This window comes from Oncorhynchus gorbuscha, linkage group LG26 (assembly GCF_021184085.1).
Source record: "Oncorhynchus gorbuscha isolate QuinsamMale2020 ecotype Even-year linkage group LG26, OgorEven_v1.0, whole genome shotgun sequence".
In the NCBI taxonomy this organism is placed as follows: domain Eukaryota; kingdom Metazoa; phylum Chordata; class Actinopteri; order Salmoniformes; family Salmonidae; genus Oncorhynchus; species Oncorhynchus gorbuscha.
The window spans coordinates 24698079-24753578 of NC_060198.1; the positions used below are offsets into that span (position 1 = coordinate 24698079).

At 42.0% G+C, this 55500-nt stretch overlaps 2 protein-coding genes across 2 annotated transcripts; one reads left to right on the top strand and one right to left on the bottom strand.

The window, feature by feature from the left end:
- Nucleotides 1–7562: 7562 nt before the first annotated feature.
- Nucleotides 7563–10919, top strand: LOC124015193 (homeobox protein XHOX-3-like). The gene is made up of 3 exons (XM_046330220.1): nucleotides 7563–7980; nucleotides 8349–8587; nucleotides 9341–10919. Exons 1-3 carry the CDS (start codon nucleotides 7977–7979, stop codon nucleotides 9809–9811), a joined length of 714 nt encoding a protein of 237 aa, XP_046186176.1. The 5' UTR covers nucleotides 7563–7976; the 3' UTR covers nucleotides 9812–10919.
- On the bottom strand, nucleotides 10457–27787 carry LOC124015340 (tubulin polyglutamylase ttll6-like). The gene is made up of 7 exons (XM_046330524.1): nucleotides 27696–27787; nucleotides 25150–25188; nucleotides 23156–23360; nucleotides 22902–23085; nucleotides 17611–17737; nucleotides 17253–17450; nucleotides 10457–12559 (listed from the first exon to the last, which is right to left on the bottom strand). Exons 1-6 carry the CDS (start codon nucleotides 27785–27787, stop codon nucleotides 17270–17272), a joined length of 828 nt encoding a protein of 275 aa, XP_046186480.1. The 3' UTR covers nucleotides 10457–12559; nucleotides 17253–17269.
- Nucleotides 27788–55500: the final 27713 nt, after the last annotated feature.

The following is a 55500-nucleotide window of genomic DNA, read 5'->3' on the forward strand; positions in this document are numbered from 1 at the left end:
AATGTGGTCAAAATTACCCTTTGCTTCGTAGTTATTGACAACATTGATGGATTTACTTTTAGCCTACATATACTGTCAACTATTGTTCTAACATGATACAATCATAAATTATAAGACACCATAATGACATTTTGCAGCCAACTAGCAACAAGGCAGGCACGTTGAGCCTAAGACAGAAGGCAACTTCGGATAACTTCTCAGAAAAATACAAATAGCAATTAACATTTTCTGTATCATGAATATCCCTCATTTAGAAGATATTTATCTAAAATACTGGCAAATATGGACCATTACAGTTAGCAACCTACATAATTAGATTGTGAATAGCATAAATCAGATGAAGTGAGAATGAAAATATTACTTCATCAGTAAATTATTTAAAAAATAACTCGATATTGCAGACAGAAAAGTAAAAGGTGAGCCGGAGTCGTGTATTAGAAAATAAATCCCCCCGAAAAGATGAAATTGGGCAAAATAAGACACAATCGCATATAGACTATCCCTCTAGCCAATTTAAATCACGTATTTTTTACATTGAAAGTCGACAGGACATTCTCAACAATAGACCTACTAGTATTCTGAAATCGATCGAAGTTTAAAAATGAATATATATATAATAGGCCTCCATGCACCTGACCTGCCTTTTGTAGACCTACATATAGGCCCATGCATTTACATGTTCAAGAATGATGATGGAAACGGACACAAATATGAATACGGAATGTTATTACTTGGCAATGAGTGAGTAACTTCGTTTACTCTGTCATCTACAACATAACGGCAAAATAAATTAAAACACTAAGCCAAAACGTGGGTGGCTGTTCTAAATTAGGATAGGCTGGATCATATGTTATTTAGGAAATCAATAATGACATTTCAGTGGTTCCGTTTCCCATTTCTAACAGATTCACCACCGACACAACCCAAGTTTAAGCTTGAACTGTAAAAGTACAGAATAATCAACTCAATGTTGTTTTGAGTAACGGACAGTCATATATCTGTATAATGACCACAAACATTATGACCGAGCTGCACGAGACACTGGCAGCCTAGTCGGATAATTATGACTGGCGTTTAGAGTTCAGTCCAGATAATTAACTTAGAGGAATAAAAGCGTTTATGGCGGAGAATTCCCACGCAGTTCCAGGCAGTGCCTTGCGTTCTGTTTCAGCTTGGGCACAGTAAATACCCCGGCTCGAATCATTACACACTTTCATCTTCGTTTTATAATGGCGGTCTGTGCCGTCGTTCAACCAACCTGAGTTAATGGATGCAGAGACGAGAGCCAATGAAGGTAACAAGATCCTTACCTGAAAACGATATTGGCCTACATGAGCGCCATTACGCACAGTTTTACGCACCAGCCATTCTGTCTCCTCTGAGCTGAAGATATTTAGTGTGGGCGTAGCCTATATGTTCACGTTATCAGTTGGAAGGCTCAAATTCAGTTGCTAGAACATCTTGGCAATTTGTTACGAAAAGTGCCGAGAACAAAACTTTACTATAACCAAATATCTATGGTCGTGACACAGAAAATACGTTTTGGGTTTGGCAGACTAATAATGGTGTTCTGACGTAACATCTTGGCGAGGGAAAAGCAATTGTTTCCCTATTATGAAGAGAATGCATTTCCAAGTAGGCCCACTTTTAATAGTTTTGTGAACTTCAATAATGTCCATCAATGAAAACGAATACTGCATGTACATGCTCCAGTCTTCATGTTTTAATAATATTTATACTTACTCTACTTTTAACAGTAAAATATTATGCTTCTGCTTTGTCTAATAGCAGTGGGGAAAATGAGCCTATATTCGTTTGATTGCGCTGGGTTGGTTTGACAATGATATGGTGGTAGGGCAATAACTAAACATTCAAAACCAAGGCGGTTGTTACAATGTAGGCTAATGTGGAGCATATATAACAGGAAACATTTCTGGAACAACGTATTCAATCAATCAAAAACGAGGTGAACGTTTAAGATGACAAGTACACTATCCATAAGAAACGTCATCGTCAACATTTACGCACGGTTCTTTTGTCCCCTCACAAGAAACAAAATGCTTGGTCAAATTATAGGCCTACGCTTACTAATAAATGTTGAAATTACTATCATTAGGCATGTATTGTAATAACATGATTGTGTTAAGGTGCAAACCAACTGGCAAATGAGGTCCTGGCCGATATTCGTTGAAGGAATGATCCTCAGACCTTTATTGTCAATTTTAGTTTCAGGTCTCAGGTCAGAGGATCAAAATCACATTCTATTTCTCCTTTCTCAGAATGTTTTCCACCCATTATTGCTAATGCCACAGTTTTCGTTAGTTTTAGCAAACAAAACATATCCTAAATTTAGAAATAATCGGAATGGGTTGCAGACATTAATATTAGCCTACATATTAGTGACAAAGGTGCGTGACTGTCTTATCATACAGTTGTATGGAATTAGTCATATGGCATAGGTGACCTATAGCTGATTCATTTTTGCAACATTTGATGGAAGATTTATGATAGATTTCCCCTACCAAACTAATTCCAGTACCATTTATTTAATTTCATAATTAGGCCAATTTACAAAATAATTTTGTAGCCGCCTCTCCTGCTGTCCTAAATGTAGGCCTAAATATTGTGTGTAGGACTATTTCACGAAATGTGATATTATGGAAGAAGTGGTTATGATTCAACGTACATTCATTCTTTCAGTTCAGGAATCAAGTGAGTTATGCTAGAACTATGCATTTGCACATTTTTTTTTTGTCTAGGCAAAAATGGCTATTAGCACTAGTGCTAGGCTTATTGTGTTCATTAAACGTTTTAGCACATTTAAGTCAGCCTACGTTTTTCAAGTGTAATTTATTAAAATTATGATGGACCAACCAGCCATGTCACCACCCAAGAATAAAACAATTAAATAAACGTTCGTGCATGTTGAGGAACCCCATGATGGTATTGGTGATGTCATGTTTCTTACATATTGCAGTCGTTAACATTCGGTTTGCCATCTTGGTCCAGAGAGCGAACCACTCTGCCATTTGAAGCTGTTCTGTGCGTTTCATTATGCCTCAACGCGACGCCTATTCTTTTTTGAGACCAAAATAAACCAATCCACCCCTGTAGAGATCGGTGGGAGTCGAACAAAATTCTTGAGCCGATGCCAATCCTTCTCCCTTGACTGAAACTGGAGTTTGTTAATTTAACGACGTTTGGCAAAGGCCCGTGCCCTCTTTGTCAAGACCGAAGCAGATGTGGTCTGTGTACAGTCAAGAGGGACCCACACTGGTACTGTTTCTGTTGGAGAAACAAATATAAGCTTCACACGCACAGAATATAGGCCTCGGTGGTTCCATTTGTCTGCCACTGATTCATCGATTATTTTTATTTACTTATTTTTGCTTCATCTCTGACAGGTCGGTTTTAGCATCTGTGTTATCAAGAGTCGATATGTCAAACAAATTTCACTGTTACTAATGAAGGTACTACTGTTACTAATTACAGCATCAACATTAAAAACATGTTTTGTAAACATATAAGGTAGCCTATGCTGCAATTGTCAAATTGTATATTTTTCAGTCGATGACATACAGAGCGCTTTGCGTGTCCAAATGGGCGTACTGTACATCTTATCGACGTTAATGGTTTTGCGCAAAGGTTTATTTTCCTCTACATTATGTAACATAGTGAACTTGAAATTAAGTTGGGTAAATCAATTGAGTGTTTTCTTGTCAAAATATTCAATAACAGGTGTTTTGTCCCCCTCACCCAATGGTGTGACGCTTACCTACTGTGCAGACGAGGTGCGGATAGGCTAATCGTGGTGAAAACATGCGTGATGCACACACGTCAGAAGGAGTGCACACTGCCTCTATTAAGCATTATGATATGATCGTACCAGATGCATCTTTATTTATGGGTCAACAAGCACGTCGAGAGAATGTTCGATAAGTGCCTCGTTAGACCATGTGTATGTATGTAGGATGGAAAGAAAAGCAGCGCTGCTCTCGGATCAGCTTTCTCCATTCAAATTATTCCACAATACTGACGACGGATCAGATCCCAGAGAGATACTACCACCTATTGCTGCGGCTTATTATGCTTACCCAATAATAATGCTCAAAATCATATGAAAACGTACGCTACTAGAGATAGAAGGTTCTAACAATGATCGGAGCGCTACGAAACGAAAGGTCAGCTATCATTGTTTTAACTGGTAACGGAAAATTAGTATTTCAGTCCTCCTTACGAATTAGCCTATTGCTCCATCCTCTATAGAAATCTCTGGAAAAAATTAAGAGACCACTGCAACATTAACAGTTTATCTGTTTTTACTATGTATAAGTATATGTTTGGGTAAAATTAGCGTTTTTGTTTTATTTTATAAACTACTGGCAACATTTCTCCCAAATTTAAAATAAAAATATTGACATTTAGAGCATTTATTTGCAGAAAACGACAACTGGTCAAAATAACAAAAAAAGATGCAGTGTTGTCAGACCTCGAATAATGCAAAGAAAATAAGTTCATATTCATTTTTAAACAACACAATACTAATGTTTTAACTTGATCTGGTGGTCCTCCATCCACACCTTGATTGGCCTGGCTGTGTGGCATGGAGCATTGTCCTGCTGGGAAAAGAAATCTTCAGAGTTGGGGAACATTGTCAGAGCAGAAGGAAGCAAGTTTTCTTCCAGGACAACCTTGTACGTGGCTTCCTCGGTCTTCCACTGATCCTCCACCAAATGTCACAGTGGGTGCAAAACCTGGAGAGGCCTACAAGCCAGTGTCTTGCACCCACTGTGAAATTTGGTGGAAGATCGGTGATGATCTGGGGGTGCTTCAGCAAGGCTGGAATCGGGAAGATGTGTCTTTGTGAAGGACGCATGAACCAAGCCACCCACAAGGGTGTCCTGGAAGAAAACTTGCTTCCTTCTGCTCTGACAATGTTCCCCAACTCTGAGGATTGGTTTTTCCAGCAAGACAATGCTCCATGCCACACAGCCGGGTCAATCAAGGTGTGGATGGAGGACCACCAGATCAAGATCCTGTCATGGCCAGCCGAATCACCAGACCTGAACCCGATTGAAAACCTCTGGAATGTGATCAAGAGGAAGATGGATGGTCACAAGCCATCAAACAATGATGCTTGAATTTGCTGCTTGAATTTTTGCGCCAGGAGTGGCACAAAGTCACCCAACATCAATGTGAAAGACTGGTGGAGAGCATGCCAAGACGCATGAAAGATGTGATTAAAAATCAGAGTTATTCCACCAAATATTGATTTCTGAACTCTTCCTAAGTTAAAACATTGGTACTGTGTGGTTTAAAAATGAATATTAACTTATTTTCTTTGCATTATTCGAGGTCTGACAACACGGCATCTTTTTAGTTATTTTGTAATTTTCTGCAAATAAATACTCTAAATGACAATATTTGTATTTGGAATTTGGTATAAGGGTTGCCAGTTTTTTATAGAATAAAACAAAAACGTTAATTTTACCCAAACACATACCTATAAATAGTAAAACCAGAGAAACTGTTAATATTGCAGTGGTGTCTTAATTTACCCAGAGCTGTATATGCTCCTCCATCCAAATGTTCATTTTCAACTCGGTGACGCGCCCACAGGTGGTACTCTGCACACTCGTTCAATGAAAGCCTTCCGAAAGTGAGCAGTTAGTGGTCTGGTCATAAGGGGGCGCTCAGTGCCTAAACCCACGACCCCTTTTCTGCCCCCAAAACATGGGAGGGTATACACTATGGGAAGCTCAGAGGGTAGGCCTATATCTACCCAATATACTCTAATAGTAGAATGCATTCATGTGACCTATTGAATTGAAATCAGAGATAGGTCAATTTAGCCTAAACTGTTGTTTTTAATTTGTTAGTCTCTCTGTATAATACTCGATAGGCGTGTGTGGTTAACGTCTATTTTGGGGTAGAGAAAAAAATATTTAAAAAAAAATAGAGAAGAGAAGATACAGATGTCCAGAACATCGATGTTTCAAACCTCGAATTACATCCAAGTTTTTGTGAAGTACATTTTTGTAAAGTTTTTGTAAAGTATTTTGATTGATTTCTGGTTATTTGCTCCGTCTGAATGTCCTGGATGATTGTCAGTTTATATATATATATAATCTCTCTACCTAAATATATATATATTTAGGTAGAGAGATGATGTGCAAACTTCTCACTTTGCAGACGTTTAGTGGCTGATATCAATCATGTCGATGATTCCTCATGATAATAACCCTGTATTCCAAGCGCCATTGGACCTGGTTTGACCCGGTTTGCCTCTAGACAGAAGACAACTGTCAATCAACTTGGAGCCACTCGGCCATTTGTGATCAAAGAGTCTATGTATAACAATACAAACATCCACTTGGGTGACAGCAGTAGCCTAAGCCATCCTTCAGCGCCATGTCCGCCGATCTAACTACGTGCACGTCTGTCTACGTCTGGAATAGGATAGATTGGTGGACTACTGCGCACCCAGGCTGCCACCCCTCTCCACTCTCCCGCTGGTCCCGATTTCCATGACCACTCCGCTGGGGCAAGGCAACGTTTATTGGGGCAAGGAAAGGTTTATACGTTGGGGAGCGGGACAAAGAGATGCAGAGGCTCTTCCACCAGTCTTATAGCCTACCCGGAGGCGAGCGTGTGACAACTAACACTTCCTATTCACCAATTACACAAAAATTACGTTCCCATGCTTTTCCATTTTAGATCGTCTATCCAGAATGAGGGCGACGCATCGATTCAGCCATCTCTGCAATTCACTTCTCACAGTGACAATTTAATGAGAGAGTTAGGCGGCTATACATTAGATTTCGTTTAGGTCTATGATTAACAAATCTGTTCAATGGAATAAATAATCGATCCCCTCAGTGTTTGACGATTGGCCTAGCCAGTTGAATTAACACTCTTTAATCATCGATGGGATCAGGACTGGATTAAGCATTGTAAAAGTGTTCTGATGGAACATAAGCCAATGATCCCATTGATCAGTCAACTAGCACCCCATTTACAAGTGCGCACTAGGTGCAACTGTATTGACACATTAGTAAGCACTTATGGTAGGCTATTTCCTCTGATTTTATAGGTACTCCTCCTAACTCCTATTTCAACGGGGGACTCTTGATACATTTAGGAACCATATTTATTTTCAAATGTGTTAAATGCATGTAGCTACGTTAATATTTCTGTTTGACTCTGTAGCCTATCAATAATATGTTTTTAAGCATATCTCTGTTTCAATAATCATTAACATCATCATCGCCACATGTCTTTACATAGGTGTAATTATACCAGTGTATGACTTGATGTTTTAAATACTATTTATGCCAAACTATATGTCTAAAATGTATTAAGTCAGTCAACAATATCTGAGAAAATGTTAAATGCCGGGTTTTCTGCCTTTGTGCAGGTTGTACCTCACATTTACGCAATTTACGAACATTAGGGTTCTAATGATTGACTTCCCGACATACAAACATCAAACGCCACAGAACAATGAGGGTTGGTCTATTTCGACAGGGAAGCTTCTGTGACAGTAAGGAAAGGGAGGTCGATCTTAATTCTCCATAACAAAAGTACAAAGACTGGTCGGAGACCAAAGACAATTGAACACCTCATTCCCTCCTTGCGCCCAGGCGGCGCCTTGGCGGATAGACCGTGTCTCTCATTAGCAAAAGATGTCTCGACCAGGGAGATATAAAAGACAGAAAGAAGGAGAGAAAGGAGGGGGGGTTCAAACCGGGCGACAAAAACAACTCATCCCTTCTCTGTAAACGAACTTGGCTCGAGTCTGCAGACAGTGCGTCAACAAGGCAAGGAGAGAGACACCAATTTTAGCGTTATCAATTTTGGATGATACAGTGGCGCACGCATTGGGAAATTTTAAAATTTTAGGCCAACAATTATAAAGGAGTAAACTTGGTTTAAACTTGAAGCCAGGACACATATATCAGAAAAGAAACGGCAATATGCGTAAGTAGCCCTAAAGTATTCTCAAATCTTAGTTGTCTGTAGCCTTGGTTTGCACATGCCGTGGAAGCCAACCGATAAAGTGTTCTTATGCTATTTCCTTTTAGGCCCGTGCTACTTTAGTAACGTACGCGTAATTAAGCATGGACAATACATTGCCAAATATTATGCTACGGGAGTTATATCTCGACTAGACAACAACGACCGTGATAGACTTCTGTTTGGTATTCTTTTCGAATTATAGGCCTAACCTATTCTATTGGGAAGTTTGGATTGAAACAGTTCGCAACAGACATGCACGTGAATTTCTAAAAAGAAATCAAAACTGCTCTTTTTCATTTAACTTCATTCTCAATGTTTGTATTTTTCAGTTGCAGAGGGCAGGGAAACGCCGGTCGCCATAGTGGCTGATAGAAACAGTGGACATGGAGATGAGCCATGCCCGCGCAGCTCAGTCAATTTGATTGACCACAGTCGGCGACACCGAACAGCCTTTACCCGGGAACAACTGTCCCGCCTGGAGCAAGAATACCTCAAGGAGAGCTATGTTTCTCGACCGAGGAGATGCGAACTGGCGACAGCACTGAACCTCCCCGAGACCACAATCAAGGTAGCTTACCCTACTGCACACATAGCAATTATAATTAAATGTCAAATGCGTTTTTACCTTTCTTTCTTGTTCACTTTTAGAGTTAAGCCTACACTTGGCATACTGACAGCGACGCAGCCTGCCTTATGCAGGGGCCCTGACCAACTTAGTCACTTTAATTTTATTTTATTTCACCTTTATTTAAACCAGGTAGGCTAGTTGAGAACAAGTTCTCATTTACAACTGCGACCTGGCCAAGATAAAGCATAGCAGTGTGAACAGACAACACAGAGTTACACATGGAGTAAACAATTAACAAGTCAATAACACAGTAGAAAAAAATGAGAAAAAAAGAGTCTATATACATTGTGTGCAAAAGGCATGAGGAGGTAGGCGAATAATTATATTTTTGCAGATTAACACTGGAGTGATAATATGCATATAAACAACATTTATCTAAACTATTTGAGGAATTTTTATGAATGACAAGGAATGCAAGGCATGACTTCATAAATGAGGGAGTTTAGCAACAGCTTCTGGCATTTACCTTTTTATAGGTAGGGAGTGTCAGTTCAGGCTCCCGAACTACCAGTTTAACAGTGATGGTCTAACCTTACCTGAAAGTAACCTAAACAAAGCACATTTGTGATGTATTATAGTGTGGGTCTACTGTAATTTGTCATTGAGAAATGTGAAGCAGCCCAGGTTAGGTGGGCATTTCGGTTGGTCCCTCCTTCCTTCCCCTCTCATCCTTTCTCTCCTCCCCAACCCCAGGTATGGTTCCAAAACAGGCGAATGAAGGACAAGAGGCAGCGGCACTCTCTCAGCTGGCCACACCCCCTGGACCCCAACCTGTGTGCCCTTATGGTGAGCCAGGCTGCAGCAGGCCTACCTTACCCCTTTCTCCCCCACCTCCCCCTGCACCTCTACTCTCACCTCGGGGTGGGGGCAGGTGCCCCCTCCATTCCCAGCCCCTTCACTGCACCCCTCAGACCACTGGATCCCCTGCGCCTCTCTCACTCCCCCTACCCCAGGCCGGGTGGTCTACCCCCAACAGCTCTCTACCCCCATTCCAATGTGATGCACAATCCTGCCACTTGCCCCTGCCCCCTCTGCCTCCACTGGGGATCAGACCAACTGTTCAAAGCCAGAGGGCTGACCGCGATTGGCCTGAATCAACCACGCAGTCCCAAAACGATGGCTACCAGTCTGGACAGGAGGGAAGAGGTGCCTTTGCCCAGATGAAGTTTCCTACAGTAGCTACCAGGAAATTATGATATGAAGTCAATGGGTGACAGTACATTGAGCACAATCACACCTCATGATCAGATAAACTGCCCTCCCTGGAGGAGTGCAATTTGATCCAGCTTTCCATGTTGTTGGTGCTCTATATTTGCATGTGTCTGTCTGTAATAACACAGCTGGGGTTGTTAATACGGTTTTATTTATTCATGTGAAATGCAACAACTTTCCAGATTGATGACCTTGAAACATTCCAGCCTAACACTGGGGATGACCTTGAGGCAATAAAAAAGAAGTTCCTTTTGTCGTAACTGCATTTTCTTTAGCTCCAAAAACGAGAATCTTCATTCTAACTGCCAATTCACTAAAAGGCAGAGAAGATCCATTAGTAGAATGTCCAATTAGACATTGCAGGTGAAACAATATATATTAAAAATGTATATATATTGAAACTTCTCAGTCATAGAAATTCTCCTATTTCACTGTTTGCTCTGATAATCAAGTATGAATCTCAACACCTGAGAAATGGCTTTACAGAAACTACTGTTCCTCGTTTGTTTTTCTAATGTTTGCACTATTCTATTATTTTGTCTAGAATTGAAGAGAATGCATACAGTACCAGAATATGTGATGGCGCAATGTGCCCATAAGATTTTCTTTTCCACCTTTCGGAATATGTGATGAAATATTTGAGTTAATACATATTTATGAGAAATCTCTTGTTCAATATTTTAAAAGAGCAAATTGTGATTGATTACACTTGTTTGTATCAACAATGACCTATATTACTCTGTCAAGCATACTTTTACAAAGTAAATTAAATAAACTAAAATCAATCTACATTGTCAATATACTTTTGAATGGTTCAATTGCACACATAGAACCTATATTCTAATCATATAACTGTGTCTTATCTGTTAACAGTTCCTTGGTCTAGGGCAGCAATACCTTGTTTAGATTACTGTACGTGGTTCTTTGTCTGATTCAGCAGTAATCCCAGACAGACTGTAGACATGGAGGCTATCAATTACATTATTGCTATTTATTGACATTAAGGTGCCCTGTTATTACAGATTGTATTACACATTCAGAAGCTGCATGTTCTTACCAGTCTAAAAATAGAGCAATTATAGCACAGGCCAAAACATCATGAGATAAGAAGATAATGATGAACAGATTAAAAAAGGGCAGAGCGATGGACAGAATGGTTAACATGACTAATAGAAGCCCTCACCGATGTATGCCATAATCAAAGTAATATTATACTGTATTTCCAGGAATAAAACAATATCAAAATATCCAACTATCATTGAAGCTGAAAACAAATGATTTAGCCTACTGCTGGACACATTTGCAGCTGTGTGCCATTACGTGAAACTGCAAAGCACAACAACCCTCCACATCTTGTAAATGGTTAGTGGAGTGGTAATAAAATGTTTTGGATAGAAATCCCCAAAACAATGTTTGTAATGAAGCTCTGTTAACATTGTAAAACAGAAACATGGATGGAAGAGTTCACCCTCCGCTGAGATAGACACAAAACCAACCAATTGGAACACAGCCCTGATAATCTGGAGACTGGTTTACCAAGTTGACCATCAGGGCAACACACTCTGCTCCAACTCAACCTGTGCTGTTATCAAGAAGAAGAACAGAACAACACTCTTTCTATACTGTGGTCCCAAAAACTGAGTATCCAGACAACTGTTTCTTTGCAAGTCTGTCCCTTGAAAAGGTGATAAACTGGGCTACTGGAAAACAAAGGCTGATCCTACTTCGCAAGTCTTAAAACTTGGCGAGGTCACCCTTCTCAAATGCAGATCAAACACTACTTTAATGATTTACCTACAGGAGCGGTTTAGAATATATTACAGTATGTGTAAGAATGTTTTATTGCACGTCTTTTTGGAAGCAATAACTTTTACAGTGATATGGATACAGTTCACAGAAAAATCAATTTGGCACTTAAAGAACAAAAACAAACCAATAACTGCCGCACTATAAGCGCTTGCTACTGTATAGTACATTTCGTGGTGCATTAAGGTAACCAAATTAAGTTCAACGGAAGTTTTTAAACCTATGGTCCTTTCAAATGAAATCAGTCTAGATTGATTGCTTTTAACTAAGCACTCATAATGACTGGGCAGATGATTTCTAAAGGCCAGAAGTGGCATAGATTACCCTGTGGTCTCCACACCTGCACAGGTGCTTAACAAAGTATAGGGAGAGATTAGTCTGTCTGAATACAGCTTATGTTGGCGGGACACCAAGGGGAAGAGCAGCCATTTGTGAAGGTTCTTCTGTCTAGGGTTCATCTCTGCAGCTCTGTTGTGATCATGTATTTGCCTGACTAAATATGACTGTCTACCAAGACCTTCGAGGTCACATTATATATAACAGTAGTATCAGCATTGGGAAAGGAACTAAAATAAAAAGTTGTTGCAAAGTCAACAATATTGTATTAGAATAATAAATCATGAGTAGTCATGAGTGGTCATCGTGCCCTTGGATGAAATGACTAAATACATTTGTAAGCAGTTATTTGTTGGATAAATTAGTTAGCAATTTACCTTCATTAAAATTGCCTGTGAGGCACAACCCGCAGGAATGGTGTCAGCTTTTATTGGGACCAAAGGGGATGGAGAATTGCATTTCTGGAGGAGACCTCACGGTCCTATCCATGTCGGTCACAGAAGCAATGATGTCCAAGGTCTCTCAATCACCACCCTTATGCATTATGGCCAGTCTGTCCTGGCGTAAGACACGAGTAAAAACTTTAGTGAAGCCCTGTTGCCTGAAATACAATCCCATACCGTCTTCTTGACCAACCGCTACTCCAGATCTGCACAATCCCTCAGGCCTCAAAGAATAATCTCAGGGTTCGGAGCGCAAAGACTTTTGTCTTTCATATGAACTGCGACTGAGGAATGAAGCGCTAGGGAACGGCCTCTGTAAATGCCATTGAAACACTAGATGGGAACAGACAGAGGGGAATCTCTTTCCCTCTGGAAGTCTGCATGGGTAATAAGATCAGACAGACACTGGAAAGAAAAGCTCTCTAACTGGAGAACTATGGGCAAACCAAGCAGCGAAAGAAAGAGCAAACAGTAAAATCTCTGCTTCCCGCCCAGCATTTCTGCCTGTGTATGGGGAACGCCACTATGTGATATTTACAACATCCTGCTGCTGGACATGCTAACGACATGCTAACATAGCCTCTGTCTCTTTCTCTTGTTTTAATGGCATCAACAGTCACAATGCTCTGCAACCAGACTGCTTTCTATACCTTTACTTTCAACATGCAGCCTAATAGTAAGAGATTGTTTAAGGTCTGGATTGGTTCACAGCCAAGGCCTTGAAATGGCATCAAGTTAATACGGTATACAATGTAAACCAACAGGCAAATTAAGAATTTATAAGTACTTTCAAATATACTTAATACTGTAAATATGACATTAATGACAACTATGTGACTTGACAAGAGATATATTCACAAAAAGCTGCTGAGGTTCTGGATTGTGTTCAACAACTAACAATAACTACGTTCAATGTAATGTATCCAAATGGAGGCCTACCTTTTTTACTTTCAGTTACCAGATCTCTTTTTATTTATTTTTTATAAATGCTTCCCCTTGTGTTTCCTACTAATTCTAACAGCCAGCCAGACAGCCAGCCAAGCAGTCAGTTCCACAAATGGGATATAAATACTGCGGTGGATAACAATCAGTGCTTCAGACTACAGGACTAAACTTTGTCACATGCGCCGAATACAACAAGTGTAGTCTTTACCGTGAAATGCTTACTTACAGTTGAAGTCGGAAGTTTACATACACTTAGGTTGGAGTCATTAAAACTCGTTTTCTAACCACTCCACAAATTTCTTGTAAACAAACTATAGTTTTGGCGAGTCGGTTAGGACATCTAACTTTGTGCATGACACAAGTCATTTTTCCAACAATTGTTGACAGACAGATTTCACTATATCACAATTCCAGTGGGTCAGAAGTTTACATACACTAAGTTGACTGTGCCATTAAACAGCTTGGAAAATTCCAGAAAATGATGTCATGGCTTTAGAAGCTTCTGATAGGCTAAATGACATTATTTGAGTCCATTGGAGGTGTATCTGTGGATGTATTTCAAGGCCTACCTTCAGACCATCACAAGTCTGGTTCATCCTTAGGAGCAATTTCCAAATGTCTGAAGTTACCACGTTCATCTGTACAATAGTACGCAAGTATAAACACCATGGGACCACGCAGCCGCCATACCGCTCAGGGAGGAGATGTGTTCTATCTCCTAGAGATGAACGTACTTTGTTGCAAAAAGTGCAAATCAGTCCCAGAACAACAGCAAAGGACCTTGTGAAGATGCTGGAGGAAACAGGTACAAAAGTATCTATATCACAGTAAAGTGAGTCCTATATCGGCATAACCTGAAAGGCCACTCAGCAAAGAAGAAGCCACTGCTCCAAAACCACCATAAAAAAGCAAGACTACGGTTTGCCACTGCACATGGGGACAAAGATCGTACATTTTGGAGAAATGTCCTCTGGGCTGATGAAACAAAAATGGAACTGTTTGGCCATAATGACCATCGTCATGTTTGGAGGAAAAAGGGGGAGGCTTGCAAGCCGAAGAACACCATCCCAACCGGGAAGCACGGGGGTGGCAGCATCATGTTGTGGGGGTGCTTTGCTGCAGGAGGGACTGGTGCACTTCACAAAATAGATGGCATCATGAGGTAGGAAAATTATGTTGATATATTGAAGAAACACCTCAAATGGGTCTTCCAAATGGACAATGACCCCAAGCATACTTCCAAAGTTGTGGCAAAATGGCTTAAGGACAACAAAGTCAAGGTGTTGGAGTGGCCATCAAAAAGCACTGACCTCAATCATATAGAAAATTTGTGGGCATAACTGAAAAAGCGTGTGCGAGCAAGGAGGCCTACAAACCTGACTCAGTTACACCAGCTCTGTCAGGAGGAATGGGCCAAAATTCTTATTTTGGGAAGCTTGTGGAAGGCTACCCAAAACGTTTGACCCAATTTAAACAATGTAAAGATATTGCTACCAAATACTAATTGAGTGTATGTAAACTTCTGACCCACTGGAAATGTGATGAAAGAAATACAAGCTGAAATAAATCATTCTCTCTACTATTATTCTGATATTTCACATTCTTAAAATAAAGTGGTGATCCTAACTCCCCTAACACAGGGAATTTTTACTGGGATTAAATGACAGGAAGTGTGAAAAACTAAGTTTAAATGGATTTGGCTAAGGTGTATGTAAACCTCCGACTTCAACTGCACAAGCCCTTAACCAACAGTGCAGTTGAAGAAGAAGAAAATATTTACCAAGTAGACTAAAATTTAAAAAAGTAATAAAAAGTAACACAACAAGAATAACAATAACAAGGCTATATACAGGGGGGCACCGGTACAGGCTAGTTGAGGTAATCTGTACATGTAGGTGGGGGCAAACTGACTATGCATAGGTAACAAACAAACAGCAAGTAGCAGCACTGTACAAAAAATAGGGGGGGGGGGGGGTTCAACATAAATTGTCCAGTGGCAATTTTATGAATTGTTCAGCAGTCTTATGGCTTGGGGGTAGAAGACATTGAGGAGCCTTTTGGTCCTAGACTTGGCGCTCCGGAGCCACTTGCCGTGCGGTAGCAGAGGGAGCAGTCGATAACTTGGGTGACTGGAGTGTCTGACAATTTTATGGGCTTTCCTCTGACACCGCCTAGTATATCGGTCCTGGATGGAAAGAAGCTTGGCCCCAGTGATGTACTGGGCCGTTCGCACTGCCCTCTGTAGCGCCTTACGGTCAGATTCCAAGCAGTTGCCATACCAGGCGGTGATGCAACCAGTCAGGATGCTCTCGATGGTGCAGCTATAGAACCTTTTGAGGATCTGGGGACTCATGCCAAATCTTTTCAGTCTCCTGAGGGGGAAAAGGTATTGTTGTGCACTCTTCAAGACTGTCTTGGTATGTTTGGACCACGATAGATTGTGGTCCACCAAGGAACTTGAAACTCTCGACCCGCTCCACTACAGCCCCGTTGATGTTAATGGGGGCCTGTTCGGCCCGCCTTTTCCTGTAGTCCACGATCAGCTCCTTAGTTTTGCTGACATTGAGGAAGAGGTTGTTGTCCTGGGTGATGAGCTTCGTGGGCACTATGGTGTTGAACGCTGAGCTGTAGTCAATGAACAGCATTCTCACATAGGTGTTCCATTTGTCCAGGTGAGAAAGGGCAGTGTGGAGTGCAATTGAGATAGCGTCATCTGTGGATCTGTTGGAGCAGTATGCAAATTGAAGTGGGTCTAGGGTGTCCGGGAGGATGCTGTTGATGTGAGCCATGACCGGCCTTTCAAAGCGCTTCATGACTACCGACGTGAGTGCCACGGGACAGTAATCATTTAGGCAGGTTACCTTCGCTTCCTTGGGCCCAAGGACGATGGTGGTCTGCTTGAAACATGTAGGTATTATTATTGAGGAGTAATGTCTCTTGATGAGGCTTGACAGATGAACCAATGTTCCATCCACATTCTCATCTGGACAAAATCATTTTGGAAGAGTAAAAACAAGTGTCAGCATGCAATCCACAAGCATGCCTGTAGTTATGTTGACCAGTACAACATACAGTCTCAACGAGTCAGATTGGCTGGTTTGTCTGGTTCATGGAAGGGTCAGCAGCCTTGCCGTTATCTAAGTCCATAGCTTCTTCTTTGAGCAGGTCCCTTGAGTGATCGTGGTCGATGGCCTTGTTGTCGACAAGGTGCTTCCTGCAGATACTCGGCCCTCCATGAGTTTGATACCCCTGTGGTAGAGCTCATCTATTCACTTTTCTAATGGGGGTTTTGGGTGGCTAACAAGTATTAGTATTGTTAGTTTAGTGTGTAGACATGACTGACCCTATGTGATGCCCTTGTGTGTTGTTGTCGATGTTCTTCTCTCTACACTTGTAGATGAGTATATCTGGACAGTAATGATTGAGCATTTCTGGGGGCTCTCTGAAGTTCTGATATCTGAAATTATAATATGCACCCCTGGGAATATTAATATGCTTTTAATGAATGTTGAATGACTAAACATATGTTTGCATTTATGGGCTATTAAAATAGCATGTGTGTTTGGATTTATGGATAGGCCTATATAAAGGCTTGGTTCAATCTTTAGTAGAAAACATGGTATTTGCACATTTACAGTAATGGGATGTTTGAAGGCAATATTGTTGGGCCTTTTGTTAAAGAAACATGTTATTTTCCTGTTGTTAAATTGGAATCTAAAGAATAATAATTACTAACCTTTGAACCTGTATAATCTGACATCTTTCAAAAAGCTTCTCAGGTATTTATATGTGCATGTCTGTGCACAGCATATATGCATAGTACCGTACACAGCTGACACAGTGAACTTCGGATAAGTGCTCACCTAGGCTGCCATGTTGCCTATCTATGGCCGTAAGTCAGTCTTGACAATAGGTGGCACTGTGACGAACACCTGGTCTGCCCAGGTCTCTGAGCAGGCTGGCCCTCAGCTGCAGCCCCCTGAGATGATCTTCCTCCCCCTCCTCCCCCTCCTTCAGCGCCTGGGTCACCCTGGGAGGAAGTGAGCGGAGCAGGCCAGAGGCTGCAACGCAACGCCATAAAAAAGTTTATTTTGAGTTGAGGAGGCAATGCAATGTTTGTTTTATTGATCAGGTAACAGAAACATATATAAAAAAAACTATTGGGGGGGGGGGGGTTAAGGTAACCATAGGACACAGCACCAGGCAGCAGATAGTACTCACATTGGGATGGATGGGGCAGAGGGGTGCTTTGTGGATTTTACCCTCGTCTCCTGCTGACTCCCCCAGCAGGCCCAGTCTCTTACACCTGCTCTGGCTATGTTTCTCATGGGGCTCCTGCAACTGCTCTCTGCACAAAGAAGGTATAAATACTCAGGGGATAATGGGAAGATGGGCGACAACTAGAGGGGGGTGGAGACAAACACAAAGACAGGTGAAACAGATCAGCGTGTGACAAGCAGACTATTATGACTCAGAGCAGTAGACTATTATGACCCAGAGCAGCAGACTTATAATTCAAGAGCAGCAGACTATTGTGATTCAAGAGCAACAGACTGTATTATGACTCAATTGGGTGATTCCATGCCAGGAAGTCCCAAAAATAATTTTGGTATATCAGATTGCTCTGGAAATTCTCACATAGAAGCGTCATTGGGAGGAAGGATGTTTGATATGTGTTTTACATTTGTATCACAAACCATTTTTGAGAAAGTCATGATGGAAGTGGAGATTTTAGGCCCTTTTTAGACCTACACATGCCTCCTGTAAGACCCTATGATCTGTGAAAAGCACATTATACAGACAACATATTGATTGGTGTCATTATACTCCTGATAGTGTGCTGTAAAATATGGAGTGTGTCTGAATTCTGAAATACAATGTTTCACATTAATTTATTAAACATAAAACAAAAATACAAATATCTCAAAAAGTACCCTTTTTAAAATTTGTTTGAAATAATATACTCTTCAAACACCTCAGATTTCCAGTGTGGGTGCTCTGCTACTTTCGAAGATATGACTCATTTTATACAGTGCCTTGCGAAAGTATTCGGCCCCCTTGAACTTTGCAACCTTTTGCCACATTTCAGGCTTCAAACATAAAGATATAAAACTGTATTTGTTTGTGAAGAATCAACAACAAGTGGGACACAATCATGAAGTGGAACGACATTTATTGGATATTTCAAACTTTTTTAACAAATCAAAAACTGAAAAATTGGGCGTGCAAAATTATTCAGCCCCTTTACTTTCAGTGCAGCAAAATCTCTCCAGAAGTTCAGTGAGGATCTCTGAATTATCCAATGTTGACCTAAATGACTAATGATGATAAATACAATCCACCTGTGTGTAATCAAGTCTCCGTATAAATGCACCTGCACTGTGAGTCTCAGAGGTCCGTTAAAAGCGCAGAGAGCATCATGAAGAACAAGGAACACACCAGGCACGTCCGAGATACTGTTGTGAAGAAGTTTAAAGCCGGATTTGGATACAAAAAGATTTCCCAATCTTTAAACATCCCAAGGAGTACTGTGCAAGCGATAATATTGAAATGGAAGGAGTATCAGACCACCACAAATCTACCAAGACCTGGCCATCCCTCTAAACTTTCAGCTCATACAAGGAGAAGACTGATCAGAGATGCAGCCAAGAGGCCCATGATCACTCTGGATGAACTGCAGAGATCTACAGCTGAGGTGGGAGACTCTGTCCATAGGACAACAATCAGTCGTATATTGCACAAATCTGGCCTTTATGGAAGAGTGGCAAGAAGAAAGCCATTTCTTAAAGATATCCATAAAAGGTGTTGTTTAAAGTTGGCCACAAGCCACCTGGGAGACACACCAAACATGTGGAAGAAGGTGCTCTGGTCAGATGAAACCAAAATGGAACTTTTTGGCAACAATGCAAAACGTTATGTTTGGCGTAAAAGCAACACAGCTCATCACCCTGAACACACCATCCCCACTGTCAAACATGGTGGTGGCAGCATCATGGTTTGGGCCTGATTTTCTTCAGCAGTGACAGGGAAGATGGTTAAAATTGATGGGAAGATGGAGGGAGCCAAATACAGGACCATTCTGGAAGAAAACCTGATGGAGTGTGCAAAAGACCTCAAATCAAATCACATTTTATTTGTCACATACACATGGTTAGCAGATGTTAATGCGAGTGTAGCGAAATGCTTGTGCTTCTAGTTCCGACAATGCAGTGATAACCAACAAGTAATCTAACTAACAATTACAAAACTACTGTCTTATACACAGTGTAAGGGGATAAAGAATATGTACATAAGGATATATGAATGAGTGATGGTACAGAGCAGCATACAGTAGATGGTATCGAGTACAGTATATACATATGAGATGAGTATGTAGACAAAGTAAACAAAGTGGCATAGTTAAAGTGGCTAGTGATAAATGTATTACATAAGGATGCAGTCGATGATGTAGAGTACAGTATATACGTATGCATATGAGATGAATAATGTAGGGTAAGTAACATTATATAAGGTAGCATTGTTTAAAGTGGCTATTGATATATTTACATAATTTCCCATCAATTCCCATTATTAAAGTGGCTGGAGTTGGGTCAGTGTCAATGACAGTGTGTTGGCAGCAGCCACTCAATGTTAGTGGTGGCTGTTTAACAGTCTGATGGCCTTGAGATAGAAGCTGTTTTTCAGTCTCTCGGTCCCAGCTTTGATGCACCTGTACTGACCTCGCCTTCTGGATGATAGCGGGGTGAACAGGCAGTGGTTCGGGTGGTTGATGTCCTTGATGATCTTTATGGCCTTCCTGTAACATCGGGTGGTGTAGGTGTCCTGGAGGGCAGGTAGTTTGCCCCCGGTGATGTGTTGTGCAGACCTCACTACCCTCTGGAGAGCCTTACGGTTGAGGGCGGAGCAGTTGCCGTACCAGGCGGTGATACAGCCCGCCAGGATGCTCTCGATTATGCATCTGTAGAAGTTTGTGAGTGCTTTTGGTGACAAGCCAAATTTCTTCAGCCTCCTGAGGTTGAAGAGGCGCTGCTGCGCCTTCTTCACGACGCTGTCAGTGTGAGTGGACCAATTCAGTTTGTCTGTGATGTGTATGCCGAGGAACTTAAAACTTGCTACCCTCTCCACTACTGTTCCATCGGTGTGGATAGGGGGGGGTGTTCCCTCTGCCTACCACTGTTGTGTCGTCCGCAAACTTGATGATTGAGTTGGAGGGCGTGCGTGGCCACGCAGTCGTGGCTGAACAGGGAGTACAGGAGAGGGCTCAGAATGCACCCTTGTGGGGCCCCTGTGTTGAGGATCAGCGGGGAGGAGATGTTGTTGCCTACCCTCACCACCTGGGGGCGGCCCGTCAGGAAGTCCAGTACCCAGTTGCACAGGGCGGGGTCGAGACCCAGGGTCTCGAGCTTGATGACGAGCTTGGAGGGTACTATGGTGTTGAATGCCGAGCTGTAGTCGATGAACAGCATTCTCACATAGGTATTCCTCTTGTCCAGGTGGGTTAGGGCAGTGTGCAGTGTGGTTGAGATTGCATCGTCTGTGGACCTATTTGGACGGTAAGCAAATTGGAGTGGGTCTAGGGTGTCAGGTAGGGTGGAGGTGATATGGTCCTTGACTAGTCTCTCAAAGCACTTCATGATGACGGAAGTGAGTGCTACGGGGCGGTAGTCGTTTAGCTCAGTTACCTTAGCTTTCTTGGGAACAGGAACAATGGTGGCCCTCTTGAAGCATGTGGGAACAGCAGACTGGTATAGGGATTGATTGAATATGTCCGTAAACACACAGGCTAGCTGGTCTGCGCATGCTCTGAGGGCGCGGCTGGGGATGCCGTCTGGGCCTGCAGCCTTGTGAGGGTTAACACGTTTAAATGTCTTACTCACCTCGGCTGCAGTGAAGGAGAGACCGCATGTTTTCGTTGCAGGCCGTGTCAGTGGCACTGTATTGTCCTCAAAGCGGGCAAAAAAGTTATTTAGTCTGCCTGGGAGCAAGACATCATGGTCCGTGACTGGGCTGGGTTTCTTCTTGTAGTCCGTGATTGACTGTAGACCCTGCCACATGCCTCTTGTGTCTGAGCCATTGAATTGAGATTCCACTTTGTCTCTGTACTGACGCTTAGCTTGTTTAATAGCCTTGCGGAGGGAATAGCTGTACTGTAGACTGGGACGGAGATTTGTCTTCCAACAAGACAATGATCCAAAACATAAAGCAAAATCTACAATGGAATGGTTCAAAAATAAACATATCCAGGTGTTAGAATGGCCAAGTCAAAGTCCAGACCTAAATCGAATCGAGAATCTGTGGAAGGAACTGAAAATTGCTGTTCACAAATGCTCTCCATCCAACCTCACTGAGCTCGAGCTGTTTTGCAAGGAGGAATGGGAAAGAAATTCAGTCTCTCGATGTGCAAAACTGATAGAGACATACCCCAAGCGACTTACAGCTGTTATCGCAGCAAAAGGTGGCGCTACAAAGTATTAACTTAAGGGGGCTGAATAATTTTGCACGCCCAATTTTTCCGTTTTTGATTTGTTAAAAAAGTTTGAAATATCCAATAAATGTCGTTCCACTTCATGATTGTGTCCCACTTGTTGTTGATTCTTCACAAAAAAATACAGTTTTATATCTTTATGTTTGAAGCCTGAAATGTGGCAAAAGGTCGCAAAGTTCAAGGGGGCCGAATACTTTCGCAAGGCACTGTATATACAAATTGACATTATAGGTTATTAACTAATCACATTCAGCAAATCACCAGCAGAGGGCGTTCCCTTTGAATCCATTTTCCCATTCATTGTGTTCATAGTGCTCATAAGATGTATCATAACATCAAAAGTAGCAGAACACCCGCTCTTGAAATGTGATGTACTTGTAGAGTACATTGTTTAAAACAATGTCTATAAAAATGAGCAAAATCAAAAAAGGGTACTTTTGAGGTATTCATATTGATTGTTTCAATGTTGAAAAAAAAAGTATGTTCTTTTTTAGTTTAATCTAGACATAGTCCATATTTTACAGCACACTATAAGGAGTATAACGACACAAAGATGTTGTTTGTATCATGCACGGTTCACTGATAACAGGATTTGACAAGAGGCAGGTCTAAAACAGGCCTGAAATGGCCACTTTCATCATGATTTTCTAGACAATGGGTTGTGATATGCATGAAAAACATCATAAAGACAAAATGATGAGAAAAAATCCAGAAAATAACATTGTAGGATTTTTAATTCATTTATTTGCAAATATGGTGGAAATTAAGTATTTGGTCAATAACAAATGTTTATCTCAATACTTTCTGGATTTTTTCCCCCCTCATTTTGTTTGTCATAGTTGAAGTGTACCTATGATGAAAATTACAGGCCTCTCATCTTTTTAAGTGGGAGAACTTGCACAATTGGTGGCTGACTAAATACTTTTTTGCCCCACTGTATGTGCTGTGACTCTATCATTACTCAGTGAAGTGACTACAATGACTGTGCTGTGACTCTATTGTGACTGAAGTTTTGCAGGGTCCTCACCACACTGTGTCTCCTTGGAGCGGATGTGCTGCAGCCAGTCTCTGATCCTGCTCCTCTCTTCCTCAGTAGCTTTGCGTCGGTCACAGGCCCCCAGGTTAATCAGCACCATCATGTCATACAGCAGCCTGTCCTTCACCTCTCTGTCCAGCCTGAAGTCTGTAATGAAGCTAGTGGAGTGGTTGATCTCCACACACAAATACACAAGTATATCACACTGTACAGATACATGAGCAAGTGAGTGTGTGTGGTCTCACCTCGAACAGCCAGGGCTTGAGGCAGTAGTCGATGAGCACGTCGAAGCCCAGGATCTCGAAGTAGGCCCCGGTGGCGGTGTTGGAGGCGGCGTGGTACGAGAAGCATGTGTGGTAGCTGTGCTGGAGCACTGAGTGGGCTGAGACCAGAGCCTTGATCACCACATCCTCGATGTCAGCCCACACCTTCCCCGTATCAGTGCATCGTCTCCAGCAGATGGGTCAGCTTCCTGTGGGGAGGGGGGAGAGAGAGAAAGACAGCGAGCAGGACAAAGACCATTCAAACAGACAGGAATGTCGCCACATACAGTTGTGCGTCATGTCATAGACCTATTCCAATGCCGCTGCAACTTCTTTGCGAAAACACTTTCAACTGTCACAATGTTGTCTGTGTGTACAACTGCAGACAACTTCATTTTTTCACTTTATCCACACTGTTAAGGTTCTTGGAGTTAGTTTTGTTTGGGGGCAAAACTACGCCTGACATCAAGGCAGTGATGAAATATGAGCGGCAGTATATCAGCATCCTGAGTCGCGACACATGCTGCAAATAAGATTGGATGCTTGGCCTGCTGACAAGCCTGACTGTGTCTCTTGCATACTGATACGAGTATGGTACAGGGGACCTGGGCCAGATATGGCCATAAGTCTCAGAGTGGGACATGACTGACAGCTCTGAGTCATTGCTTTTAGACTGACATTAATTGTTCTAGCTGCTTCATTCCGACAGCATTTGCATGGTCTGTTTTGTGACCGACAGGGTTTTCTCAAGTGGATTGAGCCATTATCCTAATGAGAGGGAAACATGTAGAATTTATACCTAAAAGAATAGGCATTGTGCTTGCCTTTCACTCCTGGAACCAAGCACGAGTAAATACCCACGCTACAGGAATACCTTGGTGAAATACCATAGCTGGATAGTCAAATACAGCATCAAAGTGAAAGCCCAGGAAGACTCGTGTCAATAGATCACCTTTTGCTTCTCGTCCCAGACAAAGTTCCCACTGTGTTTGTTAATGGTGTAGTTGGTCAGATGCATGAAAGAGGACAGTGAGTGAGACAGAGACTGTCGAATAGGAACTAGAGAACAGGAGTACATTCACAGTGTTTGAATGTTTGGCATTGTTGCCAAGTCTTTTATGACAAGAGCTAGTAAAACGGTAGCTTGAGTCATCAATGGGGCCATATCACTGGTAAACAAATACGGTTTGAGAGGAGCAAGATTGAACACACCCACTGTAGGTCTGAGTTCAAGGACAGATGTCTATCTTATCTAAGTCCGTCTGCCTGCGTGTCTGTTTGATTGTGTTCCTGTCTGTCTCAGTCCCCTTGAACACGTTTACAACATACTGATGATGTACAACATATCAATACCGACAGAAAACAAATGTTAGCATTTCTATCCTACATTGTACTAAACATTACATTGTACTATACATTAATTTTATTTTTGCACCATCTCTATGCACATTCACACACACACACACACACACACACATTTAGACTGACACATTTACACACACTCACATACAGTACAATCATCATATGCTGCCACACTGTTTATCATATACTGTATCCTGAGGTCTAGTCACCTTACCCCTTACACATATCTCCCTCTCCCTCTAGCACATTGTAAATCTGGTATTGGAACTGACCCTGTATATAGCTAAATTACTTCTCGTGCTCTTCTTTTAATTTCTCGTGTGTTTTTGTTTTACCTTATGTTATTTGTCGCACCACATTAATATTGAATACTGCATTGTTGGGTTTAGCGCTTGCCAGAGAGGCAATTCACTGTACTTGTGCATGTGGCATAAAAAACTTGAAACTTGAAATACGATCCCTAACAAAACTACACATGAAAGACTAATGACAATGAAATAAGTGTTAATTCATAGTTTTGATGTCTTCACTATTATTCTATAATATAGAAAATAGTACAAATAAAGAAAAACCCTTGAATGAGTAGGTGACCAAACTTTTGACTGGTACTGTACATCTTGTGCTTCTTGGCCCTGGTGTAGGCCTGGAAGTCGCTGTAAATGTGGAGCGGTAGTGGGAGGGACAAAGACATTTAAATAAAAGAGGCAGTTTTATAAAAGGCTTCAGTTGCCAAAAAAAGAAGCACAGATGTCTAAATCCTTTTCCAACACAGCTGCATATTCTTCTTCACATCTTCTTGTAAATGCAGTACAATAAAATAAAATAAAGTTCATCCTGCTCCTATTGTACTTTCATAAATTATTTAAAATCAGGGGTCCCAACCATTTCCCCCAGGGCCCCCTTTTTCACATTTAAAAAATGTCATATAAAAACGTGGTATATTTAGATAGTGTATATTAAATAAAACACCAGCTTGAATTTGTTCAATTTGAAGGACCAAGGAAAATGTTTGTTTTGAAGCTTATTTTCTGCAATTCTATGTAGTTTAACAAGACTCATTACATATTTTGGTAGGCTAGTTAATGCTAAAACATAATAATGGTAATAATAATAATCACACAAATAATAATAATAATAAGGAAAATAAAGTCTCGACCCGATTTCCCTAAATGTTTTTCTGCTACCAAATATGTTTTATTAGGATAATTTATATGAGCCCTCAATTTAATTATACTAATTATCTTTTACAGAAAGTGATTCGATCAATTGATAGTGACACAGTCACACATTGTATAAGATTACTTCCCAAATTTCTTTGACTTTAGAAGGTCAGCTTCTGTAGGTCATAGAAACAAACCAAAGATATTCCCATGGGCATCTGAGCAGTGTCTTCCTCTGGCATTTTACAGCTTGTTTCTAGGCTAAATCAATGCAGATTCAATCAGTATAAACAATATATATTTTTTAATCAAGTAAGGACCCCTAGGTTGGGAACCCTTGATTTAGATAACAAATAGACAGCATTATCAAATTCCAAAGTACACTGCAGGGTACAGGGCCAATAGTGTCCGTCTCCCCTCGGTCCTCTAAGAAAGAGTTTGGGATTTCCATTCACAGACATCATGCAATCAAAGCATAAGGGTGTATTATCTAATGTAAAAGGTGTATCAATATAGCCTGGTTAAACCAGATTGAATGGTGAGCAGGTCATACAATTAACACCCGCCGCCTGCCAAATACGGGTATTTTGGCCTTGTCGAGTAAGATTTCACCAGCCACGCTGGGGGTTGGTCAGGGCTCCACAAAGCAAGCATTTGGTTTATGAATAAAAATAGTCAAGTATGATCACATTTATAGTTAAATAAATGCTGCAGCAGCTGTTTTGAAAGCATTGGCACCGTTTTGTTTCATAGCTGGTAAATTAATCACACAAAGTCAAAGTAATTCTATATAGCCTACTCCACCTCTCGCTGCCACAGCGAGACTTTGTCCTTGTGTTTCCTGGCTAATTTACATTGTTTTGTTCACAAGCTAGGTTGTTTTTCTGTTTGAGTTTCAACTGCTAGGGAAGAGAAGACCACTTTCACTAATCTGCACTAATCAGATTTAGGCTGCATTCCAAACACTTAAAAGAAACCCCCTCTCCCCTCAGCCCTCAAATTAAGTGGACACTTCTGATGACGTATCATGACATCTGACGAGTTTACACTTGCAGAGCAAGGGAGGAAGGAATTGCTAGTCAATTATGGATTGCTTGTCTACTTATATTAACTATATAATTATTAATATACGCCTACTGTATGATAGCTAGCAAATTAATTAACTGCCTAGCTGGAACTTCGGAAGGATTTTTTTTTTATTTGTACCATTTCCAAAAGCTAACCAAACAAAAACATCATTACTTTTACAAGACTTGTTTGATCTGTCACATGCATTAATAACACAATTTCTAACTTATTTACATTTGTTTTTACTTACACTTGTATGTTTTCTTCTCCATATTGACATTGAGGTATTAAGTTTTGGCGGACTTATCGTAGCGGATGTACAATCATTGCAAATTGAATTATGGGGCGTTTTAGACTCCGAAAGTGAACATAATTGTACACTCGCAAACTGGATCAAAAACGAGGGCTGAGGGGCTTACGTAGCGAAATTCCCTTGTATGGCTAATCGTTTGGACCGACGACAAAGATGGCCACGGGGATTCCCCCAAGGGCATAAAGTGAGGGTAAATGGAGGAGGGTGTGTCTTTTATGAGTTTGAAATGCAGCCTTAATCTCACAGGCACAAACATGACTTGAGTCTCGCTACCACGGTGACTTCCCGGTCTTGAAGTGGCCGGTTAACTTTTTTTCTCCCCATCTGTGATATTTTGGTTAAAAGAAAAATATATATTATTCAATATACCACATTAGTTACTTCTTACGAGTAATACATTAATACATTAGAGTGTTTTAGAAACATTACAGAGCATACTATTCAATTTTTTAGCTGCAAGAAAATATTTTGTCTGGAAAGAAAATCTGAGTGGCTAGATTTTTTTAACCTACAGTGGCTAGGGGGGGGGACAAAAAAGTAAATGTTATGCCCTGATGGTGAGCGCAGCATTCAGTTTGGTTTAACCAGGTTAGTGCCAATTGACTAATGGAAGCATCACCAGGTGCGGGGGAAGATGTTGTACTCCTTGGGGAACCTCTTCAGCATGCCGTAAATGTTGCAAGCCAGTATGTTCTTCCTGCACAGCTCCATCATGCCAGGGAAGTGGTTGATCTTCGGTCAGGCCCACATTCAAAAATACTATAGTTTAAATACTGTATTTTAGTGTTTTTGTTTTATTATATTTAACATAGAACATGGTTGCATTTCTATAACCTGTAGGTAGATAGGATTGGGGTCTGAACAGATAGTTCAGAGCTTCTGTTCTTTTCTATAACCAGTAGGGACCACAATAAATGGTCTATACTTGGCATGTAGGTTTCTCACTTGTGGGTGGCACAAATTGGGATATGGTGGAGGGGAATGGGCAGGGTATATGCAAATTAAATACTGTACTATTACTAAACCCTAGTGTTTTTGCGGACTGTAGTGTTTGAGGACATTTTTTTTACCTTTATTTTACTAGGCAAGTCAGTTAAGAACAAATTCTTTTTTTCAATGACGGCCTAGGAACAGTGGGTTAACTGCCTGTTCAGGGGCAGAACGACAGATTTGTACCTTGTCAGCTCTGGGATTTGAACTTGCAACCTTTCGGTTACTAGTCCAACGCTCTAACCACTAGGCTACCCTGCCACCCCGACATTACTTGTCATGGATCCTTCTGGAACTTTCATTACGCACACCTGACCCCTATTCCCACTGATTATATTTGTAAATGTGTCCTTTTGTTCACCATGGTGCTGTCGATTACTGTTACAATGTCCGAAGATCACCATGCTCAATGCCATGCATCGGCTGGAGTGGTGTAAAGCTCACCGCCATTGGACACTGGAGCAGTGGAAACACGTTCTCTGGTGTGCTGAATCACGCTTCACCATTTGGCAGTCTGACGGACAAATCTGGGTTTGGCGGATGCCAGGAGAACGCTACCTGCCCGAATGCATATTGCCAACTGTAAAGTTTGGTGGTGGAGGAAGAATAGTCTGGGGCTGTTTTTTATTGTTCGGGCTTGGCCCCTCAGTTCCAGTGTAGGAATATCTTAATGCGACAGCATACAATGACATTCTAGACGATTCTGTGCTTCCAACTTTGTGGCAACAGTTTGGGGAAGGCCATTTCCTGTTTCAGCATGACAATGGCCCCGTGCACAAAGCGAGGTCCATACAGAAATGGTTTGTTGAGATCGGTGTGGAAGAACTTGACTGGCCTGCACAGAGCCCTGACCTCAACCCCATCGAACACCTTTGGGATGAACTGGAAAGCCGACTGCGAGCCAGGCCTAATCGACGAACATCAGTGTCTGACCTCACCAATGCTCTTGCGGCTGAACAGAAGCAAGTCCCTGTAGCAATGTTCCAACATCTAGTGGAAAGCCTTCCCAGAAGAGTGGAGGCTGTCATAGCAGCAAAGGGGGGACAAAATCCATATTAATGCCCATGATTTTGGAACGCGATGTTCGACATACTTTACATCATGTAGTGTATATTAGTGTTTTATTTTCCATGAATACTTTTAAAAAAATGTAACACAACAAAATGTGGAAAAAGTCAAGGGGTGTGAAGGTACTTTACATCATATTATCAGTATGTGTTCATATTATGGTACTGTATCAACTTACTGGTCTTGATACCATTGACAGACTGTCCATATGTAGACAATACCAAATTAGCAACATCATATTTTCTTGGCATTCAGAATATTTTCGCATGAAGATACTGAACATGCATTTAATAATTTCTGGAAATAATAATCTACATCTGACACTCAACTAGAGAATGGATCTAAGGATCTTTATTTGCCATTGGTAGGAAGTGAAGGAAATGTGTGGTTTGGTTCATGATGTGAGTATCACAAGTGGTTCATTGGTTGAGTATCACAAGGGTTACTTTGGTGTTGTTTTGAATTGTGTGTGGTAGTGTAGTACTGGGTTTGTGAATAACATAATCAAAAGGTTGTGGGAATGGATAGGACTTGTGTAGTTGTGTGGGTTTTGTGATTGTGTAGATCTGTGGCTGTGTACTTGACTACACAATTGTATTTAGTTCTGTGGTTGCAGATTGGATATGGTCGCAATGCTTACTGCTTAGTTCTGTGGTTGTGTACATGGTTGCTCATGTTCTCCCTCTCTGTGTGAGTGTGTTTGCATGTGAGTGCATGTTGTGCATTTTACACACTTATAGTATGTTGTTTGAACCCAGAGACACAGAGTGTGGGAAATCCCTATGCGAAGGGAAAGGAGGCACAGCACAGCTGCCTTCTCATCACATGCCCCGAATGTAGAGCAGTCTGAACGCCGTCTGGCTCTGCCAACAAAGCATGCCACAATTTTATGGGCTTGTATATATGTGCGGTTTGCCCATGATCCTAAAGCCGGTCTCTTAGCGTCTCTTCCCCAGCCCAAATAGTCCTTTCCCTTCTCTCTCTCTCCCTCTCTCTCCCTTCCACAGAAAGTCATACAGCCCTTACTAAACACACCATGACCTAAGTTTGGAGGCTGAGCTTCTCTTCAACTCAAAGATATTGCTTTGGACATTTACACTACCGTTCAAAAGTTTGGGGTCACTTAGAATTCTTCTTGTTTTTGAAAGAAAAGCACACTTTTTGTCCATTAAAATAACATCAAATTGATCAGAAATACTGTGTTCCAATGACACGTTGTGTTAGCTAATCCAAGTTTATCATTTTAAAAGGCTAATTGATCATTAGAAAACCCTTTTGCAATTATCTTAGCACAGCTGAAAACTGTTGTGCTAATTAAATAATAAATAAAACTGGCCTTCTTTAGACTAGTTGAGTATCTGGAGCATCAGCATTTGTTGGTTCGATTACAGACTCAAAATGGCCAGAAACAATTAACTTTCTTCTGAAACTTGTCAGGCTATTCTTGTTCTGAGAAATTAAGGCTATCCCATGCGAGAAATTGCCAAGAAACTGAAGATCTCGTACAATGCTGTGTACTACTCCCTTCACAGAACAGTGCAAACGGTCTCAAACCAGAATAGAAAGAGGAGTGGGAGGCCCGGGGTGCACAACTGAGCTAGAGGATAAGTACATTCAAGTGTCTAGTCTGAGAAACAGCTGCTTCACAACTCCTTAACTGGCAGCTTCATTAAATAGTACCTTCAAAACACCAGTCTCAATGTCAACAGTGAAGAGGCGACTCCGGGATGCTGGCCTTCAGCTGTTTCCAGCTACAATAGTAATTTACAACATTAACAATGTCTACACTGTATTTCTGATCAATATGATGTTATTTTAATGGACTAAAAAAAAAAAATTCTTTAAAAAACAAGGACATTTCTAAGTGACCCCAAACTTTTGAACGGTAGTGTAAATTAGCCAACTATTCATATTGGCCTATGCCGAGACAGTCTTGGAAGAGTCTGTAAATACTTGATGTGTCGGGATAATTCCTTTACTTTCAACGTGACAAGACAGAACCATTGAGTCTTTCCAATATCTAATTTGTGTGTATCATTGAAACTGTACGATGGGTCAAATAGTCAAGAGGGATATATCTGTCATCACACTGGTGTATCAACATTTGACTGTGACAGTACTAAACAAATTTGACACTTAATTCCACTGCCGATCAGGATAACAATATTACACTAGATCAGCATTTGATAAATATCGCAATACAGAATATGAAAAAAAAACAGCTTGTCAATCACTTTTGCTTCATACTAAAAACCTGATGCTCAAGGCCATGAGTGTTGAGAGAACAATAGGTCTAGGTTAATGAGCTCAATTGATGATATTTTAATGACGCTTGATCAATGGCACTACATCATGGAGACAATGGCATTGATTGATCAGCTCTATAGGGATTAAGCACGATCGATTATCATTAGTCATTACTGTATTCAGTCATTCAGTGTGTACATCTCTTTGCTAATCATCAGGTTTGATCATTAGGAGGGAGGGAGGGAGGGAGGTACTCACCGCTCTCGAACTTGCAGTTGGTCAGGTTGATCCAGTCATCTGAAAGAGAAGAAACAGACAGACAGAGGGACAGATAGGTGCATTCTGACTAAACACTGACTATCCCTGACTCGACACTGACCATCCCTGACTAGACACTGACCATCCCTGACGAGACACTGACCATCCCTGACGAGACACTGACCATCCCTGACTAGACACTGACCATCCCTGACTAGACACTGACCATCCCTGACTAGACACTGACCATCCCTGACTAAACACTGACCATCCCTGACTAAACAGCACCCAGCTAGCACCAAGTTTAACTGCATTTCCATTCACGATATTGAAATATTTTCTCCCAACATCCAGATTTGAGTGGGATGTACTGCACTGACTATAAATCCTTGTAATAACAATGTATGGTTCCATCAACATATGGTTTCATTGGGACGGCTTTCTAAATTGATTGTATATTGTACTTCAAGTCAAACACATTGCTACCCAAGCTTTCACAATAAAGATCCAGCTATACTGAACTGCTCCCGGGAAGCTCTGTGTCAGCAGCATGTCATTTCTGTAAAGGCTTCAGTTCCCCAGTGCCTACTAACAGGAAACACAGTGCACCAAAGGCCCCTCCATCCAATTCTCCCCCTCTCCCTTCCCCTGGTTACTGAGCCAAGATCCTAGACATACACATCATTGGCCTATACAGGAGTCTGATTCATACTAGTGTTACTACCACCACCTACTGGCTACTGGTCTACGGAGCACGATTCTCGCCCACACTGCCAAAGCTCACACCTCATAGTAAGAAGTGCTAGAGGCTGCTAAACCGCAAAGCCACAATCATGTTATCAGCGTCCCCAAATGTCAACCTCGTATTTGTATATACATAAACAAAAACATAAATAAACAAACAAAAACAAATGACAATGAAAATAAATAAATAAAATGGACAGAACCAACCGCTCCCTTTTTAATAAGAGTCTAAATTAAATTGTCAGGTGTATCGTATTGTGACTGGTCCTCATAAAAATCATGCACCCTGACAATAATTAAGAGGAGGGCAATTTGACTTTCCGCCGTTGGAAAAGACAGACTCTTAAAAGGTACCGGTCTTGTAAACAGCATCTGAGAGCTCATTTTAAGGACCTGTATAGTTCACATGGCGCTTATTACTAGTTTCTGAACTGTTAAGCCTTCTCCTCTCCCAGTAAAAAATAAATAAAAAGGGGTGTGCCAAACTGTGCAGTAAAGAAATCCGCCATTAACTGTCCTTCACGGGGACTACACAAGGAATCCGGACTTAACTCTGCTCTCTCGGTCCTTCATCGGCTCCTGAATGTCATACAGTATGCAAGATATTTTAACAAGGAGATCAACTGGGTGGTGTGCTATGGTGGGTATAATGTTGACAACCAGGGTCTGGGTAAAAAACACGTTACCTGCTTATACATGACATTATTTGAACTACCAACACAATTTCATAATTATCAGTATCATAAATGTATATAGAAATACTAAACGTTTATAACAGTATTTGGTATGCAATAATAACATAAACCAATACATGGGATGGTCATTGATTTCTGGTCGTTGCTTTTAGGACCCCAGCTCACTCTGGGGTCTCTCTATTTGGCACCACCACCAGACACCCTTACTCACCCACCCGTACCACCCAGCAGCACCCAATCCTATTTGGATCTCTGACCCTCAATGTCGGGCAGCAGACATAAAAAATAACCCCTTGTTTGTGGGATTGTGGCCCCATAGCCGCAGCTTTCGTCGCCTGTGCGATTTGTAGGTTGTGCCGAGGGACCTTGGGGGGCCTCTGGAGGGGAAAGAGGGGGACGAGGGGCCTGGTTTTATGGACAGGTACTGTAACCGGAGAGCTGTGCTCCTGGCTGCTGCAGCATCGCCCACTGTCTTTACAGACAGGCAGCTGCTCGTAACACAACCGACGCTGCCTCCAGGCCCCACCCCCCTGTGCCACATCCCTCCCTGCCAACCCCCTAATACATTCCTCCCAGCATCCCCTCAGACGAGGCTCATTTGGGATCCAAATGGGCTGCCAACACTGCCACATTTATGACATAAGTAGTGTGTGTGTGTGTGTGTGTACATGTGTGTGTACATGTGTGTACGTGTGTGTGACCACATGCGTACAATCACAATTGGATTAGGAAGAAAATGAAGCCTTGAGGTACCGCTTCTTCCTGATGAGTGCCACTAATGGAGACACTTTTTTGGTTACTACATGATTCCATGTGTTATTTCATAGTTTTGATGTCTTCACTATTATTCTACAATGTAAAAAATAGTAAAAATAAATAAAAACCCTGGAATGAGTAGGTGTGTCCAAACTTTTGACTGGTACTGCATTTTAACAGTACCAGTCAAAAGTTTGAATCAAAGTTCGGCATTCATTCAAAAATTCAGCATTCGTTCCAAAATATTTACATTCAAGACCAATATAAAATATTAGTTGGCCCCCATTTGAGAAAGTAGGAAATTGCATGTGCTTTGAATTAAAAGCATTGCGGGTGTTCTGGGAATGAATCATTACCACAAACTACCAAAATAAACACTGAACAACCACATCTCTGCTACCAGTTTTAACTGCTGTGTCAATGTCAACTGGCTCCAGACACAGAGTCCACTTCTGGGCAACATATCAGAATAGCAATAGTAAACACATTCACCTCCAGGAGTAGAATAGTAGAGATGATGTATTCTACTAACCAACACCCCATTGAATGTAAACAGTGAGGAGTACCCACATGGCTAACCACAGGGACACCTGAGGTAAGTAGGGCAGACATTAAATAGCTCAGATTATGAGTGCGGGCTCATCAAAGCACTGAGGTTAACCAAAAGGGTTACTATAAAAGTCTCAGGTAGGTAACTGGCCGCCATGCAGATGGATGGGAGCTGAGACACTATAGGTAGACTGGGACACACACAACCTGGCTGGCAACCATAGCAACATAACCACCTGAGATGTCTGGTCCTTATTCCTCTGGTTCAATGGATGGTCTGTTTGAACCCAGGTTAGGTAACAACAGCCCTCAGACTAAAAGCATAAACTGAGATGTGGAAAAATGTGTGTGTGTGTAACTGATAACCTACCTAGCAATCCTTACAGCACTGCGCAAATGTGACCACTGGTCACGTACCACACTTCCGCTCTCACCGTGGAACAGCTATGGGGCAAAACAAAATTATAACGCAGCTGTATTTTACATGTGTCAGGTGTACACCTACTCTGTCCCAAAAAGACAGAACGATTCTGTCAGATTGTCAGAACCATAGCCGACTCATATCAGTAAGCTACTCTACAACCATAAAATGCATGACATAGCTAGCTCATCTTTGAAATTCCGTCTAAGTCACAAACTGTCATGTGGGAAATGGAGGGAAACGTGAGGGCACAACTCTGTAGCTAGCATTCATAACACCGTTTCTCATTTCAAGGTGCACATCACACTATGCCACTGTACACCAACTTCAACTTAAGCCCATTCTAGCTAGTCATTATTGCCTGTCTGTCGTTAGCATTTAATATGAAATATTTTCTTACTTAAATCATGTCTGGCCTGAATTCTTCTTCTTCACAGGTCTGCTGGGTTAACCCTCGAGACCGAAGGGACGTCGTCATTTGATTGGCTTATAAGCTTTATGACCCGATAGGCTTTTTGATCAAGGCGCCAAATAGCTTCTTTTTTTTTTTTACACGCGCTGTCAACCAGAAACCTCGTAGTATTGGTTACTATGGACATTCTAAAATACTGGGTGTAACAATCTGTCGCTAAGGTTTAGGCTAATGCATCAGATCAATTTCTATATTCTCTATGAGTCTACCTATTCAACTGGTCAAGTTTACTTCCTGAATTGACTGCCTTCAATTTGACCCCAGCCCTGGTTGACCAGATTGAAGACCATGATTAACCTAAAAAATCAAGATAAACAGTATCATTCAGTCCACCACATTATGCTCCCTGGACCAGTCTCACCTTTTCCTTCCTAAGACCTAGTAAGCCTACTTACTGTATATGGATGTGAGTTGTGACATTTGATCTCAGAATAGGGACGGATGGGCCCTCTCCTGCTATATCCCCATAAAGCACGGTAGTTTGGTAGTTTAGACATAATCTTGGTTCACCCAGAACGTTTGGAGAGATACGTTTGGACACAACAGCTAGCAGAGAGTGGACTTTTTCATGGTAGGCCATCATTGTAAATAAGAATGGGTTCTTAACTGACTTGCCTAGTTAAATTAAAGTAAAATAAAATGTATTAAATAAATGTTCAGTATCATAGTAACATATTAACACCCCAAGTGAGCAGTTGGTGTGAGTGTAGCCTACACCAGCTGTTTCTTCTGTGAGTTGGCCATGGCCCCAGTTGGAACCATTGGGTGGTGGGTGGTGGCTGCTCAATGGGTGGGCCTGCTATGGATGGACTGCTTTGCGTCAGTGCTGTTTCAGCCACACACATGCTCTTTGAGTGACTGACTGCTTGGCTGGGTTTACAGTACACCCATTGTCTGAACTATGGGGATGGCTTCTTTATCAGCCTACATGACATAGCCACTACAGTCTACTTCCTTCCCCCATCAGTACTCTCCTCTGACTGACCCTGTCAGATATCTAGCTGTTGGGCGGCCATTTTCCTTCTTCGCCCTGAACAGGGCCTATAAATCAGGTGGTCCCCTCCTCCACCCCCCCCCCAACCTTTTACGCATTCAATTAATCCAAATGATTTCTACAGGAAATCTGATGGACCAATCAATTCACCTGCACATTTCAATACCCCTGCAGATCCGTCGAGTGCCTCTGTGGCCGTAACTGCACGGCTCCATCGCTCTTGTAAAAACATTATTAATTGCCACGTGAGCTGGGCCATCCATCTTTCTCCGTCCGTCCGCCCGTGCAGGCAGCACAGAAAGGCTGAATGTGTAATAATGTGCTCCGGCGACAGGCCGCGCCTACTACTACGTCCCTTTAATCCTATTAAAACAGCTAGCAGCTAAAGGGCCGCTCCTCTCCTCTCTCTCGCCATGCAGGGCCCAAGTGTGATGCTACTGACACTGGGAGACAATGGTGTGGTCAGGAGGTGGGGGAATTTCAAAAGACTCATCCGTCTCCAGATTCTGCACCTATCGATCGCTCTGATGGTGGTCATTATTACCGTGTTATTGTTGGAAAGAATGCTGAGGAGGTGTGCAGTGTGTGTGTGTGTGTGTGTGTGTGTGTGTGTGTGTGTGTGTGTGTGTGTGTGTGTGTGTGTGTGTGTGTGTGTGTGTGTGTGTGTGTGTGTGTGTGTGTGTGTGTGTGTGTGTGTGTGGAGGGTGGCTTTGGTTGTAGCTCCGGTAACCTACCCCCCCCCCCACCCAGTAACGCGTGTGCCTGCCATTGTCTACTAGAAGCTCCCCTCCCTTTCCTCTGCTGAATAAATGTAGTAACAAATTGCTCCAGTTGTTTTGTGGTAGTTCAGTGCTTGTCTTTGGACAGTTGTGTACTGTGTATTTTGTGAACATTATAACTTAATGACTGTCTTTGTCAGAGGCAGCTGTGGCACCACCTTTCTTCCGTTTTACTTGTCTAAAGCCACGCCACCAGCAGATGGTCAGTGGGGACGAGAGAACCCTGGACCCCTACCCTGCCCCTCATCCACCCACCAACCTCCACGTATCCCACCTCTCAAAGCTGGTCAGTGTCCACCCCATCGTCCATCAAGGTCTGGACAAATCCCACTCACTATAAACCCATTGCATGAAAACGCATGAAATCATGGAAAAATCTGAAAGTCTATATTTTGAAGTTGTGACACTTTGTGACAGTGTTAAAAAACTAGATCTAAAATCTATAGATCTACAAACTTCCCTATAAAGGCCTGATGAAGCAGATTGTGTAGAACATAGCCTAGAGAGTTGGTTCTAATATAATTTCCTCACTCAGCCAGCTAATTAAACCAGCAGCGCATCAGCAGTCAGCACTATGTCATAATGACAATCATAACCCTTCTGTAGAATCTGCAGAGTAGTCTACAGGATTTTTCATTCACAGTGAATGGGCACAATAAGCATCCATTCATTCACCCAGTGGATGAATGGTCCACTGTTGGGCTCAGGGTCCCTGTGCTGTGTTTGTGTGGTGTTACAAACATAATGCCGTTGGTCATCGGGCCAGTCGGACACACTGCGTTTTAATATCAACCTGCTGAGAGATTACCCCGTTTCAGAGCACTAATCAATTAGCATGCTCTCGTTTGTCACAGCCCGTGCCCAGAGAAATAAGCTTCAGTCGCCTGTTAAGGGTATATTGATTTTACACTTTCCACAGTCAAGGCATATTGTTGATGGTGTGCGGCGTAGGGGTGGTGAGGGGAGGTGCTCGGTGTAGGGAGGGAGGGAGCTTGTTGTGGTCTTTAAAGAGCTTGCATGTGATTCAGTACACCGCCCACTCCCCTACTCCCTCCCAACATCTTGCAATTTATTAGCGACTTCAGCCCTAACCAAGAAGGCCCTTTGACACAAGCAACTGATAACCATTTTGACAGCCAGGCCCACTTTTTCCAATACCTCAGGCCATGTTGAGCTGCTACAGCTGTGGCTACAGGCCTCAGAGAACCTGCAGTGTTTACTGAGGCTCTTAGCAGATTCTCAGTCAGTTCATGGAGGGTTAAGGGGTTAAATATGAGTAGGGGTATGGGAGGAAACAACATACAGTGGCAGTTGAATTGGTTTCCCTTCAAAATAATTATGGGAAACCAATTCATTTTGGGTCAATTATGAGGAACAAAAATATAAACGCGACTTGCGACAATTTCAACAATTTTACAGAGTTACAGTTCATATAAGGAAATCAGCCAATTGAAATAAATTCATTAGGCCCTAATCTATGAATTTCACATGACTGGGCAGCCATGGGTGGGCCTGGGAGGCCACAGAACCACCCACTGGGGAGCCAGGACCAGCCAATCAGAATTATTCTTCCCAACAAAAGGGCGTTATAACAGACAGGAATTACTCCTCAGTTTCATCAGCTGTCCGGGTGGCTGGTCTCACACGATCCTACAGGTGAAGAAGCCAGGTGTGGAGGTCCTGTGCTAGCGTGGTTACACATGGTCTGCGGTTGTGAGGCCGGTTGGACGTACAGCCAAATTCTCTAAAACGACGTTGGAGGTGGCTTATGGTAGAGAATTGTACATTAAATGGCAACAGCTCTGGTGAACATTCCCGCAATCAGCATGCTGATTGCACGCTCCCTCAAAACTTGAGACATCTGTGGCATTGTGTTGCATGACAAAACTGCACATTTTAGAGTGGTATTTTATTGTCCCCAGCACAAGGTGCAAATGTGTAACGATCATGCTGTTTAATCAGCTTCTTGGTATTCCACATCTGTCAGGTGGATGGATTATCTTGGCAAATGAGAAATGCTCACTAACGGGGATGTAAACAAATTTGTGCAGAACATTTTAGAGAAATAATATTTTTGTGCGTATTGAACATTTCTGGGATCTTTTATTTCAGCTCATGAAACATGGGACCAACACTTTACATGTTGCATTTATATTTTTGCTCAGTATAGTTCCATCACGACAAAATGCCAACCATAGTTTTACATTGCTTATGACACGTTGAGATGGTTATTCTGTTGAGAGGGAATTAAAATCATTAATGTACACATGATCAAATTGTTTGGCACTACTTCCATATATTGTGATATGGATAAGTGTAATCATTATTTTCTGTGATATTTGAAAAATGTTTTATATTTTTGCTTTAGGGGATAAAAAAAACTGAAATGGCTTCATAAGTTGATGCCCACTGCCATTGGTTACAACATAATCGCAACCGATACCCTATGCTCCGCCTACCAACATCCACTGCTGTCTCCATCTGCGCTGTGGGCTCAGGTGCCAGGCTTCAAGCACGGCTGCCCTTTGACCTCACCGACAGATTATCTCACTACCCAACTGTTTTGCTGTGGTGGGTCAGTGTTACGTCGTTTTTCGTCCTCCGTTTACTGCATTGTCATGAAAATCATGTGTACGTCATCGCAGCAGCAGAGTGCTCACAGTGAACGAGCCTCAAACGTTTCTGGCCAAAACTGGACACAGCTCACAACCTTATTGCTGCTGTGTTCTGTTTATCGTACAGCCGTCATGTGGGCTCATGAGGGATGGGCCATATTGTATTGGTAATTTAAACAGTCATAGTGGCCATCATGGAAGGACCAGTGGAGGCTTCCAATTCAACCAATGGAGGATTTAGTTTCAACCAGAACCAATTAAGGCTTCCATTCCAACCCAATAGGCTAATAATTAAAATATTTATGGTTCTGTCTCGTGCCATCTCATAATTGAAGGTTGCGTCTTTATTGGCAATGACGGGTAATCACTATTTTTCGCTCCCCTTTTTTACTCAGTCTGTCCTGCCCATGTGTATGGCACCACACGCACGACCCATCTCCCCTTTTCGATTATAAGAAAAGCACACAGCCCCCCACACACACACACACACACACACACACACACACACACACACACACACACACACACACACACACACACACACACACACACACACACACACACACACACACACACACACACACACACACACACACACACCTATAGTCCACAAACAACACCTCCACAAATGACCATATAAAAACACCAAAACACAAACAACAAAACCACCTCCTCACTCTTTCCCAGCCCTCATGAAAAAACAGTATCAGAACACCCCCCCCCCCCTTGACATTCACCATATCTCCTCAATCTCCATCAACCACTCCACCTTTCTCTTTCTTCGACACACACGCACAAGCATACACGCACGTCTACAGATGTGCAGACACAAACACACACACTAAGCTGGTTGGGAAACTCTACACATCTGAGTGTGGGTTTATCGGCATCCGTGTGGACAACAGCCGTCAGCCCGTAAAACCCTCTCAGAGCCTCCAACTTCCCCACAATGGAGACCTATTAGACTTTTTATCACGTCTATGCCGGTGGGTTTGAGAAAGAGGGGTCTCACAACCCCCAAAATGGCTGCCCAATGACCAATAGTGCCCACTGTTGTGAAAACATGAATTTTGTGGCTTTTCTATGGTTTTTATACATTCATTGAATTATGTCTGTAATTTACAATGACTTGCATGAAGCTGCGTAGTGAGTAGCGACACCGTGCAGTGTTTGACTTTCGTGTGAAATTCTCACCCTTTGATGTCAGCTGGCACTGTGGAGAGCTGTGAGATAGCCTACATACCTACAGAAGCCAAAGCTGCTGGTTGAAGTTTTGACACTGGATCAGCTGATCTGACTGCAGACACTAAGATAAGAGCTTCCCCTTGAGCCAATTAGAGGGGGGAAAGGATCATCTCTGGATGATTTGGGTGGCAGGAAATGCAGGTATTCGATTCAGGTATTTAAAGTATTGAAGCCATACTCTACAATAATCAAGGTGTATATTTCAAAAGTTGAAATTGTCAACGGCACCTTGAGGGGATACAATCTTCCACTCTAATGAGCAGGTTTGTCATTCACAAGCTACAGGAAAGTATATTTAAACCCCACTTCCCTCACAACCCCATGTGACTAGGAGAATTTGCAATATTCATATAAATCAAACTGAAATTGTTTTAAAGATCTCAAATCTGGACAATCATGACCGGACGGCTCTGCGTCCAGTACATTATGTGTATGATTGAATCATGCATTATTTATTTTTTATTCTAATTTATTTAACGATTTGAGTCATGCATAACGGATGGATACAGCCATTGTCAGTGCTGTAGAATACCTGGTAGTCCACTCTGTGTGAGAGAATGTCTGGATGAATATGTTGGATTATTGATGAGCAATGAATATGAACCATCCTAATGATGAGCTATGATGGATGAACTGCCACCTGGCTTTTCCCGTTGACGCATAGTTTATAGCTGGGTATTTCGAAATAGATTGAGGCTGAGCATTTATATTCAGATTCGGTTAAAAGTGAGGGGTTTCATACAACTAAGTAGAATGAAAGTGAAAGTGGGAAAAAAAAGCCATTTAGAATTCATTTTTAAGGACCATATCTGACCACTGAGAAGATAGTGCCACCTGATGGTCTGAATTAGCACATACACCCCTACAGAATCATAACGCTTGAAATGCAAATGAGCAAATCTCAATAACTACCAGAACAGTATAAACGTGAGATGAAATGTGGATTAGATAGGGTATTACTGCAGTCTGACTTCTACTGAATTATTAGGGATTCTCAGGGGTTATTTCTACATCTCTATCATATAAATGCACCCCCCCCCCACCCTTTGTACTTCGCTCCTCTTCCCCCCCAACAGCATGCAGACTGACTCTGTGCGTCTCTCACTGCAGCTTGTAAAGGCGCCATAATTTATTGCTCTTGTCATCTGTAAAACATATCAAATCTTCCTCCTGCTGAAATGAAGCAGCTTCGCATATGAATGGGGTTTGTCTCGCTATTTTCAGGACAGGACGGACCCATACCCCCTCCCCTCCTTCATACGCCGCAAATTATGAAGAAACAAGAACAAGGGAAGACAGAAATTATGTCGGTCCCAATATATGCCTACGTTTTTATGATATTCTGTATAATTAGGAATATATTATGGATGATCTACTCGTGTATCCTCTTACAAGAGTTATACTGCATTGAATGAGAAGCAGACCATGGCCATATCTAGATGCTTTGCATATTCATAATTCATAGTGAACGTCCAAAAGGTCCGTTCCTTTGTTCTTATCTGCCGTAAATGTTGCCTGTCTCACTAAAATTGTCATCAGAAGAAAATAAAACTAGGACATTATTTTGAGGTTCTGTTGTAAAAACATCATCCCAGTTCTGTTTTTCAGTTTGTATAACATTTTATTTTAGCATATTATTTGTAAAATAGCCTGACTATAGAGGAAATGCACAACTAGGAAATCATAATATTTATGGTTGTATCTATAGAACTTTGGTGATAGGGATAACGCATTATAAATCACAAAAATTCATCAACAATTATCCCTCGATAATTTGAAAACACAAGACACACCAATTCCATTTATGCAATAGCATACATTTATGCAAAAGTGACCTTGTATTGCAAATACTGAATATCCATAAGATAATGATTTCATACCAATCCTTTTTTTTTAAAGGACCAATTTTTCAGATTTCAATATCACCACATGTAGACGGCTTTGAATGTGTTTACATGTTTTATGTGTCAACTTGAGTTTGTTCAAAGTATTCCCACCAAATGAAGATTTGCATTAATTAGTTCTACATCTTGCTGCACTACATCTTGCTGCATGGTGAACTGTATCTAACAAACTTCAAGATACATCCAGATTCCTGACATCTGTAAATAGTAACGGAGTAACTTTATAGAGATAATGTTGGCGTTTTGACCAAATCCTTTCATTTAGAAGCTTTAGATTTTATATTCACGGCTGTCAATGCCCGTTTTGGCTACAGCAGTGGTACCACAGTTGTTACGCATTCTTGGGTTATTGTCCAATGGCAGTTAGGGTTGTTAGAGCGTGACCAAGCACAGAGGAGCAGCAGAGAGGTTTATTAATTACAAGAACCTCACTTGTGGTGTATCAACATGGCATCAATGAGTCATAGATGATTGGACACACTGGGTGCATCTCAATAGACTAACGTGACCTCCCTTCGTCTCCTCTTCTTCATCTGCACTGATCTGAAACTCCAGGATACTGTAGGTGAAAGCAATATGGCGGTTGAAAGAGGAGGCATGCTGGTTTAAAGTGGAAGTGGAGGGTGGTGGTGGTGAAATGGGGTTGGGAGGAGAAGGAGAGAGATTTTGGGGCTGATTTATACCCTCGCTATAATCCAGCGCGGCCCATGTTCAGGTCGGCAGTTAAAATGATATAGACATCTTGACACGGAGAGAAGGAAAGGTCTGACAGCTCAGGTCATTGGGGAGAAGAGACTCAGAGTTCACAATCACTGCTGAAGGTATGCAGGTATATTGCACTCCCGTTCAAAATAACCTTTCACTCGAACAGGCACAGCACTGTTCTAGTTCATGCACAAGAGACCATAGGAAGGGTGAATTATGAGGACACATACACGCACACACACGCACACACACACACACACACACACACACACACACACACACACACACACACACACACACACACACACACACACACACACACACACACACACACACACACACACACACACACACACACCACCAGTGGCTCCAATTCACAGTAGTGTACAGACACATTGTCACCAACAGGTGGAGACAAAGCCCTTGTCAATTAAGTGGATGGAGTTAACATTTCTACCTTGGAACTATTTGTTGATTAAATAATATATGGACAAGAATGACAAGAGTGAAGTGACTTATTGGCTAAAGCCATGAAATCAAAAGGTTACATGATGTTTACTGACAGTGTTGGGGAAGCTACTCTGAAAACATAGTTTACCAAGCCACTAATAACTTCACACTGGAAGAAGTGAAACTACAATAAAGCCATCCTTATGAAAAAATAGTTTACTTAACTGAAGTTGCTTTGAAAAAGTAGTTCACTATATCCAAACTACTTGTGAAACATTATCGTATGAAAAATTGATATGTCATAGACTACAAACTGAATGAACAGATAACTTTGGGGTCAACACATAAATTGTGTTTCAAATTAAAATTAGTCAGGTCTGATACCAAAAAAATAAAACGTATTGCCTAAAGTCGTTTGTAGTTCCAATAGTTAACTACACGGCAAAAAAAGTAATTATCTACTGAAAACCTTACCTAGATTTGATTTTAGTTCAACTACCACCAAACTACTGTCAAATGTAGTTAAATTACTAGATAAACTACATAAGCCTAGTTCACTACTCCGCAACACTGGCCACGTGATCACGCACAGGCCATAAGCATAATGCCTGTTCATAAGAGGTCCCTACGTCAGGAGTAAGGTCACTACAGTGGCCACATATACAGAAAGAGTCAACAGTTTAGACACACTGTAACGTGTATTCTAAGAATCAGGAAGCAAGTACAGGGAGTGAATTTAATAAATGAACATTGAACCAAACAAGAAACACGAGTAGCATACCTACATAAACACTGAAACAGAGTCAATAACACCTGGGGAAAGAACCAAAGGGCGTGACAGACATAGGGGAGAAAATCGGGAAGGTGATGGAGTCTCACGAGGCGCAGGTGCACATAACGATGGTCACAGGTGTGTGTAATAATGAGAACTGGCGACAATGAGCGCCAGAGAAGGGGAGCGAGAGTTAACGTGACACACCTACTCATTCAAGGGCTTTTCTTTATTTTTACTATTTTCTATATTGTAGAATAATTGTGAAGACATATGCTGAGCACTTGTTGGCTGCTTATCCTTCACTCTGCTGTCCAACTCATCCCATCTCAATTGTGTTAATGTCAGGTGATTGTGGAGGCCAGATCATCTGATGCAGCACTCCATCACTCTCCTTCTTGGTCAAATAGCCCTTACACAGCCTGGAGGTATGTTGGGTCATTGTCCTGTTGAAAAACAAATGATAGTTCCACTAAGCGCAAACCAGATGGGATGCCGTATTGCTGAAGAATGCTGTGGTAGCCATGCTGGTTAAGTGTGCCTTGAATTCTAAATAAATCACTGACAGTGTCACCAGCAAAGCACAATCACACCTCCTCCTCCATGCTTCATGGTGGGAACCACACATGCGGAGATCCGTTCACCTACTCTGTGTTTCAAAAAAGACACAGTAGTTGGAACCAAAAATCTCACATTTGGACTCAGACCAAAAGGACACATTTCCACTGGTCTTATGTCCATTGCATATTTTTCTTGGCCCATGCAAGTCTCTTCTTATTATTGGTGTCCTTTAGTAGTGGTTTCTTTGCAGCAATTCGAACAGGAAGGCCTGATTAACGCAGTCTCCTCTGAACAGTTGATGTTGAGATGTGTCTGTTACTTGAAGCATTTATTTTGACTGTAATCTGAGGTGCAGTTAACTCTAATGAACTTATCCTCTGCAGCAGAGGTAACTCTGGGTCTTCCTTTCCTGTGGCGGTCCTCATGAGATCCAGTTTCATCATAGCGCTTGATGGTTTTTGCGACTGCACTTGAAGAAACTTTCAAAGTTCTTGAGATTTTCCACATTAACTGACCCTCATGTCTTAAAGTAATGATGTACTGTCTTTCTCTTTGCTTATTTTAGCTGTTCTTGCCATAATAGGGACTTGGTGTTTTACCAAATAGGGTTCTCTTCTATATACCCCCCCCCCTCCTCCTCCCCTACCTTGTCACAACACAACTGATTGGCTCAAACACATTAAGAAGGAAAGAAATTCCATAAATCAACTTTGAACAAGGCACACCTGTTAATTGAAATGCATTCCAGGTGACTATCTCATGATGCTGGTGGAGAGAATGCCAAGAGTGTGCAAAGCTGTCAAGGCAAAGGGTGGCTACGTTGAAGAACCTCAAATATATTTTGATTTGTTTAAATGATTGTGTTATTTCATAGTTGATGTATTCACTATTATTCTACAATGTAGAAAATAGTAAAAAATAAATTAAAACCCTGGAATGAGTAGGTGTGTCAAAACTTATGACGTGTACTGTAAATCTGTCCAGCTGCTCTGGGAAAAGGAGCATGGCCCACAACAGGCTTGAGTTTAAAGTTGAAACCTAAATGAACTGCACTTTAGACAACTTTACTTCGTACCAAATGGCACCCTTTTCCCTAGTCTTAGAAAAAAAGGGTTCTAAAAGGGCTCTTAAGCTATCCCCATTTTTGTTCCATGTAGAACCATCTGTGGAAACTGTTCTACATGGAACCCAAATGGTTCTACTTAGAACCAAAATGGTTCTTCTACCTGGAACCAACAAGGGTTCTTCAAAGGTTTCTCCTATGGGGACAGTTCTTCGGCTGTCCCCATAGGAGAAAACTTTGAAGAACCCTTGTTGGTTTTTTAGATGGCACTTTTTTTGTTGTTGAATGTGACCCTATATGCTCTGGTCAAAAGTTGCTCTTCGGACATAGCCTTTGATATAAGTACCTGTGATTATTTTTGACAATTTTAATTGAAAACAAAAACAGAAATAGTTTCTTAGCAAGAGTCATTTCTCAGGCAAAAAAACTTTACTAGCACTCTCCTGAAGATCTGCCTTTTTTACTGAAGATGCTGGGAAATGACTGACAACACAGCTCTTAGCTCCCTCTGTAGATGCCTACTGGACAACTTTTGTTCGTATTGCTTTTAATGAATTTATCTTAACACTTTGTATTTGTTTAGGTAGCTATCAAGTAAACACTTGGTGTGCACATCAAATTAATGTTCTCTCTGTCTTGCAGAAGAGGCTGCTCAAACACGTAGGCCTGTCACGACTTCCGAAGTCAGTGCCTCTCCTTGTTTGTCAGCGGTCTACTTGCCATCGCCGATCCACTTTTTCCTTTGGTTTGTTTTCACACGTTTTCCATTTCACAATTATTTGTTCCTGTATTTAACCCCTCTGTTTCCCCCATGGTGTTGTGCGGGATTATTACATGCTCAGTTGGGTGCTGTGTTCACCCTGCGTTATCTTTACCGTCTTGTTTTGGTCAAGTGTAATTGTTACCTTGAGTAAAGTACGTTTCTCACTCATTCTGCTCTCCTGCGCCTGACTTCATGCACCAGCTACACTCACCTTCTGACAAGGCCTTCTAGGGTAAGGTGGCACACCACCAAATAGGTCGGTGGAGGACATCGGTTTATGATGTCAGTCTGTCTAACCTGTGAAAAATGTATTTCCTGTGGTTAACTACAGCTGGAAAAATAGATTGGTAAATAGTTTTAGCAGTATAGGTATGAATAGATGTAATGATATTTGTGAAGGTTTTCTGATGAAGCGATAGATGAAAAGAATGATTGTCACGATAGTCTGAAGAAGTGGACCAAAGCGCGGCGTGGTGAGCTTACATTTTTTATTGAATGAATGTCACCAACAAAAATGACAAAACGACCGTGAAGCTTACGAGGGCTTTTGTGCCACTAAAGACAACTTCCCACAATTAAAAAGGTAAAAAGGCTGCCTAAGTATGATTCCCAATCAGAGACAACGATAGACAGCTGTCCCTGATTGAGAACCATACCCAGCCAAAACATAAACACACAACATAGAATGCCCATCCAAATCACACCCCGACCAACCCAAATAGACATAAAAAGGCTCTAAGGTCAGGGCGTGACAAGGATTGACCAATTGGCTTTCATTATAGCCAAAGTGCCATTCTCGATACATGGCAGACTGGCAAAACTTGGAGCTTATTACCAACTATTTAATTTGCCAGTATATAATTGCGCACCCCACCCTCCACATTTCCAGTCTGACTTTGATTAGCCTCCTAGCCTTAATATTTATTTATTAATATTTATCTTAAACATTTAAGTTCTTATTGTAAAACGTTATATATATATATATATATATATTCGAAACATACAATATACTTGCAGTGAAGCCACTCAACAACATCATACCAGTCATCCAACAGATTCCCAATCAGAACGACACACAGAAGCATCCAGGGTCAATGCCCTGCTCAAGGGCACATTGACCGATCTACCACCAGGCAAAAAAACGTGAACCCCGAACCCTCCAAGATCCCCCCCCCCCCCCCCCCCCCCACAATTCCCCAATAGCTGTCCCGCAACCATTCGAGACCCCATCCCACAGTCCTCCCGCAGGAAAAAAAAATAAAAATCATAAATACAATGAATTCCATTCCCCACCCCCAATAACCCCCCAATGCACCAACAATTAAGAGAATGAACTAAAGAGAAAAAAGGAAAGGACAGAACAGCAAACAATGCAAAAAAGTTATAGAACAAAATACATGTAAAACAAAGGATAAAGAACTACTAAAATCATAACAGCAATGCCAACTGTATATGTTTGTGTGCATTTCTGGCACTATTACGTGTATGTTCTTATTTGAATGAGAGTATGTGTATATGCATGTGTACAAACACCTACACGTCCATCAGCCTCAGGCTAACCGGCATTAGTTGTAAAAACACTGCCACTTCGTGTCATTAAAATATAATTTTTTATTATGTTTTATTTTATCTCCCACACAGCAACTCCACTCCCACATACCAACCCTCAGCTCATCCCATCTTTCGCTGCTGGCCACCCACTTCGGGTTTCTACGCAACACATCTTTCAACTATGCTGTGATGTTTAACATACTTTCAATCTAATCGAATGGAATCCACAGAAAGTGTTGAAGATAAATACTTTTACTGAGAGCATTAGTAATTGACTGAACCGGTCTCTCCAGACCTAACAGTACGATTTCTAGGGTCAAGTTTAGATTAACGCTATGCATTTTCAGCCATTTCTGAACCTGAGACCAGAAACAGGCTACCTGAGGGCAATATCAAAATAAATGGTCTATTGATTCTGTATCCTCACAACAAAATCTAGAGCTTCGATGATTTTATGGCCCAAATATTCAACATTTTGTTGGTGGCAAGAATCATTTTAGCTGAAAAGCACAAAGTCTTGAATCTTGTTGTTTTATATATCAACTCACATCCTGTACCATGGAATCAGTACATCAAAAATCTCTTCCCAACTATTTTGCAATATGTATGGCACAGTTGTCAACATCCGGGTCTTTAAGTGAAACTGGTATACTTTCCTATTTATGCTATTTTTATTCCTCCGCCAGTTTTGATCCTTTATATTGGGCAACCAGCTCCCTACCTCCTCCGGCTGCCACTGTAATGACTCTCGTGGGTTGAAGAAGGAGACCAAGGTGCAGAGTGGTATGCGTTCATGAGTTTTAATGAAACTGAACACCGCAACAAAGCAGAACAAAACAAACGTGGACAGTTCTGCCAGGCAAACAAAACAGCTAAACAGAAAATAATTCTCCACAAAACCCAACCAGAAAATACCAATTTATCAATGATCCCCAATCAGAGACAACGATAGACAGCTGCCTCTGATTGAGAACCACACATGGCAAAAACAACAAAGAAATAGAAAACATAGAAACAGAAAACCTAGAATGCCCACCCTAATCACACCCTGACCAAAACAAAAACAGAAAAAATAAAAGGCTCTCTAAGGTCAGGGCGTATTTTTGTTCGGTATATACAATATTTCATCGCCAAACGTTTATTGAAAACAAATACATTTTCACAATGAGCACTTGTTGTCTATAAAATACATTCTTACAGTTGTTGGTTAGCTAGCTAGCGGATTTAAGCCATATTAGCATTAACCTGAAAAAAAATCAAGACAAAATTAAAGCTGCAAGGGTTGTCGGAGTTCAGCTGTGTGCTCACTGTGCCACCATCAGGATAAATTGGACACATTGCCGTAGCATGAGCTGCTTCTATACTGTTTACCACGCTTGCCAAATATCAGAACTCTACATCGAACAGGCCATGCAATATTATGCTTTTGAGGTTTTTTGGACAATTTTCAATGATGTTGACTACTTTAAACGTCTTCTTCTCCGGGACCGCTGGACCGATTGGCACCAAACTTGGTATATATCATCTATGTACCCATGACTCTAACTCAAACAATATGGCCGCTATGAGCCAATGAGCTTGAAAGAATGTTTTTTAATGTTCAACAGCACCACCATGAGGCAAACCTGAACCATACTTTGCAGATTAGCTAGACTCATATCCCTTAGTATGTGCGCCAAATTTCATCACTCTGAGTAAAAAAAATAAAGACATATAAACATGTGCCCGTTATAGTTTCACCGTGTGGTTGATCTGAATGTGATTGAATATGTTGAGTCTTCACAGTGTTTGGAAAAATATTAACATTTGTGACTGATTTATATGCCAGAGCACGCCCACCTGAATGATAATTGGTCAACACAGGCCACGTTGTTTTAGGTACTAGTCTGGAAAATGTTGGCATTGCATGAGAGGGTTAGGCCCTTGGCTCGTTACCATCATGCAAGGTTGCACCATCCGAGTCTTCACCATCTCATGGGAATTTGCATTTAAATTTTGCCTTATGGAAGAAGGAGAGTAATAATAATAATTAGGGGTTCGCTATTTTAATCACTAATAATGAACACTAACAAATACAATAAGGTTTCACCAGTTTAGCTGCTGAGTCCATAACAAGACATGTTATTCAGAACAAGATGAAACTTGCTGAAATGAGCCACCTACGATTCCCCACATGGCATCTTCTTGTCATTGGACAAGCTGATTTTGCATGGCCCGGTACCCCGGGTGAGTGGTTTTTGCACATTTTAGAACCTTCCATTGGTACTTAAGTGAAATCTCCACCCAATGGGGCACGGGGCCATTCAAAACGTACTCACCCATTGTTGCTAGCTAGCTATCTGACCATTCAGAATCATAACAAAGCACGGCTTCAACCCCCATCAATGGACGTCCATAATTTTCGTGAAATTTTCAACCAACCCGTCTACTACGCTAGCCATAAAAATATAGGGGGTTGTCACTAGTTATCAAAGCCACCAAGTCATAAATCTGCCTGATTCTGGTCAAGTTGAGAGTAACTAGCTAACATTCGGGCCACTTAATTTGTTTTCAAAGGCTGAACCCTCCTAAAGTGATCACCAAATTGATCACAGAGATTTTGAAAGGGACAAATGTGTTGACACGAGCTACGAGGTAAGTTGTCGTTAGTTGATCTAAAGGGAAGAGAAGTCACATTGTGTAAAGTATGGATATATACTGAACAAAAATATAAACGCAACATGCAACAATTTCAACGATTTTACTAAGTTACAGTTCATATCAGGAAATCTGTCAATTTAAATAAATAAATTAGACCCTAATCTATCGATATCACATGACTGGGCAGGGGTACAGCCATGGGTGGGTCTGGAAGAGCCTAGGCCCACCCACTTGGCAGCCAGGCCCACCCACTGAGAACCCAGGCCCAGCAAATCAGAATCAGTTTTTCCCCTCAAAAGGGCTTTTATTACAGACAGACATACTCCTCAGGTTCATCAGCTGTCCGGGTGGCTGGTCACAGACGGTCCCGCAGGTGAAGAAGACAGATGTGGAGGTCCTGGGTTGGTGTGGTTACATGTGGTCTCCATGTGGTCTTACATGTGAGGCCGGCTGGACATACCGCCAAATTCTCTAAAATAACGTTTGAGGCGGCTTATGGTAAAGAAATTAACATTAAATTCTCTGGCAACAGGTCTGGTGGACATTACTGCAGTCAGCATGCCAACTGTACACTCCCTCAAAACTTGAGACATCTGCGGCATTCGTGTGTGACAAAACTACACATTTTAGAGTGGCCTTTTATTGTCCCCAGCACAAGTATGATGTATGATGTTCATGCTGTTTAATCAGCTTCTTGGTTTGCCACACCTGTCAGGTGGATGGATTATCTTGACAAATGAGAAATGCTCACTAACAGGGATGTAAACAAATGTATGCACAAAATATGAGAGAAATAAGCATTTTGTTTATGTGGACCAACACATGTTGTATTTATATTTATATTTTTGTTCAGTATAATATAATCATACTTTGATCAAACTTTACATTTGTTAGGATTTATTAACCTCTATCCGCTACTGACAAAAATGAATGGGCCTCCCCTCCTGAGCCAGGCTTCTCTCTAGTTTTTCTTACTTTCTCACTTTTTCTCCTGGCCACTGTATTTCTGCTTTTGCTTGATCTTAGGGTCTAGGCCGGGTTACAGTTAAAGCACTATGGGAAAGGGGGATACCTAGTCAGTTGTCCAACTGAATGTATTCAACTGAAATGTGTCTTCCGCATTTAACCCAACCCCTCTGGATCAGAGAGGTGCAGGGGGCTGCCTTAATCAACATCCACGTCTTTGGCACCCGGGGGAACAGTGGGTTAACTGCCTTGCTCGTGGGCAGAATGACGGATTTTTACCTTGTCAGCTCAGGGATTTCAATCCAGCAACCTTCCTGTTCTTGGCCCAACGCTCTAACCGCTAGGCTACCTGTGACAACTGTTGATGTAAAAAGGGCTTTGTACAATGTATGATTAATAATGGTTATTCAAGTTATTCAATAATCTATGGGTATCATGCATTGAAATTATAATTAAATTGAAGTAATATTGCAGATTGTACCTTTTTAAATAAATGTTCATGTCTGCATTTCAGCTGCCATTCAACATTTGACAAGAATGAGCTATGGGCGGGTCGGAGATTGTCACGCCCTGACCTTAGTTATCTTTGTTTTCTTTATTATTTTGTCAGGTCAGGGTGTGACGAGGATGGGTATGTTCGTTTTTGTATTGTCTAGGGGGTTTTGTATGTCTAGTTTCTTTGTAAGTCTAGGTATTTGTATGTCTATGGTGGCCTGAATTGGTTCCCAATCAGAGGCAGCTGTTTATCGTTGTCTCTGATTAGGGACCATATTTAGGTAGCCATTTTGTCTAGGGTATTTGTGGGTTCTTGTCTATGTGTAGTTGCCTGTTCAGCACGCGTTGTATAGCGTCATGATTTGTTTTGTTAGTTTTGGTCAGTGTTCATTCTTATAATAAAGAGAATGTACGCATACCACGCTGAGCTTTGGTCTCCTCCCTATGACGGCCGTGACAGAAGAACCCACCATAAAAGGACCAAGCAGCGTGTAAATGAGGAGCGGACATCCTAGGCCCGGGAGAAAGATGAGTGGGGGACATCCTGGACCTGGGAGGAGGTAATGGCAGGGGACAAGACCTTGCCATGGAAGCAGGTGGAGATAGCACAAGAGGAACTCCAACGATACGAAGGGACACAGATAGCAAGGAAGCCCGAGAGGCACCCCCAATTATTGTTTTTTGGCGGGGGCACACGAGGAGATGAGTTGAGTCAGGTTGGAGACCTGAGCCAACTCCTCGTGCTTACCGTGGGGAGTGTGTAACTGGTCAGGCACTGTGTTATGCAGAGATGCGCACGGTGTCTCCAGTTCGCATTCTTAGCCCGGTGCGCTCTATTCCAGCTCCTCACAGTTGCCGGGCTAGAATGGGCATCCAGCCAGGACGGATGGTGCCAGCTCAGCTCTCCTGGTCTCCAGTATACCTCCTTGGACCAGGATATCCTGCACCGGCACTGCGTACTGTGTCTAAGGTGCGTCTGCACAGCCCAGTGCGTCCTGTGCTAGAGCCCCACACTTGCCGGGCTCAAGTGAGCTTCCAGTCAGGATGTATTGTGCCAGCTCTACGATGCACAGTCCAGTACGTCCTGTGCCTGCTCCTCGCACCCGCCCTGAGGTGCATGTCTCCAGCCCGGCACCAACAGTACCGGCACCAGGTATCCAGTGCGACTCGGCAGTCCAGAGCGTCCGGCGACAGTACCCAGTCCAGAGCGTCCGGCGACAGTACCCAGTCCAGAGCGTCCGGCGACAGTACCCAGTCCAGAGCGTCCGGCGACAGTACCCAGTCCGGAGCGTCCGGCGATAGCACCCGGTCCGGGGCCTCCGGCGACGGTCCCCAGTCCGGGGCCTCCGGCGAAGGTCCCCAGCATTGAGTGGTGAGCCCTTCATTGTAAGTCTGCCACATACACTATACATTTATTAAACATAAGAAGGAGTGAGTTTTTGTTACAAAACGGCTCGTGGGAAGTGACAAAGAGCACATATAGGACCAGAGCACAAATAATAATATAGTAATAATCAATCATTTTGCTTTTTATTTAACCATCTTAAATATAAAATTGAAAATTGTGAATAACTCACCACAGGTTAATGAGAAGGGTGTGCTTGAAATGATGCACATAACTCTGCAATGTTGGTTCTATTGGAGAGAGTCTCAGTCTTAAATAATCTTCCACACACGGTCTGTTCCTGTATTTAGTTTTCATGCTAGTGAGGGCCGAAAATCCACTCTCACATAGGTTCGTTGTAGCAAAGGGCATCAGTGTCTTAAAAGCGTGATTTCCCAAGGCAGGATACTCTTGTGTGCAGCCCAATCCAGGAATCTGGCAGTGGCTTCTGATTAAATTTTCACATAACCGCTTGTTGCAATTTCGATCAGGCTCTCTTGTTCAGATATCGGTAAGTGGACTGGAGGCAGGGCATGAAAGGATAACGAATCCAGTTGTTTGTGTCATCCGTTTCGGGAAAGTACCTGCGTAATTGCGCACCCAACTCACTCAGGTGCTTCGCTATATCACATTTGACAACTTCTCATCATGCAAGGCGTCAGACAAGTGAAAGTTATGGTCAGTAAATAAAACTTTGAGCTAGTCTCGCAATTAAAAAAAAACGTGTCAATAATTTCCCCCTTGATAACCAGCGCACTTCTGTATGTTGTAAAAGCGTTACATGGTCGCTGCCCATATCATTGCATAGTGCAGAAAATACACGAGAGTTCAGGGGTCTTGCTTTAACAAAGTTAATCATTTTCACTGTAGTGTCCAAAACATCTTTCAAGCCATTAGGCTTACCCTTGGCAGCAAGAGCCTCTCAGTGGATGCTGCCGTGTACGCAAGTGATGTCGGGAGCAACTGCTTGCAAGCGCGTTTTCACTCCACTATGTCTCCCTGTCATGGCTTTTGCGCCATCAGTACAGATACCAATACATCTTGACCACCAAAGTCCATTTGATGTCACAAAGCTGTCCAGTACTCTAAAAAGATCCTCTCCTGTTGTCCTGGTTTCCAGTGGTTTGCAGAAGAGGATGTCTTCCTTAATTGACCCCCCCATAAACGTAGTGAACATATACAAGGAGCTGTGCCAGGCCTGCCATGTCGGTTGACTCATCCAGCTGTAACGCATAGAATTCACTCGCTAGTATGCGAAACAGTCATTGTTTCAAAACATCTCCTGCTATGTCACTGATGCGTCGTGAAACAGTGTTGTTTGATGAACGCATTGTCTG

Coding starts and splice junctions, on each gene's coding strand:
- LOC124015193 (XM_046330220.1), top strand. Junction 8,588..9,340: donor TCCCCGAGACCACAATCAAG/GTAGCTTACCCT, acceptor CCCCAACCCCAG/GTATGGTTCCAAAACAGGCG.
- LOC124015340 (XM_046330524.1), bottom strand. CDS start 27,787: ATGGAGCTGTGCAGGAAGAACATACTGGCTTGCAACATTTACGGCATG. Junction 23,086..23,155: donor TCAAGCCCTGGCTGTTCGAG/GTGAGACCACAC, acceptor TTGTGTGTGGAG/ATCAACCACTCCACTAGCTT. Junction 17,738..22,901: donor CTCCAAGGAGACACAGTGTG/GTGAGGACCCTG, acceptor TTCTTTGTGCAG/AGAGCAGTTGCAGGAGCCCC.